Source organism: Pan paniscus, chromosome 5 (assembly GCF_029289425.2).
Source record: "Pan paniscus chromosome 5, NHGRI_mPanPan1-v2.0_pri, whole genome shotgun sequence".
Classification (NCBI taxonomy): Eukaryota; Metazoa; Chordata; class Mammalia; order Primates; family Hominidae; genus Pan; species Pan paniscus.
Window position 1 is genome coordinate 113,736,258 of NC_073254.2, and position 72,089 is coordinate 113,808,346.

Here is a 72,089-nt window from a genome sequence, read left to right on the forward strand (position 1 = left end):
AAATGACAAGTGAAAATACCGGGAGTGAAATTGGATTAGATTAGATTTGAATATCGAGATGACAAGGCAACCATAGGACAAGACCAATATTTGCATGAAGCTACTTTTTTTTTCAATGATATTGAAAAAGTAAAATGAATATTAAAAAACAAGGCAAAGTTATTTCAATGTCATCTGTTAAAATTGTATAAGGAATCGAGCATTTATTTCACCTTTGGGTTGAATATTACGACAGAAATAATCCCAATCAGTTTGTCTAGTATTCAAGACAAAGTTTTGAAGTTTGAAATCATTGAAAAAAAAAGCTAATTACTGAGGCTGAAGAAGTAAATTTATTGCCAATAAAGCTGGTTTAATTGTTTCAGAAGTTGCATAAATTGATTAATTTTAGTCTATCTGGTGAAGCAGCTGGAGCCAATAAGGATGCAGCTGTGAAATTTGCACCCATATCCCAAGGATTGATTAAGGTTGATGTAATGATTGTGAAACATTTAATGCTGATGAGAGGAGTCGGTTTTGGAAGGAAATCTCATTAAAACTTCCATGAAAAAAAACACAGAGTTTCTAAGTGGCCATGAAGGAGAAAATATAGACATGCACCCTGAAGAACTTAGTGAAGACAAATGTATTGATATAAATGAGAAAAGCGGTTGTAATTTAAAAAAGGAGGGGGGAGGAAGGTTCAGAGGAAGTAATAGTGGGAAAACACTTCACATTAAAGGAACTCTTGGAGACATCTAGTATTTAACTTGGAAAGCATAAAACATTAGAAGTTGACTTAAACTTTAAAAGGACTATACAAAGTCATTGACTTGGTATACCAAAACTGTACCAAGGTATAGACAATATGCTATTTCACTTGAATGTGATGAAAAGAGGAAGACAAGCACTATTCAATCTACTCTTGGTAAGTTATATTTTTAAACAAAGAAATAAAGCACTTCAATTCCTAATGTTTCCAGAGTTTGAAATTACAATTTTAAATGTATTTCATTTATTTATTTTTTTTATTTTTCAATGTAGAGTAAGAATTTTTAAAGTTTTGACAAAAAAAATTTAAAGTTCACAGAACAATCATAAGGAAATTATAATTTTTCATCAATTGTTAAGATGCTTCACCTAGTTTCAGTTTGCATAATAATTTTTGAATTCCCACTATACCCTTCAGATAGAGACTGCATGTGTATATAAAACTTAGTCTTACTTGCATGTACACCTGAGGACACTCATGCTGGTTTTGAAGAATCGAGCTGCTAAGTTATGGACTGCCAATGGAGAAGGCCACATGAAAGGGAACTGTGAGACTCAACTCTACTGCAAGGAACTGAATTCTGCCAACAACTAAGTTAGCATGAAAGTAAACCCAAGCTCCAAATGAGACCACAACCCCAACAGACACCTTGGCTGCAGCCTGTCACACCCCAAATTGAACAGCCAGGTTACCTATGGCTGTAAAGTTGACCCATGGACATGGTGAGATAATAAATATGTATTGTTTTATGCTAGATTTATCTTAGCATGTTGTTTTAAGCTAGATATCTTAAATGCATGTTTATTGAACTAGATTTATCTTTATCCAAATGAATAGATTAAAAAACAGGGTGATGAATAAAATCAAATACCAAATGAAACATGTTATTTATGTAAATACAAAGAAAAGTCTCAAAATGCTATGTACTGGCTATGAGCGTATATGCATATATAAAGGTTAAAAAAATGAACTAGAAGGATTACACTGCATTCCAAATAATGGTTGTTTCTTGGGGATTGGAATGGGGTGTGGGAATCGAACCTGTAGTATAGAACAGTAGGGATTTAAACTTGAACTGGAATTTATTTTTCTTTAAGAAAAAGGAGTACAAAATGTAAATAACTGTAAGTTTAAAATGTCAGGTTCACAATGTTTATTATTTGTAATTTTGTAGATTTTTAATTGCTTAAAAAAGAATGACTATAAATTCTAATACCTGGCATGCACTGAGACCCTAATTTCTACCTGGTCATGAAAGGAGATGCTGAGGAGTCAGGAAGGAAAATATTCAAAACGTTTCATTGAGGGTGGAAGAAATTAACTGTTGAGTTCTAGAGAATAAGAACAAGATTGAATAGATTTTCCCTTTCTGCTCTTAAATGGTTGCTGTCTGATTTTCAGGAGAAACTTTCTTTCTTCTAATGATGTGCACTTACTCATAGACAGAAGCCAGATTCAGCTGGCTTCCCTAGGGAGGAAGCTCAAAAGCGCTTCAGTGTATCTCACCAGGTAAGTTGCTGATGATCTATTTCAGAATCACCCGGAGTGCTTGTTAATGATACAGATGCTTATGCCCACAGTGCATTCCCTGAGTCAGAATTTTGGGGGATTGTGGCCAGGAATTTTCATTTTTGTAAGCTCTCTGGGTAATTCTAATGCATTCTCATTTTTAAAGCAATTGTTACCATTTCAATAGTAAAATAGAGCTCATAAAATAACAAAGTATTTGCAGATGTTAATAAGCACATATATATACATATATAAATATATATATGTATATACCATATATACTTATATATAATATAATGTATATATATACCATATATGTATATATATGGTATATATATACACACTATATATACATTTATATATAAGGTATATATATACACACCATAGATATTATCTACACATAATTAATATAAATATAAATATGGTATATAAATATAAATATATTATTTACACATCAATTACACATATTATGTATACACACACACACACACACAAATGACATTTTATTTAAAATAAATCATTAAGGGAGATGAATGTGTGGCAATTATGGTGCCATCATGAAAAATGTCTAATTTTCCTTTTGTTTGATAGCTTCCATTCCCATTCTTGTGAAAGGCATGAGAGTAAGGTTCAGAATGAATGAAAAACTCCCCCCTCCCCTGCTCTTTCAATCCTTCTTTGTACTTTTAATTTTAAAAAGCATAAAAATAAATAGAGAAGTTGGAAGAAACTCTATGAACTTTCTTATTCTCTTCACCCATATTCACCACTTCTTAGCTTTTTAACATTAACTGTGTGCATGTGTGTATACATGTTTTGCACTGAACAATTTTATAGTGAATTGAAGACATTATGAACACTTATTCCTAAATATTACAGTATGTGTATTTCCTAAAATATGACATTATTTTATATACAGTGCAATTATAAAATAAAGAACTTTAATATTGATTAAAGTACTATTATTTATTATACCATTCATATTCAAATGTTGCCAGTTGCCCTCAATAAAGTCTTCCACAAGTTTTATTTTCTAATATAGTCTTCATGTCTCTTTACTCTCATTTCCTCACCTTTTGACATTCATGATATTGGTATTTCTTAAGAATACTAACCAGTGATTTCATTGAATTTAATCTTATTTTTTTATTATTGTTGCCTCATGATTAAATACAAGTGATCATTTTGTTAGGAATACTGTCATTTTTATGTCATTTTCAGTACATCGCATTAGGAGACACACGATGTCAGTTTATCCTATGATTCGGTAATGTTAACTCTGGTAATTTGGTAAAATATTGTTTGCCAGACTTCTCCACTGAAAAGTTTCTATTTTCCTTGTAATTAACCAATTAGTTGTGACATGTTGAGATTGTAAGTATTATATTTCCCATTAAATATGTTTAGTTTTAGTATCCATTAAGTTTTTTCTGTAATCAGTTATTTCTATGATTGCAAAAGAGATTTTGTAACTATAATTTCTTTTACATGGTATTATCCTTGTCATATATTCATTTAGTATCAGCATAGGCAAGTAGGCTTTTTATTTTATTTATTTATTTATTTATTTTTAGGTTATTTGTTCTTTTTTTTTTTCTTTTTTTTTATTATACTTTAAGTTTTAGGGTACATGTGCACATTGTGCAGGTTAGTTACATATGTATACATGTGCCATGCTGGTGCGCTGCACCCACTAAATCGTCATCTAGCATTAGGTATATCTCCCAATGCTATCCCTCCCCCCTCCCCCCCACCCCACAACAGTCCCCAGAGTGTGATATTCCCCTTCCTGTGTCCATGTGATCTCATTGTTCAATTCCCACCTGTGAGTGAGAATATGCAGTGTTTGGTTTTTTGTTCTTGTGATAGTTTACTAAGAATGATGATTTCCAATTTCATCCATGTCCCTACAAAGGACATGAACTCATCATTTTTTATGGCTGCATAGTATTCCATGGTGTATATGTGCCACATTTTCTTAATCCAGTCTATCATTGTTGGACATTTGGGTTGGTTCCAAGTCTTTGCTATTGTGAATAATGCCGCAATAAATATACGTGTGCATGTGTCTTTATAGCAGCATGATTTATAGTCCTTTGGGTATATACCCAGTAATGGGATGGCTGGGTCAAATGGTATTTCTAGTTCCAGATCCCTGAGGAATCGCCACACTGACTTCCACAATGGTTGAACTAGTTTACAGTCCCACCAACAGTGTAAAAGTGTTCCTATTTCTCCACATCCTCTCTAGCACCTGTTGTTTCCTGACTTTTTAATGATTGCCATTCTAACTGGTGTGAGATGGTATCTCATTGTGGTTTTGATTTGCATTTCTCTGATGGCCAGTGATGATGAGCATTTTTTCATGTGTTTTTTGGCTGCATAAATGTCTTCTTTTGAGAAGTGTCTGTTCATATCCTTTGCCCACTTTTTGATGGGGTTGTTTGTTTTTTTCTTGTAAATTTGTTTGAGTTCATTGTAGATTCTGGATATTAGCCCTTTGTCAGATGAGTAGGTTGTGAAAATTTTCTCCCATTTTGTAGGTTGCCTGTTCACTCTGATGGTAGTTTCTTTTACTGTGCAGAAGCTCTTTAGTTTAATTAGATCCCATTTGTCAATTTTGTCTTTTGTTGCCATTGCTTTTGGTGTTTTGGACATGAAGTCCTTGCCCATGCCTATGTCCTGAATGGTAACGCCTAGGTTTTCTTCTAGGGTTTTTATGGTTTTAGGTCTAACGTTTAAGTCTTTAATCCATCTTGAATTGATTTTTGTATAAGGTGTAAGGAAGGGATCCAGTTTCAGCTTTCTACATATGGCTAGCCAGTTATCCGAGCATCATTTATTAAATAGGGAATCCTTTCCCCATTGCTTGTTTTTCTCAGGTTTGTCAAAGATCAGATAGTTGTAGATATGTGACATTATTTCTGAGGGCTCTGTTCTGTTCCATTGATCTATATCTCTGTTTTGGTACCAGTACCATGCTGTTTTGGTTACTGTGGCCTTGTAGTATAGTTTGAAGTCAGGTAGTGTGATGCCTCCAGCTTTGTTCTTTTGGCTTAGGATTGCCTTGGCGATGCAGGCTCTTTTTTGGTTCCATATGAACTTTAAAGTAGTTTTTTCCAATTCTGTGAAGAAAGTCATTGGTAGCTTGATGGGGATGGCATTGAATCTGTAAATTACCTTGGGCAGTATGGCCATTTTCACGATATTGATTCTTCCTACCCATAAGCATGGAATGTTCTTCCATTTGTTTGTATCCTCTTTTATTTCCTTGAGCAGTGGTTTGTCGTTCTCCTTGAAGAGGTCCTTCACATCCCTTGTAAGTTGGATTCCTAGGTATTTTATTCTCTTTGAAGCAATTGTGAATGGGAGTTCACTCATGATTTGGCTCTCTGTTTGTCTGTTGGTGGTGTATAAGAATGCTTGTGATTTTTGTACATTGATTTTGTATCCTGAGACTTTGCTGAAGTTGCTTATCAGCTTAAGGAGATTTTGGGCTGAGACAATTGGGGTTTTCTAGATATACAATCATGTCATCTGCAAACAGGGACAATTTGACTTCCTCTTTTCCTAATTGAATACCCTTTATTTCCTTCTCCTGCCTAATTGCCCTGGCCAGAACTTCCAACACTATGTTGAATAGGAGTGGTGAGAGAGGGCATCCCTGTCTTGTGACAGTTTTCAAAGGGAATGCTTCCAGTTTTTGCCCATTCAGTATGATATTGGCTGTGGGTTTGTCATAGATAGCTCTTATTATTTTGAAATACGTCCCATCAATACCTGATTTATTGAGAGTTTTTAGCATGAAGTGTTGTTGAATTTTGTCAAAGGCTTTTTCTGCATCTATTGAGATAATCATGTGGTTTTTGTCTTTGGCTCTGTTTATATGCTGGATTACATTTATTGATTTGCGTATATTGAACCAGCCTTGCATCCCAGGGATGAAGCCCACTTGATCATGGTGGATAAGCTTTTTGATGTGCTGCTGGATTCGGTTTGCCAGTATTTTATTGAGGATTTTTGCATCAATGTTCATCAAGGATATTCGTCTAAAATTCTCTTTTTTGGTTGTGTCTCTTCCTGGCTTTGGTATCAGAATGATGCTGGCCTCATAAAATGAGTTAGGGAGGATTCCCTCTTTTTCTATTGATTGGAATAGTTTCAGAAGGAATGGTACCAGTTCCTCCTTGTACCTCTGGTAGTATTCGGCTGTGAATCCATCTGGTCCTGGACTCTTTTTGGTTGGTAAACTATTGATTATTGCCACAATTTCAGCTCCTGTTATTGGTCTATTCAGAGATTCAACTTCTTCCTGGTTTAGTCTTGGGAGAGTGTATGTGTCCAGGAATTTATCCATTTCTTCTAGATTTTCTAGTTTATTTGCGTAGAGGTGTTTGTAGTATTCTCTGATGGTAGTTTGTATTTCTGTGGGATCGGTGGTGATATCCCCTTTATCATTTTTTATTGTGTCTATTTGATTCTTCTCTCTTTTTTTCTTTATTAGTCTTGCTAGTGATCTATCAATTTTGTTGATCCTTTCAAAAAAACCAGCTCCTGGATTCATTAATTTTTTGAAGGGTTTTTTGTGTCTCTATTTCCTTCAGTTCTGCTCTGATTTTAGTTATTTCTTGCCTTCTGCTAGCTTTTGAATGTGTTTGCTCTTGCTTTTCTAGTTCTTTTAATTGTGATGTTAGGGTGTCAATTTTGGATCTTTCCTGCTTTCTCTTGTGGGCATTTAGTGCTATAAATTTCCCTCTACACACTGCTTTGAATGCGTCCCAGAGATTCTGGTATGTTGTGTCTTTGTTCTCATTGGTTTCAAAGAACATCTTTATTTCTGCCTTCATTTCGTTATGTACCCAGTAGTCATTCAGGAGCAGGTTGTTCAGTTTCCATGTAGTTGAGCGGTTTTGAGTGAGATTCTTAAACCTGAGTTCTAGTTTGATTGCACTGTGGTCTGAGAGATAGTTTGTTATAATCTCTGTTCTTTTACATTTGCTGAGGAGAGCTTTACTTCCAAGTATGTGCTCAATTTTGGAATAGGTGTGGTGTGGTGCTGAAAAAAATGTATATTCTGTTGATTTGGGGTGCAGAGTTCTGTAGATGTCTATTAGGTCTGCTTGGTGCAGAGCTGAGTTCAATTCCTGGGTATCCTTGTTGACTTTCTGTCTCGTTGATCTGTCTAATGTTGACAGTGGGGTGTTAAAGTCTCCCATTATTATTGTGTGGGAGTCTACGTCTCTTTGTAGGTCACTCAGGACTTGCTTTATGAATCTGGGTGCTCCTGTATTGGGTGCATATATATTTAGGATAGTTAGCTCTTCTTGTTGAATTGATCCCTTTACCATTATTTAATGGCCTTCTTTGTCTCTTTTGATCTTTGTTGGTTTAAAGTCTGTTTTATCAGAGACTAGGATGGCAACCCCTGCCTTTTTTTGTTTTCCATTTGCTTGGTAGATCTTCCTCCATCCTTTTATTTTGAGCCTATGTGTGTCTCTGCACGTGAGATGGGTTTCCTGAATACAGCACACTGATGGGTCTTGACTCTTTATCCAATTTGCCAATCTGTGTCTTTTAATTGGAGCATTTAGTCCATTTACATTTAAAGTTAATACTGTTATGTGTGAATTTGATCCTGTCATTATGATGTTAGCTGGTTATTTTGCTCGTTAGTTGATGCAGTTTCTTCCTAGTCTCGATAGTCTTTACATTTTGGCATGATTTTGCAGCAGCTGGTACCGGTTGTTCCGTTCCATATTTAGCGCTTCCTTCAGGAGCTCTTTTAGGGCAGGCCTGGTGGTGACAAAATCTCTCAGCATTTGTTTGTCTGTAAAGTATTTTATTTCTCCTTCACTTATGAAGCTTAGTTTAGCTGGATATGAAATTCCGGGTTGAAAATTCTTTTCTTTAAGAATGTTGAATATTGGCCCCCACTCTCTTCTGGCTTGTAGGGTTTCTGCCGAGAGATCCACTGTTAGTCTGATGGGCTTCCCTTTGAGGGTAACCCGACCTTTCTCTCTGGCTGCCCTTAACATTTTTTCCTTCATTTCAACTTTGGTGAATCTGACAATTATGTGTCTTGGAGTTGCTCTTCTCGAGGAGTATCTTTGTGGCGTTCTCTGTATTTCCTGAATCTGAATGTTGGCCTGCCTTGCTAGATTGGGGAAGTTCTCCTGGATAATATCCTGCAGAGTGTTTTCCAACTTGGTTCCATTCTCCCCATCACTTTCAGGTACACCAATCAGACGTAGATTTGGTCTTTTCACATAGTCCCATGTTTCTTGGAGGCTTTGCTCATTTCTTTTTATTCTTTTTTCTCTAAACTTCCCTTCTCGCTTCATTTCATTCATTTCATCTTCCATTGCTGATACCCTTTCTTCCAGTTGATCGCATCGGCTCCTGAGTCTTCTGCATTCTTCACGTAGTTCTCGAGCCTTGGTTTTCAGCTCCATCAGCTCCTTTAAGCACTTCTCTGTATTGGTTGTTCTAGTTATACATTCTTCTAATTTTTTTTCAAAGTTTTCAACTTCTTTGCCTTTGGTTTGAATGTCCTCCCGTAGCTCAGAGTAATTTGATCGTCTGAAGCCTTCTTCTCTCAGCTCGTCAAAGTCATTCTCCATCCAGCTTTGTTCCGTTGCTGGTGAGGAACTGCGTTCCTTTGGAAGAGGAGAGGCGCTCTGCGTTTTAGAGTTTCCAGTTTTTCTGTTCTGTTTTTTCCCCATTTTTGTGGTTTTATCTACTTTTGGTCTTTGATGGTGGTGATGTACAGATGGGTTTTTGGTGTGGATGTCCTTTCTGTTTGTCAGTTTTCCTTCTAACAGACAGGACCCTCAGCTGCAGGTCTGTTGGAATACCCTGCCGTGTGAGGTGTCAGTGTGCCCCTGCTGGGGGGTGCCTCCCAGTTAGGCTGCTTGGGGGTCAGGGGTCAGGGACCCACTTGAGGAGGCAGTCTGCCCGTTCTCAGATCTCCAGCTGCGTGCTGGGAGAACCACTGCTCTCTTCAAAGCTGTCAGACAGGGACATTTAAGTCTGCAGAGGTTACTGCTGTCTTTTTGTTTGTCTGTGCCCTGCCCCCAGAGGTGGAGGCTACAGAGGCAGGCAGGCCTCCTTGAGCTGTGGTGGGCTCCACCCAGTTGGAGCTTCCGGGCTGCTTTGTTTACCTAATCAAGCCTGGGCAATGGCGGGCACCCCTCCCCCAGCCTCGCTGCCGCCCTGCAGCTGGATCTCAGACTGCTGTGCTAGCAATCAGCGAGATTCCCTGGGCGTAGGACCCTCCGAGCCAGGTGTGGGATACAATCTCGTGGTGCGCCGTTCCCTAAGCCGGTCGGAAAAGCGCAATGTTTGGGTGGGAGTGACCCGATTTTCCAGTTGCGTCCGTCACCCCTCCCTTTGACTCGGAAAGGGAACTCCCCGACCCCTTGCGCTTCCCAAGTGAGGCAATGCCTCGCCCCGCTTCGGCTCGCGCACGGTGCGCGCACCCACCGACCTGCGCCCACCGTCTGGCACTCCCCAGTGAGATGAAACCGGCACCTCAGATGGAAATGCAGAAATCACCCGTCCTCTGCGTCGCTCACGCAGGGAGCTGCAGACCGGAGCCGTTCCCATTCGGCCATCTTGGCTCCTCCTCCCAGGTTATTTCGGCTTTTTATTTTTAATATGAAATTAATTACCATATTTATTTTGATGCTTACATTGATCAAGATTTAGCCATTAGAACCCTCTTTATATTTTTGACATAATCCATTCCCTAATACTAAAGAGGGAATTGAAGATAATGCAATTGAGTGAATGAGTCAGTCCTTTATATTATTCAAGCCATAATCCAATTCATAAGTGAATAAACAGCAACTGTCTTTGTATTGCAAATTGTGTCTCTACGGAGACTTTTAGACGTACCTCTAAAAGTTACTCAAAGACCACCCAACCTTCTCATCAACCACAGGACCTTCCCTATTTGGCCTCTATAATTGTGCAGTTATTATTAAAAGTTTAGACAATGGAAACTGAACTGCTTTGCTCTTAAGAAAAAGAAGAAAAAGAATTTTGAAGAGAGCTATACTGTCAAAAAGTTAGCTTAATAAAAGCTAACATTGAGACTACATATTTATAAACTTCCTTGTTCTTTCTTTGATCCTATTCTTCTCATAGGAACTTCTTGGTCTACTGAACCCCTTTTCTCAAATCCCTACTAACTGAACTTCACTGGCCTTTTGGGAAAGTTAAGATCTCCCCCAAATCATTCCTCTAAGACCTGCTCATCCATATACTTCTGCCCTTCCTTCCTTTTGCTACCTTTGATCTTGCAACTAGCTCTCTCGAAATGCTCCCCCTCAAGCTACTACTTTCTCCATTTGATGCAATAAGAGGAAAAATCAGAGTTCTGGCGACAATATAAAAACACCTAAAGGAGACTTCTAGCACTCTTGAAATCCTTAGAGAAACAAAAAAGCTGCACCACTGTTTCCTTTATGTTGTTCTTGTCTTCCTCACAAAGTCACAAGAGTTGCTGTTGGGATCCCCACAAGTTTGAAACTCTGCTTTCTTTTTGCACTGAGCTCCCTGGTCACTTTGACTTTCGGGGATATCAAGGGTTATTTTATACTGTGAGACAACACCTGACATTTGGGTATATGGTTACTGATGAGATACTAGCAACAGCTGCAACTTTAACGGTAACTGGCAATAATTACAGTAAATGGTTATTTGTAGGGGGCAAACTCCAACTTTTATCCTCTTTGCCTCTTTGCATGCTTAGGTAGACACACACACAAAACAAAACAAAACAAAAGCAAATCTCAAGTGTCTGACATTCAGCCAGCCAGTTATTTTGCACAGGCTTCTGAATATTCTTTTAGGCTCGTTTGTATACTTTCTTGTAAAATTCTGTAGTAAATTCTCTTGATTTTATTGTGCCTTAGCAACTGCTGTAGATCTCACTCTGTGTCTTACCTAGCTTACAGACTCCAAACTCCTCTTGAAAGAATTTGCAATCTTTCTCTGTGCCTTCAAGATATAAATTTCCTACCCATCTCTAGAACTCAGTAGATGGCTTTAGCCATATGAGAGATTAACTTATTTCATTTACAGTGGCACAGTTTAGATCCAACTGTTTAAACTAGTTAGTTTTTGTACCTGTCTCATGGCTAATGTTTTTGAAAAGCTGAAAGATCTCTGTTTGTTTCTGTTTGTATTTTTGTATGTGCATGTGTACATGTGTGTTTGGCATGTTGTGTCTACATGGATGTTTGTTTCTTTCATGTGTTTGTATATTGTCCACATGGTACCAAATTCACTTAAGAATAAATGAACATTCATAAATTAAATAACTACAAATACTTTTCAAGGTCATGTGACTTTGGTAATCCTTGGTAAATAAGAATAACATTGATTAAATTAAAACAGGCATGTCTGTCAACATTAAATCTAATGCAGATACAGAGCTTTTATCTATAGAAGATGTTTAAGATCAAACTTATAAAAGCATGAATTTGACCTAAGAAGAAATGAATTAAATATATTAAGTGGGAGTACTTACACATAATTTTTAAATAACAATTATTATTTATAATATGTTTAATTTAAAATTTTCTTAGATTTCTTTGACAACTATACCTTTAGAAATTTGTTAAGTTAACTTACATATATTTATAAAATTTCTAGACAATTTCCAAATAAAATAAAATATCGAAACATCAGTTACAGACCGTGAGGTTTATGTTTTTCACTTTCAGTTTCATATTGCAAACAAACATATTTGAATTTATTATGTTTGAATATTATTCAAACATAATATATTTGAATCTTTCCTGTTCTACATTTAAAAAATTGAATTTTTTAAAATTATAAAATGTGTATTCATAAAATGTGATTATATGACACAATTAAAAACTGCTTACTTCATAGGATTTCACTAAAAATTAAGGCTACTAAGAGTTAAAATTCTAGTGAATATACATAATTATAATTACTAAAAATAAGGGAAACAATTCTGCATACCAAGTATACAAGAAAAGCAAGATGTGTTTTTGGTGAGGAAACATAAAAAAGGAATAGAAGATATGTATTTTTATTGAGACAAAATAACTTTGTCTAGTCTAAAGTGTATTCAAAGATTGTTTCAGAATAAATAAATGGAGAAAGAAATGTTATAGATAAAAATAAATGGATATAAAAAGTTAGAAAGAGGAAGCAGTGCAAAAAAGAATCTTATCTGGTTAAACTGATTAAAGCTACATGAATTTATTATAAGTTTTAAAAAGTGAACCTTAATAGAAAAAGTACATTGATATAAAACAGGATTTTCTCTTCTCCTTTACACAGATTTTAATGTAGTATTAATAAAAGATATAAAAATATTTTGTTATGTTTTGTGTGAGTATTTTTAAAAAGAAGAGAGATTCTATATGCCTCATGATGTTATTAGTGATATTGATTAAATGAATACTATTTTGTAATAACCTGTGACCCTATTTTTGATAAAGGATTTTGAACCTTTATTTTTTTACAAATTTTGCAAAATCAGAATTAAGTTTTTTTCTTTTTTTTTTTTTTTTCACCTTGAGCTAAATTTTAGACATTCCAGAAGGGCCCCAGGAAATACAAAAGAGACATATTAAACTACTTGACTTATTTAGTATCTTAAAATTATATAATAATATTGTCAAATAAGAAATTATATTTAACTGAGTTATATTTGTATGAATACATTATTAATGTGTTCCAAAATTATATGAGATTCCTAGAAATCTGGTATGTCTTGACGTAATACTATCATTTATAATCTTTGGTTATTACAGTTGACCCTTGAACAACATAGAAATTAGGTGTGCCAACCCCTTGCCCAGTCAATATTTCACATAAAACTTTTGACTCCTCAAAAAATAACTACTAATAGCCTACTGTATAACATAAACAGTCAATTAATTCATATTCTGTATATTGCATTTTGACAATAAAATTAGCTAGAAAAAAGGAAATTTTAAGAATATCATAAAAAAGAGAAAACAGATTTTCTATTCATTAAATGAAGTGGATAATCATAAACATCTTCATCCTCACTGTCTTTATATTGAGTAGGCTGAGGAAAAGGAGGAAGAAGAGGGGTTGGTTTTGCTGTCTCAGGGGTGGGGCCGAGGCAGAAAATGCAGAAGTGGTAGAAGCAAAAGCAAGAGAGGCAGGAACACTTAGTATAACATTATGGAAATACATCATAAATTCTGTCTGACTTTCAAAATTTTCAATTGGCCTAAAAAGGTTTCTATATGGTACCAACTTTTATTCTACCATTTGCTTTAGTTTCCATGCCCATATCATAGAAGGGTCCATGGAATAAAAGAAGTCAAAAGCAGTCTTCAATCTAACACACTGCCAGACTGTCTAATGTACATTTCTTTTCTGGCACTGCTTCTTCTATGTCTTCTTCTTTATCATCTAGCATTGGTTTGACAGCACTCATTTTCATTCAATCTTCTATTAATTCCTCTGGCACGGTGTCTATTAGCTCTTGAATTTCTCCAAGATTTATATCTTAACGCCCATCACCCCTCACTTTTTTTTGGCCACAATTTTATTTTTTAATTTATTTTTTATCCACTTTTTTATTTCCTTAATTGGCACTGTCACAAATTATATTATGTCATGCACAACATCTGCACTCAGTTTTCTCCAGAAGGAATTTACTGTTTCAGGCATAATGGATTTCTTGACATTTTCTGTAGCAATGATGGCATCTTCAAAGGTGTAATCCTTCTGGACTTCATGATGTTCTCTCTATCAGATCTCTCTTCCATAGTATTGACAATCCTCTTCATGCAGTACCCTGCGTAATGAGCCTTAATGGTCCTTGTGACCCATGATCTAGAGGCTGAGTTAGACATGTTATGTTGGGTGCAAATATACCACCTTGACACCTTCAGTATTAAACTCCTGGGGTTCCCAGTAGCCCAGGGGCATTGCCCAATATTAAATAAACTTTAAAAGGAAGTCCCTTACTGGCTAAGTATTTCCTGACTTCAGGGCCAAACATTAACAGAACCAATCCAGAAAATAAAATTAAATGTTCTTGCTGTCCTGGCCTTTATGTTGTACAATGAAAAGAGGGACAGCTGATCATTTCCTTCAACGTTCAGTAGTTAGCAGCTTTATAGATAAGGACAGTCCTGATCATATACCCAATTGCATATACACAAAACAGTAGAATTAGCCTGTCCCTTCTTGCATTATATCCTAGTGCTTGTTTCTCTTCCTTAATAAGAAATGTCCTTTTGGCTTTTTTTTTCCTCTTCAGAATATGGCACTTTCATCTGCATTAAACATCTGTTAAGGCAGATATTCTTTCTCCTCAACAACTTTCTTAATAATTTCTGGAACATGTCTGCTGCCTCCTGGTCAGCAGAAGCTGCTTCTTGTGTTAATTTGATATTTCTAAAATTATCAAACCATCCTTTGATAATTTGGCATTAAATTATGTAGCTTTAGATTATTTACCTTCTGTTTGGTTAGGTTGTCATATAATGACTTATTTTAGAGTTTATAAGTATGACTTACTTAGAGGAATCCCGCATCAACATAAAAGCTATGTTTTCAGTATGACATAAAAAGGTATTTCACAAAATAGTCAAAGTTTTTGCATCTGCTGGCATAGCTGCGCCTACAATTTCATGAATTTCTTTTTTTTACAATGATCTCTATGCTGGATTTATTTATCTGGAATTGGCAGGACACCACAGCTACAGACTTCCAACTATTATATACATCAAGCAATTTAAGCTTTTTCTTATTATGTCATGACTGTGTTTCTTGGGAACACTTCCTGCATTACTACTGGCACTTTGTTTCAGTCCCATGGTGTTACTTAGGTTTATGTTATTGCACTAAGCAGGATGAAAAATATATAATACCCAGTAGAGATAACTTTTTACTTTGATGCACAATTTACTATCAGGATGTACTACTCATCCAAAGATGATTAGCATTACATAGCATTTTAAGCAGATACTCACAACATAAGCTCACTACAATAGCAATAGGAGGTGGTTAAGAAATGCTTACAGTAGTACAGTATGTGCTACAATTAATTTTATGCAGTTACGATTTACTACTTCATCTTTATGTTTCTTTACATTTTTCTCTACTGCAAATAGTGCCATGTACAGTCTGTGCCTGTGTACATAAGCATTGATAAATTTTAATATTTTATAATTAATTTATATATATTTTATAGTATCTAGATATATTTTCTACATTCATTACTTACATACTTTTTCTTTTTTTTTGAAATTTCTAGGCTACACAGTTTGTCTCCAAGTTTTTTTGAAATGGTTGCAAATTTCCAAAAATTTTTCAATATATTTATGGAAAAAATCTGTATATAAGTGAATCCTTGCAGTTGAAACCTCTCTTGTTCAAGGGGCAACTACATATTAAATTGTTTTATGCCATAGAAATAATAATAAACTCTCATCAGATTTTTAATCATGGTCATTTTATGTCTTGCTGTACATAGCACAGTACTTTTTTTAATGCTTTTTATGACAGCTCTTTGCAAGCAATTATAATCTTATAATATTGTATCTCAATGAGATATATGAAAAGAATGAGAATAACTGCGACAAGTATAGGTTTCTGATAACTTCGAGAATTTCTAGAACTCTGTTAAAAGAAAAAAAAAAACCTGGATTCATAAATTTGCTAATCCAACATCAAGGAGAACAAAAATTAATTATTTGGAAATAAACTGATGAGGCACTATTATTATTATACTTTTTGCTTGAAATATTGTTAATTCTTTTTGTTTGCTAGATTAAAGGAATTTTTTATGTTTGTTTTTAAGCTATCTATAGCTTACAGAAATTTGGTAAAGTATACTTTTTTTGAGCAGCATTGAAGCATTCACCTTTTCTCCCTTCCTGATCCCTCTGTAATTCAGAAAATATTCATGAGTATTGTTAACTTTCTGACAATATACTTACCCACATAAATTCAACAAAAATTTGTTCTAACAGGAGATAGCTGGAAACACAGCTTATATTACCAAAACTTTCACTAGAATGTCAATTCTTCAGATATGAACAGACAACTTTAAAAAACTGAGGTTGGATTTATGAAACCAGTAAAAGCCCCTTGAAGAAGCTGAGCTGGTACCTTGAATACAAGTTTCCTGGCCTTGTGGAGATTCAAGAATGTGACTTTCTGACCTGCCTTGGGACCTCAAAATATTTTGTGAGCCTAAAAGAGAGAAGAATTCAGCTAGCTTCTACAAGTAAAGTTTGATGGTAAGACCTTGGCTTGGTTTCCTAGCCTAAAGAGGTTATTTAAAATGTCTATTCTGAGGTCCCTTACTTAAAGTTCCAACAAAGGAAACTTAAAAAGAGCCTATTACAAGTAGTTAGATAGGCATGAGTGGGGCAAGAGAGGGCTCTCCCCCAACCCACTAGGAATGTCGGATGATGGTCCAGCAATTATCGCATTGTCTCTCTGAAAGTGATAAATTGGCAGCTGGTGCCAGGGAAAGGCCATTTTCTGATGGTCCACACCTATTGCACTAAGTGTTAATTGAATGCAAGCACTAGGGAGAAGCAACTTCCCAGGCATGTGCATTAAAAGACAAAATGGCAGAGTATGACCTTCTGGGGGGCACTCTTCTGGAAAAGGGAAGAAAGCCTCAGATGGGCATGCATACAACTTCCTAAACACACTGCACATGCTCACTTTCCAAGGGTAAGGAGGGTACTGCACATACAGGCAGCCCATCCTAAGGGGAGAATCATGGGAAAGTGGCCAGCCAGCCTGAAGTCCTAGAATCAAAGGTAAACATTGCACTTGACCTCAGTTCCCACTTGGCTCTCTTCCAAGTGTACTTCCTGTTTTAAAGCTTTTTTTTTTTTTTTTTTTTTTTTTTTGAGGCAGCATTTTGCTTTGGCATCCAGGTTGGAGTGCAATGGCACGATCTCAGCTCACTCAGCTCAACCTCCGCCTCCCAGGTTCAAGCGATTCTCCTACCTCAGCCTCCCGGGTGAGTGGGATTACAGGCGTCAGCCACCATGCCCAGCTAATTTTTGTATTTTTAGTAGAGATGGGGTTTCACCACTTTGGCCAGGCTGGTCTTGAACTCCTGACCGCAGAGGATCTGCCTGCCTCGGCCTCCCAAAATTCACCGGGCCGGACTAAAGCCTTTTAAATAAACGTACACTCCTGCTCTGACACTTGCCTTGGTCTCTTTTACTGCCTTATGCTCCTCAGTCAGATTCTTTCTTCTGAGAAGGCAAGAATTGAGGTTGCTGCAGACCCATACAGATTTGGCACCAATAACTTAAATATCTTTGACTGGTAACAAGCCTATATGAACAATCACTATACTTGCTGCAATTTATGCAAAAAAACAAACAAACAAAGAAAACAGGCCAAGTTAATGAGATTAAGCTTACTTTGCAATTCATTGTACTTATTGTGATTATCTGATAAAAATGAGGGGTCAGGGGATGGAAAAAAATATGTTTCAGAGGAAAGCCATAGTGTACCTGTTATTAGAGGCTAGCCCTGCCCATTGTTTTCACATTTTTATTATTTACCTACAATCTGAACAGAATCCTGAATTTTTAGTTTCTCCCAATATCTGACAATGAGTCTCCAAACTAACATTTTAAATCTTTCTCCCGTCCTCTGACTTGGAATCACTAAAAGTTAAAACTCTGCTTTCCTGAAGCTCCACAAGCTAAAAATGGCTGCCTTGATAAATAAGTGTCAGAGATATCATCTTACGTTTAAACTGCAATCCAGGAAAATCTGTTAGATTGCCTTTACATCTTTCTGTTTCAACTTCAAACACAAATCTTGGAATCTTCTCAATTGACTGCCCTCTAAACTCTAGAGAATCTACCTTACAGGCTGCTCCAAACATTAACCTTTGTTTTATTCTATTTCCATTGAAATGTCTCTTATTAAATACTTCTTTGCCAGTACCATACAGAGGCTAAAATGAGACACAACTGCTTAACTGGACTGACCTTTTCCCAGGAATGAGAGACTGGTTTATGAGATCTTTTGCTGCTCAGCTACCAACTTGATTATTCTCTCTCCATAGCCTTCAACTCAACTTTTAGTGTGTAAAACTTCTAGGGAAGTTTCAGACAGGGGAATGTTAGGCCCAATCGAGCAAGACCTCAAAGTATGATGCTCTGGCATGATGAGTACCTTGAATTAAAAGAAATTGGATGGCCTTAGAAGCTGCCTCTAAGAAACTTTTTTTCTGTGCTTCCTGCAAGCGGAGTCTTTTTACTGCATTCTGGTTTAAATGTAAAATGTCATCTTTATAAAAATTTCCAAGGCCAATTAAAAGGCTTTATTGTAAATTATCAAAAAACGAAATAAGATAGGAAACCCACTCAATTCCTTGGGTTACACTTTACATTCCATAAAAAAAATTATAAAAACAATAATATTTACATATTGAATTAGACATGTAGAATTTTCATTTCAGAGTGAAAAGTAGTGAGAACTTGTTCTTTTCTGAAAGAGCATGAACATGATATACATGTTGTATTTTTAATTTATTTTTTAAATTAGGAAACAGGTAAATTTTTACTTATAGCAATATAACTTGGAAAAAAGATGGAACACACATGCTGAGGAGTCAATGCAATGTAACAATAAACTACAAATGATGATGCTGGTGATGGCGATAATGATGATGATGATAGCTGAAATTTATACCTTACATAGGATTTACCATGTACCATGAACAATTTTAATTAGGTTGTGTATGTGTGTGTATATATAGATGCAGAACTACTTTGTGAGGTTAGTGCCATTTTTTTTCTTTTTTTAAAAAAAATTATACTTTAAATTCTGGGGTACATGTCAGAAAGTACAGTTTTTCTACATAGGTATATACACATGGCAGGGTGGTTTGCTGCACCCATCAACCTGTCACCTACATGAAGTATTTCTCCTAAAGCTCTCCCTCCCCTTGCTCCCCACTGCCCAGCCCGACAGGCCCTGGTGTGTGATGTTCCCCTCCCTGTGTCCATGTGCTCTCATTGTTCAACTACCACGTATGAGTGAGAACATGTGGTGTTTGTTTTTCTGTTCTTGTGTCAGTTTGCTCAGGATGATGGTTTCCAGCTTCATCCATGTCCCTGCAAAGGGCATGAACTCATCCTTTTTATGACTGCATAGTATTCCATGGTGTATATGTGTCACATTTTCTTTACCCAGTCTATCACTGATGGGCATTTGGGTTGGTTAGAACTAGAAATACCATTATAGAACTAGAAATACCATTTGACCCAGCAATCCCATTACTGGGTGTATAACTCAAGGATTATAAATCATTCTACTATAAAGACACACGCACACCTATGTTTATTGCAGCACTATTCACAATAGGTTAGTACCATTTTTAACCTCATTTTACAGGTGGGGAAAATAAGGCAAACAATGTTTCAGTACCTTGCCCAAGGGCACACCATTAACGAGTACCAACTGTGTTAAAGATCTAGAGGTTTATCTATATGGAGAATTAGAAACAGCTGGAGTAGCCCAAACTGCTTCAGAATTGGTCTTGCACATTGGAGTATGTAAGCACGTATGAAACATGTCTTTAAGGAACTGATTATTTTTCATGTAAAAATAGAATTAGAAAAGAGTGGGACAAAGATCAACATGTGAAAAAAATGGAGAAACAATGTTTTTTACATGTAATGTAAAAATCTTTGTTCCATAGCTGGGGTCACTCTTTTTATTTGAAAAATTTTAAGGTGCAATTGATATAACATGGATTTGGAAGCAGATGGATTTGGATTTGAAGTTCATCTCTATAGTCTTTTATATTTTTCCACCTTGATAACAAAGGATTAGTTACTATCTTGTCTAAAATTTTGGTTACTCATTAACTGGCTGTTCATATTTCATTGTGAGATGTGAAAGGATTTTCTGTGAAACTTATGCAAAAGCCACTTAGCACATATGGTTAGTTCAAGAAGGTTATTTTACTACAGTTTTTCTCCTTGAATCACTGACTTCTATCCCACATACATTTCCTAAATGTTAATCTCCCAGCCTTCCACCTCTTTCTTCTCACCCTTAGCAAATCACCTTGCCTCCTACCCACGAAGAAGTATCTATCAGGTGTAAACTTTATCAGTTTTACTTGATCTAGTTGGAAAGACTCATTAAACTAATAAAGATGCAAATGGATCTTTAATTATAATTATATACTCTTAATATAAAATTCTGAGGATGTGTAACCTGATACTATTTTGAAGATACAACATACCATCTGGATAAGTGATTTTTAAACTGTAGCCCATAGACTAATCAAAATGAACTAAAGTGTCTATTAAAATGAAGACTCCTCTTCCACTCGATAACTTCTGAATTAGTGATTCTAGGATGGGACTCAGTAGTATATATGCTCAGCAAGCTTCCCAGGTGTTTCTCATCAATTGCAATTTGAGAGTCACAACATTTTAAGGCCAAAATTATGTATTATTCACTCACCAGGAGACTAATATAATGCCTGCTGCATAGATAACGCCCAATAATCTTTGAATGGAAAGCCTCGTGGAACAAGTGGAAGCCTTACCCATTTCTGGAAAAAAAGATATTTTTATTAAAGTACACTCACCTCTGCATGTGTCTGACAGTAGCAGAGCAGACCAGCTTTGCAGTGAGACTCCCTGCTCCAACGCACGGGGCTCTATTTGATCTGCAATGTGCTTCTTTCACAGGCACACTTCCCTCAGGGCTTTTGCACTTGCTTCTCTATCTTCCTGGAAGGTTCTTCCTTTAGATACTCACAGGCTTGCTCTATAACCACCTTTAATTTTTTTTGTTCAGGTGGCACTTCCTAATTAAGGTAACATTCTTGCCCAGAGTTCCTGATCCTCCTTCCCTTCTTCTTTTTTTTTCCATGCAAAGCGTTTATTATTTTATAATACAAAAATAATTTGCTAATTTATTTTGTTTATTCTGTCTCCTCAAACTGGATGATAAGCCCCATGAAAGTAGGGCTTTAGTAAGATTTGCTCATTGCTGTTAGTTCAAATGTCTAGAAATATACCCGACATATAAGTGCTCAATAAACATTTGTTGACTGTAACTTAATATGAAATTTTAATCTTTCAATTTATGTGCTTGGTATCCTATAGAATCCATCAGAATATATATATATATATATATATACACACACACACACACACACACACATATATTTATGTATATATATATAAAGTGTAATTTCTGTCTTAAAATTTGAATCATTAGGTGATAGAAAACAGTACTCCTTTAACATCATCAGATAAAATTTACATGCAAATCAAAGAGTATTTTTGATACCGTGGTCCACAAAAACAGCAATGGGGAAACATGAACACAAATAGAATAGTGTAAACAAAAACATTGGTACTGAATTGTAATTGAGACAGGAAAGTTGACAATTTCTTTTGTTTTTGGCTGCCATGGAAGAGTCTATTATCTAAATATTATAGGTTTTCAAAAATAAAATCAGAAGAATAACATTGAACACAGTCTTTCCAAAGCTCCTACGAAATATAAGAAATATTCCTTAAGTGTTTTAGTGATAGAAGGATGCTTGTGTTTCCTGATATGGTGAATTTCAATTCAAATAATTTATAAAGAGCTAAAATATATGTAACTTTCAAAGAATTAGGGTTACATTAAACAATATCTATTGCTATATTTCTGTCCATTTTGCTCTTGTATTTTCCACTGTTTCTACTGCTCACATTATAGGGCAAACTGCTTTCATCTTTATTCAAGACAAGCTTTACAAATTATCCAAACTTAATGTAATAATTTAAAAATTGTTACAGAATATTTCTTTTTTGTCTTTCTGATTATGTGACCTTTGATCTATCATTCTTGAAGGACCAGTCTGCTTCAGGATCTAGGCAGTGTGCTGTGTAGATTAGGATTTGTTGCTGAATGAAGACAGTGAGAAATATAGAAAATACATTTCACTTCCAGTCTTCATAAGTGAGATTTTGCAGCAAGCAATTGTGTGGTAGTGAATTTTACTGAGATAAAATAATCTCTATTACTTTATTTCCACCTTTATATTTACAAAGGGGAAGGGCTTAGGACTTATTTTACAGTTTCTTGTTGCTGAAAAAAGTTATCTTTCCATTTTGGCAACAGGTGCTGCTTACTGGTGGTGGGAGAACTTGAGAAAGGGAGAGTAACCTGAAAATCTGCCTCTTTCTAATTTGGGGAATAGGGAATAAAGTATAAGGAGGGGAAAAGGAACAGAGCCAGACAAAGGAGAGAAGTCTGGACATCCAGACTTAGGGAGACTCTTGGGAAGGTATGATTGTGTTTTGAAATGTGAGAACAGGAGATGTGGTAGTGGCCCAGGGTAGAATGACATGGTTTGGCTGTGTCTCCACACAAATCCTATCTTGGATTCTAGTTCCCATAATCCCCATGTATCCTAGGAGGGACCCAGTGGGAGGTAATTGAATTAAGGGGGCAGTTACTTCCATGCTGTTCTCCTGGTAGTGAGTGAGTTCTCACAAGATCTGATGGTTTTATAAAGGGATCCCCACACACACACTTTGCTCTGTACTTCTCCTTCCTGCCATCATGTGAAGAAGGATGTGTTTGCTTCCCCTTCCACCATGATTGTAAATTTCCTGTGGCCTCCTCAGCCATGCTGAACTGTAAGTCAATTAAACCTCATTCCTTTATAAATTACTTAATCTCCAGTATGTGATTATTAGCATTATGAGAATAGACTAATACAGTGGTCATATGAAAATCCTATTTTCAATGAATTTTTATCAAAGTTTTCATTTTATAATTGCTCTTACCTCATTACCATTTGTGCACTCTCTCCTTATCTTCCTAGCATATACTGTTCTGTCATTATGTAGTTATTTATGTATATATCTGTTTCATGTCTGTAAGCTCCATATATCTGGGGACTCTACCCATTTCGTTTATTCACCACTACCTACTCAGGGCCTGGTCAATGCCTGGCACATAGTAAACATTTCGTATTTTTAAAGAATTAAAGAAAATTTTTTTAAAAACTGAAAAGTATTTGCAAAGCAGCTTTGATGCCTGCTCTATTGTATCTCTTTAATTATAATGTCAACATTTTGTAGTTTTTTTTAAAAAATTTTCTTTAGTATCTAAATTAGTGCTATCTGGTCTTGTCTTTGCCTGGGTGACTTTAACCTCTTATATATTGTCTTATGTGAACTTGATTTAAAGTTTGCATAAAGTATTTTATGGAATGGGAGAGAAAAAAAGATAAAAAGTTATGAACTACAACTAAGTGATCCATGGGAGCTTAGAAAACTTACTTAATTCTCTGAATCTGAGAGTCATTGGTTGTATAAAAGGGTTACTTATAACTAGCTTCTAGAATTGTTAATATTTGTAATGCACTTCAGACTGACTCTTCACAAAAAAGGTGCTAAACTAATGGCAGCTATTTAAAATCCTATGATTTTCAGCTCACAGCGAGTACACAAATAGATAATGTATGATGTACACTGCAGCCTTGGAGTCTTTATTTGGGCTGCATAAATACAAAGCACTAGGATAGAATTTTCTTTTAACTCTTTGTTTTCTGAAGATTCAAATGATAAGCAATGTTACTTTCTTTTTTGGGGGGGGGGCAGGAAGGAGCACTGGGGGAACAGGGTCTTACTCTGTTGCGCAGGCTGGAGTGCAATGGCAGGACCTAGGCTCACCGCAACCTCTGCCTGCCTGGCTCAGGTGATCCTCCGACCTCAGCCCTCAAAGTAGCTGGGGCTACAGGTATGGATCACCACATCGGGATAGTTTTTTGTATTTTTAGTAGAGATGGGGTTTTGCCACGTTGTCCAGGCTGGTCTTGAATTCCTGGGCAAAGGTGATCTGTCCAGCTTGGCCTCCCAAAGTGCTGGGATTACTGGCGTGAGCCACCTTGCCCAGCCAGAAGTGTTGTTTTCATTTCTTCTCAAACCCACAGAATAACAAATAAAATGCAGAGGTATAAATGGCTATCTTTTGGCATGTCTATTTGAAATGGTAAAGCACTTATTATTGAACATGGGTCAAACATGTTGTTCAGCAAATGATATACGTTCAATATGCATTTGTTAGCCTGTTATCTGTCAGCTTTTTATTTTAACACTTATTTCTCACATTTTAGCGTTTTCAGTTTACTCCTGTCCCCTCTTATATGCTTTAATATCGTTTGTCCTCAGTCCCTCTTATATGCTCCCCATCCCTTTTATATGCTTTAATATTGTTTGTACTCAATATTTTTTCCATTTAAAAACTTTGATAACTTCTGATGCAACTGTTTTAGGATCATCCTTGTTTTTTTCCAGTGTAAAGTAAAGCTAGTTCAATGTTTTCTCACTCAAATTATGCCAAAGAAACTGTCATAATGATTCTGTACACAAATACATATTAAGCAAACCATTTCATATTTGAATAACTTAACAGATAGTTGACTAATTAGTAGTAACTGAATATTAATCGGCCACCAACTGGGAATTTGCATAGTGTCATCAATATGGCCTGGCCAGTCACCCCAGATGAGGGTAATCATTCTTCATGTAAGTATAGGAATGTGATAACATTGCTGACATTGGCGCTTTGGAATTTAAAACTACAGTCAGAACATTAATCAAATACTGTACCAATAGAAAATTCATATTTATAAGAAGGAAATATTAGAACCATTTTTAGTGTATATATTGCAACTTTAAAATCTTCACGTCTACTTCCCACTATGTCAAGAGGACCCCTATGTAAAGATTTGTACACTTACTCTTTTACAGCTTTTTTCACTTCGACATTAGAAACTGTTTGATTGCTAACAAACACGCAGACTCTTTAGGGAGAAGAGTTGTTAAATGTGAATTATATTAAAGAACCTGTTTTAAGAATGTTCTATGTGAATATTAGTGATATTGCAGAAGGAGAGAGAGTCACTCCTGTAAAGAGTGTCACTTGGCAAGTGTAAAGAGTAGAAAGTAATCACCAACTAGAGAATCACTGGGTGTCCTTATTGGACATGTTAAAAATATTTATAGGAAATCTTCACTTTTTAAAAAATGTATTCTCTTCAAATCTGGATAAGAGGTTCATGACATCTCACTTTTGCATTTGTTTAAATTATCTATTCTGTTACAATCCAGATTACTTTTCGTAGAATTACACCAACTTTTACAAATAAAAAACACATTTATATAAATTTTTGTGTGAAATTTGATAAAACATCAAGATAAGCAACTGAACTTTTGGTTTTATATACTTTCTTAACCATTGTAAAGTGAAGCTACAAAATAAGACCCTAGTAGGGAAAATGCATGGATATTTGTTGATCTTATGTAAATAGAAGACAGGACGACTACATTGGGATGCTAGTTGTATGAGTTTTTCACAAATGATAACAGTGGTTGTCTTTCCCAAAAGTAAACACTGAGGAGTGTTTTACCACCAACCGATTGAAAGTTGAATTTATGAAAGTATAGATTTCCCCATGAAATCCAAAAACGTTTCAAAGTAGAGGCTCTTTGGAATTCTGTTTCAAACTGAACACTATTTCCCTCAATTCACCTTTATGTTAAAGCAATTGAAATCACGTTGTAAAGTTCTAGGATTATTTTTCATCCTAGAAGTATTTTTGAATTGTGAGCGGATGGGAGTGAGCTTATGCACACAGGAGACCCTTTGGGGAAGATTGAGTTGCTGATAAGTTCCTGAAGGTCCCTATTATGGAGACCTTGCTGGGCCTTATAGAGCTGCCCTAGAATTTCAGAATGTGAATTTTAAGGTCTAAAGTCCATTAATAGTGGACATAAACATGGGCTAGTTAGGCACCTAAGACCATTTTGACATATTGATTTTGTCAGTGTAACCTGATTATCAGGCATTTTCAAGGTAGTGTGTATGAAGCACCTCTCTAACAGTACCAGTTATCAGAGCTGAGTGGAACAAATATGCAATCAAACATTATTTATTTAGCTCGAATATATGAATTAGTTCCTGCTGTTTTAACAAGTATCTAACTGGCATTTGCTAGGATTAAATGATGATCTCCAAGTGAGAAATATAGTATGTTGGTAATCATTAGCATTTTATTGACCATTTTGGAATCACTGAATAAAACTAAAATCAAACAAATGGTTGTTTGAATAGTAAATAAGACTAAGAAAAAAATAAAAGATCATTCCCCTCTGGCACTGTTAAATCTTTTCAAATGATTAATGAGGAAGTATTAATGAAGTCAAAAAATAACCTACCTATCAGATTTAGAATAGACCCCCAAAGGGCACAGAACACAAACTCAATTATTGAAATTCTTAGAGACTTCAAAATCTTTTATATTTGGAAAACAATATCCCTAAAATTAGCAGAATTGAAATTGCAATATTTATTATCGCTAATGAAAGTTGATTTAAATTTGTTTATATAGCTAATGTTGCAAGATTTTGCATAAATATTTGAGTCAGCGTTTTCCCAAGGTGTTCAAAGATCCTTTTAATATCTTCTCTAGTAATGTTTTCCCTTGTTTTGGATAGCATGAGGACGTATAATGGTGTTTCCAGCACTTTTATATTTTCTTAAAGTCAGGAAACTTAAAAGCTTTGAATCTGTGAGGTGAAGTATGGACTATAGCAATAATGTTTTGTGAGATTACAGTGAAGCAGGTTAAAGAAAGCGAGTAGGAAAGAAAGAAAATAAAGAAAGCTGGAAAGGGAGAAGGTCAGGAATTACTAATAAGTACTTCTGTTTACTAGGAACATCATATGTGTTCACTCCTTTACTCCTTACACTTAGCAATGATAAAAATCAGTGCTGTAATTTTAACAACAAAACAAATGAAACACAGACAACTTAAGTAGCCACAAGACAACTGGCAATTCTAACAGAGGAAGGAGGACTTAAACTCCAGACTCACTTAAGCTGCAGCACATACTTTTTCACTACATCCTGGATGGTCAGTACATCCCAAAATGCTAATCAATATTTAGCAGCCACCTAGACACTGCATTATGAGGGATGTTTAAGCCCAACTTAGGTTTATTGACAGATTACTGGGATTAGTTGGAGATATTTATTGTGTATGACATAATGGAGTGAGGTGGGATGTGTTTCTACCCTATCATGGAAACCTCACAGCATACAGTCCTCTTGAAAGCCTCCCTGGCCATAGTCCTGAACACCTTACAGTTCATATCAAGCCATTTTATGTCCCTCTGTGTTTTCTACCTTTGAGAAGTCATAGAAAGCTCAGAAGACCACTGATGGGACCAATGCTGTTACCCTTTTCCTTTAGGCAAAGAAACATACCCTCAGCCCCTACTACGGTATCTATCAAAAAGAAGACTGTGTTTATACCTCCTTAGCTTGGCATTGAATGGCTGCTACCAGGTGAACTCCATGCATTTCTGTTTACAACTTCTCAACATAAATCTTCCAATTTACCAACCTGATATATCTATTAATATATTCCATAGGTACAGTAATGAATTTCTACGTCAAAGACTGATACTTGACTAGCAGTATCAACATCTGTTCTTCTCTTCCTTTTTAGTAACAAAACCCTGATTTTATTTGGGATGGACATGCGCTTCACTGAAAGACCACATTTTCAGCTTCTTTTGTAGCCAGTTGCAACCATATGATTATATTAAGTATAAGAGTGTCTTAGTCCATTTTGTGTTGTTACAAAGGAATACCTGAAAGTGAGTAATATATTTTTAAAAAGGGAGATTTATTTGGGTGATAATTCTGAGGTCTGAAAAAGTTCAAGATTGGGTGTCTGATGAGGTCTTCACACTGCTTCCACTCATGGCAGAAAGCAAACGAGAGCTGGAGTTTGCAGAGATCACCTGGTGAGAAATGAAGCAAGAAAGAGAGAGAGAGAGTGGGGAGATACCAAACTCTTTTTAACTACTGATTTTAATAGAAACCAATACAGTGGTGACTCACTCACTACCAGGAGAATGGCACCAAGCCACTCATGATGGATCCACTCCTGTAACCCAAACACCTTCCACTAGGTCCCATCTCCAACACTGAGGATCAATTCATTTTTTTGTTTTTTTGTGTGTTTAAAAACTGTTATTAATTAATTTATTTATTCTTTTTCAACTTTATTTTAGGTCCAGGGATTGCACGTACAGGTTTCTTACGTGGGTAAATTGCATGTCAGTGGGGTTTAGTGTACAAATGACTTCTTCACCCAGGTAGTGAGTACAGTACCCAATAAGTAGTTTTTTGACCCTCAACCTTCTCCCACCCCCTACCTTCAAGTAGGCCCCAGTGTCTTTTGTTCCGCTCTTTGTTTCCATGCATACTTAGTATTTAACTTCCACTTACCAGGGAGAAGATGCTGTATTTTGTTTTCTATTCCTGCATTAATATGCTTAGTATAATGCTCCCCAGCTGCAGCCATGCTGCTTCAAAGGACATAATTTTTCTCTTTTTATGACTGCATAGTATTCCATGTTGTATGCATGCCACATTTTCTTTATCCATTCCAACACTGATGGGCATCTAGATTGATTCTATTTCTATGGTATTGTGAATAGTGCTGAGATGAACACATGCATGCATGTGCCTTTTTGTAGAATGATTTTAATTCCTTTGGGTATATTGCAGCAATGGGATTGCTGGGTCAAATGGTAGTTGTATTTTAAGTTCTTTGAGAAATCTTCAAACTGCTTTCCATAGTGGCTGAACTAATTTACTTTCATTAACAACAGTGTATAATTGATCCCTCTTCTCTGCAATGTTGCCAACATTTGTTATATTTTGACTTTTTAATAATATCTATTCTGACTGCTATGTGATGTTATCTCATTGTGGTTTTGATTTGCATTTATCTAATGATTAGTGATGTTGAGCATTTTTTTTCATATGTCCATTGGCTGAATGTATGTCTTCTTTGAGAAGTGTCTGTTCATGTATTTTACCTATTTTTTAAGTGGGTTGTTTGTGTTTTGCTTGTTGATTTAAGTCCCTTATATTTTCTGGATATTAGACCTTTGTCAGATACATAGCTTGCAAATACTTTTTCCCATTTTGTGCCTTTTTTTCCCTGTTGATAGTTTCCTTTGCTTTGAGGAAGCTCTTTAGCTTAAGTAGGTCCCACTTATCAATTTTTGTTTTTGTTACAAATGTTTTTGGAGATTTTATCATGAAATATTTGCCAAGGCCTATGTCTAGAATGGAATTTCCTAGTTTTCTCCTAGGATTTTTAAAATTTTAAGTCTTACATTTAAGTCTTTAATCCATCTTGAATTAATTTTTGTACAGGGTGAAAGGAATGGGGTCCAGTTTTAGTCTTCTGCATATGGCTAGCCAGTTAGGGGATCAAATTTTAACATGGAGTTTCAAGGGACAAATATCCAAACTATACTAAAGGGTTATTTGAGATTTCTGTAAAATATTTTTTTAAAAGAAGGAATGCTTCCACTATTTCTCTCCTTTTTCTTTCCCACTAGCTAATGTGTGGATATTACAGATATAACTGATGTAGCTTTCTTGAACCACAAGGTAAACTCAAGAGTGGAAGTTGCTGCTGAAATTAGGCACAGATTGTTTTATATTTACTTCTCTAGATCCATTCTTTGCCCACTTAAAAAACCCTGTTCCCTGCTCTAGAAAGCTGACCTCTATTTATAGCATCACTCAAGTTCCTTTGTTTTCTTACGACTAGATGGATTTGACCAATGAGAACAAGATAATGGAGGTGAGAGGAGAGCAAGGTCACAGTATTTATTTCTCCTCTTTCTTGCCAGATTGTAGACCTGAAGAAAGGAGGGAATAAAGTTTTTATTTAACTTGAAGAAAAAGAGAGCTGGTAGTGAAGACTGCCTGAGATAAACTTTGGTGTTTTGTAGAACATATAGAACCCATGGTGACTGGGAAGGCAGGGAACAAGGGGAGTGGATCTTCAGCTTTACTCTCTTCCATTGTATTATCTATTGTTAGTGGTTTCTGATTGTTGGACTAACCAGAAATTAGAGGGCATCACGAGCCATTGGTATAGAGTATGTGTCTGAGCACAAATGGAGAGCTATGAAAAGTAAAGACGGAGGGGCACAGAGAATAAATATGCAAACACGTGCTTCTTTAAAAGCTCATCAGTTACCCTTTTAAGTTTGTCATTTGTTTCTTTCAAGGACTCTAGTCGATACAGTAATGACTGTCAGAAGTAGGCTTTCTAAATATGATGTTGGAATTTGAATGGACACATATTCCCAGCTCAGGAAGTGGGCAGAGAAGTCAGCCATCTCATGTAGTCATAAGGTAAACAGGAATAAAGCCTGATTGTGAAAGCTTTAGATTCACAGATCCAAAATGCGCAATCCAACTAGGTCTCATGCTAAGGCAGGAGTGGCAATTGGGAAGAACCAAGACCCTAAGGTGTGCTTTGGGGTCAATTAGGCAGACACCGATGGGGCACAGAATTAGAACTCTCAAGTCTTCCTGAACATACTTTTTTGGTGGAAGTATCCCCTCCTACCATCCTACCTGCCCATTTCTGCCTAAGAGAACTAATCTCTTATATTAAACAAAACTAAACAAAGCAAAACAAAACAACTCTTCATGATGTCACCTAGTACAGATACTTCATAAAGATATGTGGATTCTCTTGAGTACCTACTCTCAACATTCTTCACAGACTCCATCCCTAAAATGAGAATTAGATCTAAGCATAGCACAGACAGTCAAATCAGGGCCTCTTCCAGGTGGAGATCACTTCTACACCAGGACAATTTTCAGCATGTAGAAAATACTTTTTCCCAAAGCTTTAAGAGCTGCATTGCTGAGGGGAATATCAGAAATCATTAAAAAAAAAAAAACAAAAACAAAGGCTACAGTGGTTGTTGTCTATAATCTAGAGAGGACAGTCAGCTCTGCTACCATGGAATTAGGTTCCCCAGTGGATTATGGTATCCCACAGTAGCAGGGGTCAGGTGGTGGCCCATAACCTTTGGACACAATTACCATAATTAGCCACAGAGGTCTATAGCTGTGGCTAATTATTCCCAAGGCTCCTGAGAGTGAAATAGATGGGCAGCCTCCTAATGCATTATTTAACTTATAAAAGCAGAACATTTTCAGGTCTATTGAGCAAAAATAAGACTTGAAGTACTGCAGTGGGGTTCATGGCCTCTTATTCAATTCTAAAACATAAACTATCTCACAGACCCAGAATGATTTGATTGACAGGGAGACCAGTCCTCTTTGAGGAAAGACCCTAGAAAAGAGCCTAAATTCTGTACTGTGAATCTTTCTTCATGTTCTCTCCAGAGGCTATAATCCCTTAATAATGTGACTGAGAAAAAGCAAAAAACCAGACCGTATGTGGTTATTAGATACCAGATCTGAATGAAACAATGTGATCCAGGGGTTCAATTAAGGACTAATGGATATCAAGTGTGAGATGGAATCTTGGCAAAGTCAATCTTGTACTAAATTGATTAGAATTATTTTTTCCTATTTCCCTAGTTCTGGAATATTTTGAGTAAATATGTATATTTGGTAAATGCAGAGTCCTCTCATTAGTTCTCTGTCCTATGGAGTGAGGGCTATTATTGCAGAAATGTTCTATATATTTTTCTCTCATGGCATCCTTCCCCAAGATACTAAATCAAAAGCAACACTACATAACTGGTGGGAATTGCAGAGATTAGTGCCACCATCAAGGATTTAAGAGATAATGGAGTGGATATTTTTTATCTATTTGTAAAACCAGCATTATCTATTTTATCCTTATTTAACTTTTTGTTTGAATTCTGAAAAAAAATTAGAATAATCTTAGAGAATGACTCTGGATTATAACAATATTACTCAAATAATACAACAATTGTATTTGTTGTTCTGGATATGATGAGCAAATAAACAGATGTGTTAGCTTCTCGTATGCTATTACCTTAGAAATTACTGTCTTTAACTTCCAACCAGTTAACACAATCAGAAATAGTGTGCCTTCATGTATCAGGAGCAGCAGCACTACTTACCATCTTATATCAGGTCTTTGTTAACTCTTTTGCTCTCTGTTCTAACCTAGTATGGAGAAAACTTCTTTCTTTGTTTTTGGAATTCTATAGACTATTTCCTGATCCATTACATTATACTAATTGCAACAGGTATGAAGGAAGTAGGAAGCACCATAGTTGATTTATTAAGATAAATATGGGTCTGAAAATTCCATGGAGTTTCTAAGTACCCTTCAAAAAGAAATAGGCATAATGACTGACCTCTTTAGATTTTAGAGCTAACCTGTAAAATATTTGAGCATTTAAATACGTATATTTACCATTTGCAACGATTAATGTTAGGTGTCAACTTAACTGGATTGAGGGATGCCTAGATGGCTGGTAAAGTATTGTTTCTGGGTAAGTTTGTGAGGGTGTTGCCAGAGGAGACTGACATTGAGTTGGTGGGATGTGAGAGGAAGATTCTCCCATCATGTGGGTGGGGGCCATCCAATTGGCTGCTGCCAGCCTGGCTAGAACAAAGCAGGAGGAAGAAGGTAGGATAACTTTACTTATTGAATCTTCTGGCTCTCTTTCTCCTTCACATGCTGGACACTTTCTTCTGCTGTTTCTGCTCTTGGACATCAGACTCCAGGTTCTTCAGCCTTTGGACTCTGGGACTTGCACTAGCAACTTCCCAAGTTTCTTGGTCCTTCGGGAGCAGACTGAAGGCTGCACTGTCAGCTTCTCTGGTTTTGAGGCTTTCAGACTTGGAATGAGCCACTTCTGGCTTCTCTCTTCCCCAGCTTGCAGACAGCCTATCGTAGGACTTTGTCTTGTAATCTTGGGAGCCAGTACACCATAATAAACTCTTTTTTGTATATACGTGTATCCTATTGGTTTTGTCCCTCTGGAGAACCCTAATACAGATTTTGGTACCAGGACTGGTTATTAGGAAAGAAATTTAAGAATGAATTTTCTTAGTTGATTTTGGGGTTTCTGGAGTTGGCTTTCTAATCTGATTAGACCTAAACATGCTAAAGACTCTTCTTCTAATAGCCCAGAGAGCACTGAGTCTTTGGCATGCATTGTTTACAGAGTTGTGCAAAATAAAGATATTTGATACTCCTGATTCAGTGCTCCTGAGAGGCAAGTTTAGTGACTCTATACATAATACCTTTGAACATTTGCAGAGAACCAAGGAGTATAATGAAGTCGGTTGTTTGCTCCTAAATTCACTGGACAGAGTGATGAAAGAAAAGGATGAGTTCAGAGACTATATCTTCTGGCTCTAGAAGAACATACTTTGCCTCAAAGCTTCTAAGAGTGTCCGGGGTGAGAGTCTTCTCTTCTATAGACAAAGGGCTGAAATTGCTGAAAATAAGATGCAAGATCTTATCATGTGAGTGGCGGAGGTACAACAACAAAAAAGTGTCAGCTCAACCTTACCAGGTGTCTATTGTTAAAGTGAAGTCATTGATTGGGTAACAACCGGACCCTGTAACTTGGCATGAGGATGTGTGAGAGGACCCTAATGAAGCTGAGGACACTGAACTTCTAAATAGTGATGAGACTTTTTTGCCAGAGGAAACAGCCTCCCCATGCTCAGTGGTGGCAACATCCCCTCCCCCACCCACACTGCCATCAGCCTTTCCACCTTTGTCTGAGGAGATTAACCCTGCACTGCTTGAGACCACAGTGATGGCCTCACCTGAGGCAGTTGCCAGTCAAGACAATGCAGATTATCTTCAGGACCCACCCCCACCATGCCTCTTTGTTTCTAGACCTATAACTAGACTCAAGACCCAGTAGGACCCTAGAGGTAATGTTCAGGGTGTTACCTATGAGGAGGTGCACTACACTCCAATAGAACTGCTTGAGTTTTCTAATTTATATAAGCAGAAATCTGGAGAACAGATATGGCAATGGATGTTAAGGGTTTGGGATAATGGTGATAGGATCATAAAGTTGGATCAGGCTGAATTTATTGATATCGACTCACTAAACAGAGATTCTGAATTAAATGTTGCAGCTCAGGGATTTACAAAGATTCTACTAGTTTATTTACTTGGTTAACTAAAACATAGAGCGAAAGATGGTCCACTGTAAGCAAGCTAGAGACACCTGATCTCCCTTGGTTTAATGTAGATGAAGTGATCCAAAGACTTAGGGAGATTGAAATGCTAGAGTAGGCTTGTCACTGAATACCTACTCACCTCAACTGGGAGAGTCCAGAAGACATAACCTTCACCAATACCTGTGACATAGATTTGTGAGGCAAGTACCAGCATCCTTGAAGAGTTCTGTGATAGTTCTTTTTCATATGCCAGATCTTACAGTGAAAACGGCAGCCACTCAATTGGAAAACTTAAATGCAATGGGAATAATTGGCTCCCAGGTGGAACAACTAAATGGCAGCACTCAGTCATCAAAGGCAAGGTGGGCATAGTTACCATAATTAACAGCAGAGGCAAAGTGGCAATCAGAATAGTCTGACTTGTATAGAGTTCTGGCAGTGGCTAATTAATCCTGGTGTTCCTAGAAGTGAAATTAATAGGAAGCCTACTGCATTCTTACTTGATTTGTATAAGCAGAAAACTTCCAGGTCGAGTGGACAAAGTAAAATTTGAGTTATAAAAATAGAGAATCAAGGTCCCTCAATCAATTTCCAAACTTGAGCCAGTTTATGGGCCTGGTACCCCTTGAATGAAGGGAAAGCCAGGTTCCCTTGAGGGAGAACCCCACTACACTCCTGAAAATCTATACTGTTAATCTTTCTCCCATCCTTCCCCAAAGAGACCTCTGGCTTTTTACCAGGGTAACTGTGCATTAGGGAAAGGGGAATGATCAGACCTTTTGAGGACTCCTGGGCACTTACTCTGATATGAAATTGATTTCCAGGGACTTAAAATGTAATTGTGGCCCTCCAATTAGAGTAGGGGCTTTTGAAGGTAAGGTAGTTAACAGAGTTTTAGCTCAAGTCTGACTCACAGTGGGTCCAGTGGGTTCCCGGACACATTCTGTGGTTATTTCCCCAGTGCCAGAGTGCATAACTGGGATAGACATACTTGGCAGCTGGCAGAATCCCCACATTGGTTCCCTGACCTGTGGGGTGAGAGCTATTATGGTGGGAAAGGCCAACTAGACGCCATTAGAGCTGCCTGTACCAAATAAAATAGTAAATAAAACCAATATTACATCTCTGGAGGGGTTTCAGAGATCAGTGTCATGATCAAGGACTTGAAAGAGGCAGGGGTGGTGATCCCCAACACATCCCCATTCAACTCTTCTATTTGGCCTGTGCAGAAGACAGATGGATCTTAGATAATAATAGTGGATTATTGTAAGCTTAACCAAGTGATGACTCCAGTTGCAGCTGCTGTATCAGATGTGGTTTCATTGCTTGAGCAAATGAAGACATCTCCTGGTAACTTGTATGTAGCTATTGATTTGATAAATGCCTTTTTCTCCATTCCTGTCCATAATGCCCACCAGAAATAACTTGTCTTCAGCTGGCAAGTTCAGCAATATACCTTAACTGTCCTACCTCAGGGGTATATCAGTTCTCTGGCTTTGTGTCATAATCTTGTTTGCAGAGATCTTGATTGCTTTTCCATTCCACAAGATATTATACTGGTCCATTGCATTGATGACATTATGCTGATTGGACCCAGGGAGCAAGAAGTAGCAACCACTTTAGACTTATTAGTGAGATGTTTGTCATGTCAGGAGATGGGAAATAAATATGACTAAAACTCAGGATCCTTCTATCTCAGTGAAATATTGAAGAGTTTATTGATGTGGGGCCTGTTGAGATATTCATTTGAAAGTAAAGGATAAGTTACTGCGTTTGGCTCTTCCTACAATCAAGAAAGTTGCACAATGCCTAGTGCGCCTATTCGGATTTTAGAGGCAACACATTCCTCATTCAGTTGTGTTACTCTGACTCATTTATTAAGTGATCCAAAAGGTTTCTAGTCTTGAGTGGGTTCCAGAACAGGAAAAAGTTCTGCAACAGGTCCAGCCTGCTATGCAAGCTGGTCTGCCACTTGGGCCAGATGACCCAGCAGATCCAATGGTGTTTGAGGTATCCATGACAGAGAGGTATGATGATTGGAGCCTTTGGCAGGTCCCCACAGATGAATGACAGTTGGAGCAAGGCCCTACTATCTTCTGCAAATATCTATTCTCTTGAGAGACAGCTTTTAACCTGTTACTGGGCCTTGGTAAAAACTGAACCTTTGACTATGGGTCGCCAAGTGTATTAGTTAATTCTCACATTGCTGTAGAGAAATATATATAATACTTGAGACTGGGTAATTTATAAAGAAAGGATATTTAATTGGTTTACAGTTCTGCAGGCTGTACAGAAAGGATAGCTGCATCTGCTTCTGGGAGGCCTCAGTGAAGGGGTAGCAGGTATGTCACATGGCGAGAGGGGGAAAGAGAGAGAGAGAGAGACATCCACTTTTAAATGACCAGATCTCTGAAGAATTCTCTCGCTCTTGCAAGTACAGCACCAAGAGGATAGTGCTAAACCACTCATTAGAACCTGCCCCCATGATCCAATCACATCCCACTAGGCCCCACTTCCAGGACTGAGGATTACAATTCAACATGAGATTTGGATGGGAACATAGATTCAAACCGTATCACCAAGTTACCACATGACCTAAACTGACTATCATGAATTGATTGCTTTCTGACTCATCTACCCATAAGGGTGGGCATATGCTGCAGCATTTCATCATCAAATGGATGTGGTACATATGGGATTGGGCTCTAGCAGATTCTGATGGCAGAAGTAAGTTACATGAGGAAGTAGCCCAAATGCCCATGGTCCCCACTTCTACCACCCTACCTTGTCTCTCTCAGCCTGCATGTATGACCTCATGGAGAGTTTCCTATGATCAGTTGACAGAGGAAGAAAAGACTAGGATCTGATACAATGGTTCTGCATAATATGCATGCACCACCTGAAAGTGAACAGTTGTAGCACTACAGTCCCTTTCTGGGAGATTCCTGAAAAACAGTGGCAAAGGGGAATCTTCCTAGTGGGCAGAACATCAAACAGTATATCTGGTTGTGCACTTTGCTTGAAAGGAGAAATGGCCAAGTGTGCAATTATATACTGATTCATGGGCTGTAGTCAATGGTTTGGGTAGATGGCCAGGATCTTGGAAGGAGCATGATTGGAAAATTGGTGACAAAGAAATCTGGGGAAGAGGTATGTGGATGGGCCTCTCTGAGTAGTCAAAAACTGTGAAGATGTTTGTGTTCCATGTGAATACTCACCAAAGGACGGCCTCAGCAGAGTAGAATTTCAATGATCAAGTGGATAGAATGACCTGTTCTGTGAATACCACTCAGCGTCTTTCTCCAGCCATCCCTGTTATCACCCAATGGGCTCATAAACAAAGCAGACATGGTGGTAGGGATGAAGGCTGAGCATAAGCTCAGCAACATGGACTGCCACTCACCAAAGCTGACATGGCTATGGCTACTACTGTGTGTCCAACCTGCCAGCAGCAGAGATCAACACTGAGCCCTCGATATGGCACCATTCCTTCAGGTGATTAGCCAGCTACATGGTGGTAGGTTGATTACATTGAACCTCCTCCATGATGGAAGGAGCAGTAGTTTGTCCTTAGTGGAATAGACACTTACTCCAGATATGGATTTCCTTTTCCTGCATGCAGTGCTTCTGCCAAGACTACCATCTGTGGAATCACAAAATGCCTTATCTACTCTCATGATATTTCACACAGCATTGTCTCTGACCAGGGAACTGACTTCACAGGCAAAGAAGTGTGGCAGTGGGCTCATGCTTATGGCATTTACTGGTCTTACCATGTTCCCTATTATCCTGAAGCAGCTGGCTTGATAGAAGAGTGGAATGGCTTTTTGAAGTCACAATTACAATGCCGGCTAAGGCAAAGTTCTCCAGAAGGCTGTGTATGCTCTGAATTGCATCCAATATATGGTACTGTATCTCCCATAGCCAGTATTTATGAGTCCAAGGATAAAGGGGTAGAAGTGGCAGTGGCACCACTCGCCATAACCCCTAGTGACCTGCTAGAAAGTTTGTGTTTCCTGTTCCCATGATATTATGTTCTGCTAGCCTAGAGGTCTTAGTTCCAGAGGGAGGAATGTTGCACCAGGAGACACAACAACGATTCCATTGAACTGGAAGTTGAGACAACTGCTACCTGGCCACTTTGGGCTCCACCTGCCTCTAAGTCAAGAGGCTAAGAAAGGAGTTACAGTGCTGGTTTGGGTGACTGACCTGGACTACCAAGATGAAATCAGACTACTACTCCACAATAGAGGTAAGGAAGAGTATGTTTGGAATACAGGAGATTCCTTAGGGCATCTCAGTATTACCCTGCCCTGTAGTTAAGGTCAGTGGAAGCTACATCAACCCAATCCAGGCAAGACTACACATAGTCAAGGCTCTTCAGAAATGAAGGTTTGTGTCATGCCACCAGGCGAAAAAAACCACAACCAGCTGAGGTGCTTGCTGAAAGCAAGGGGAATACTGAATGGATAGTGGAAAAAGATAGTTACCAACACCAGCTACAACCATGTGACCAGTTACAGAAACAAAGAGTTTAATTGTCATGAGCATTTTTTCCTTATTTGGTTAAGAATATGTTGGTGGATATGCACACCAGTACTAAGAAAATATCTTCATTTTATTTCCATTTTTATTACTTTATCATATAACATAAGATTTACTGACTTCATGTCTATCAGTATTTAAATGCTGTTAATTTTATGTAATAGCATTTAGGTTAAAGGATTAGTGCACTTTTGGTTGGTTGTACGAAGGATAGTTATGTTAGACATAATTATGACTTTATTATTGTCCTTATTTGGAGATTAAGTATAATTTAAGAAGATGTGTATGGATGCCGAGTTGACAAGGAGTGAACTTGTGATGGTTAATACTAGGTGTCAGCTTGATTGCATTGAGGGATGCCTAGATGGCTGGTAATAAATTGTTTCTGAGTGTGTTTGTGAGGATGTGGCCAGAGACAACTGACATTAAGTTGTTGGATTGGGAGAGGAGACCCTCCCTCAATGTAGGTGGGTGCCATCCATTTGGCTGTCAGTGCAGTTAGAACAAAGCAAGAGGAAGGTGTGGAAAACTTTGCTTGCTAAATCTTCTGGCTCTTTTTATTCTTTTCATGCTGGACACTTGCTTCAGCTCCTCCTGCCCTTGGACATCAGACTCCAGGTTCTTCAGCCTTTAAACTCTGGGACTTGCAACAGCAGCTTCCCAGAGACTCTTGGTCCTCTGGCTGCAGACTGAAGCTGCACTGTCAGCTTCCCTGGTTTTGAGGCTTTCAGACTTGGACTGAGGTACTACTGGCTTCTCTCTTCCCCAGCTTGCAGGGGACTCTATCACAGGACTTTGTCTTGTAATCTTGTGAGCCAATTCACCCTAATAAACTCCTTTTTTATATACATGTATCCTAATGGTTCTGTCCCTCAGGAGAACTGTGAGTAATATATTTTTTATATTTAAGGTTGCAGTTTTGAGTGAGGCCCAGAGCAAGTGAAGGCTACACAGCAGGCCTAGACTGCATTACAATTTTTTCTGGCATATGGATCTTAGGATGCAGCAGACCCAATGGTCCTGAATGGAACCGTGACAGATGCCTCCTCAGATCTCTGGCAAGTCCCAACAGGAGAATACCAGCACATTCCTCTTGAAATTCAGATTAAATGCATGCTCCTTTCTGCCATTTGAAAAGCTGCTCCTGGTGTATAACTGAGTCCTGGTAAATTCTAAATGCCTAAATATGGGAGACTAAGTGATTTTGGGTCCCAAGCTGACCAAACATGGAAAAAAGACAAAACACATACTGAGGGATAAAAGGAGGCAACTGATTATTTTATGTTTATTCTTCTAATTTAGTATTTTACTCTTTTCTATCCTGTTCTGTTCCTTGAGATGCTGAAAGTATCCCCTGGACTCTCTTGGCCTGTAGCTTCTAGTTATATTTGACCAATGACAGGAAATGAAATGGAGGAGGAGAGTATGAGAATATTTATTAATTCCCTATATTTTCTCTCTGCTGAAACGAAGTTTAGCAGTGGTGATGGTACTCTTTCAAAGGCACAGTTGCTCTTCATATGGCCGCAGCGCTAATTTCATGTAACAGCATCTCCTTCTCACCCCTTCAGACTTAAAGCTATTGTTGACTTCCCCCGTTTCTATTCCTTGGAATCTTCATCATTCTCTTCTGTTGCTCTTAGCCATCCTTATACCTCTATAAATAGTTCCTTTATTCGATTCTCAACCATTACTACTTTTGGTATGCAGACAGTTCCCCTATTGCCTAGAATAAATGACAGAGCAGAAAGAAGACCATATCAGGTCACATATGTACTTTTTAGTAAGAGATAAATAAAATCTATCTCTTTTAAAGACACTGTCACTTTGGGGTTTTCTATTATAAGCAGTCAAACGTTATCCTCAATGCTATAACACCTCACTTTGATAATTCCACCTTTCATTTGTTTGGAAAGTGCTTTTCATCATGTCTTTTTTGTTGGCATTGTCCTAGCACCCATTATGTCCCTTAGACACCTCTGCATCCTCTGAATGTCAATAGACTTGGTGCCTTTACCCCTCATTTTGAGTTAGAATCTCTAACTGTACCATTATCTTCCATCCATGTACCATCCTCTGCTCCTCATCTAAAATTTAGCAAACATGTCCTGAACTCAGTAGTTATCAATATATGCTCTTGATAAGAATGGTACTTTCCCCATTTATTTAGGAAGAATCAAACTTCACAGCCTTCTAAGTAGAGAAGACTGCAGTGGTTTAAATATTTTCATTCTGAATTCTTGCCATAAGTGTATTTTATGAGAAGAATATTTTTCTCCGACTCTGCTTGGAAAGTCAGAAGCAAGCAACATGGAAGAATACCGCTTTGGAAGCAAAGTGGAAGAATATCATTGGCAGATGCTTTAGTAGAGAGCAACTGAGGGATATGGCAAAGTCCTAGTCCCTGCTTCATCTTCCTCTATGGTCATGTCGTGGGCCAAACTTTAGAGCCTATCGCTCTCAAAGACCTACCTGGAAGGTGTAATCTGCCTGTCAACATCTGCTCACTTGACTCAAATGAAATGTCCTCTTATTTAGTCCCAACTATCCCTCCAATAGCTTCAGATAACAGTTATCAGCCTTTCACTGAGTGGTGATTTTGTATATGTGTGTGTGTGTGTCTGACTGGCACATATCTTATGAGATTAGAAGCACTAGAAGGGTCAAAACTTATCTTGGGTATTTTTGTCTCCTTAACAACTAGAACATGCCTGGCTCATAGCAGAAAGTCAAAGAAATAAATCCAAACAAATAATATATATTTGTTGAATATATTCAGGACCTCATTCAAAATCCTTCAATTCTTCATCACCTTCAAACCTGTCATAGTGTTTACTCCCTCTGTGATTCCATAGTAATTTATATATGATTCTCTCACAGCATTTTCATGTAATTTCATAATTATATATGTATTTCCCAGTCGCCTATGTAATTATCAAGCACAGTAACTATACAGCTGAATGTTTAAACCTCCAGCTTTGAATCACAACTCGGCTGCTACATAGCTACCTCATCTTAGTTAAGTTGCTTAACTTTTCTAAGATTGTTTCCTTGTTAATAAAATATATATAATTTATTTTTACACAAAGAAAAGATTTATTATGTACCTAACATCTAACAGGTGCAGCTATGGGCAATAGAGTTAAGAGAAAAAGAAAAAGTAAAAAAGAAAAAGAAAGTATGGAGATGGGGAAGAAAGAAAAGGTGGACAAAGTGCTTGTCCTCATGGATTGTGCATTACAAATATGAATTTATTTATATTTTTCTATGTCCAATTCTATATCTCCAAGCAAACAATATGATTTCATATATTTATAAGTAGTCTGAAGAAAATAAAGCAAGATGAGGGCATAGAACTTGACAGAGATGGCAGAAAGTCCTGGTGTTTATTAGAGAAGCTGATTTAAGGATTGAAGTCCCCCAAATCATTAGGATTGTGCAAAAAATTCAAAAAATTTTCTTCTTCTTGATACATGGTAGGATTGCACTTGCTATCTTCTTTGTATCTGGGTATGGCCTTCTCAGCCCATGAAAGTTGGAGAAAAGGGAGTTACGTGCAGAAGCTTTAACAACCAACTCAAGATTTGCCCCATCTTCTTCACCTGCAGAAATTATTTGGAAGCATTTATTGAGAAGCTCTGGTCTTTATGTTAACCCAAACTGGACAGCACACAATTTGAAGATTGTTTTAGTACTGCGTAAGCTATCCTATCTTTACTGATACAAGCCTTATCACAGTGCCTGACCCCCAGAGACTGCTTGATAAATTCTTATTATCATTTTACTGACATTATTATTATTATTATTGATTTTATTATAGTAACGTACGTATTACCTATGTAGAAACATAGTAGAGGATAAATATCCTTCTCTTGAATGAGTTTTAAGGCAGGAAAGTGCAAGTCTTTTGATCCCATCTTTAAATCAAATTACCTGTCAGAGGCAGCAGAGTGGCAACACTTAGATCCAAAGAGGAATCCCTAGTGGGAAAAATTAAACGTATGCTTTCATTGGTATATATTAATTGATTGGCACTGTAAAACTGGATACAAATATTTTTAAGCTATTTGGCTTGGAGACCTAATAAATCTAATTATTAATGCAGAAAACTTTTAAAAATCAAGTATATAAGTAAAAAATGATAACTCTTTGAAATACTATTAGGAATAGTAAAAATTGTCACAAAATATCAATATAAACTAAGAAATATTATTTTTAGGCACAGCTTAAATTATAGAAGAGATAATTAAGTAACTTAACTGGACAGAAATATCAGTTTTAACTGAAATGTAGCACAGTTTCATTTAAACCTTTGCAGGGGAATCATAGGAAAAAATATAACACAACTTTCTCTGGTGGCAGAAATTGCTAACAGCATCACAGTAAATCTTGTGTGAAACATGTAAAAACAGATCTGGAGGGGTAGGGAAATGCAAAACACGTCAGAAGCAATTTTTCAGTGAATAAAATTAAATCAAAGGAGAAAGTAAATTTATTGGAACGTAAATATAAATGATAAAATGAGAACTACATTTTATAAAATAAGAACATGTTTCTTCAATAAGTATTTCAGTGGTATCTACAAAATCAAGTTCATAATTTTAAATTCTGTAAGTGGAATTCTAAATATCCTATTTCTGGTGCATACTAAAAACTAGTGAATTTGGAATATTATTTATTTTCTAGAGCTCACTATTTGCCACAACAATAGCCTCAGGGAAAGCTTAATTGAATTTGCATTATATGTTAGTAACAAATATAGTACAATCACAGTAGTAGCCTTGATAAGCTTGGCTTGAAATTGTGTGCTTTAATAGGCTTGATTTGAGAACATACACGTAATACTTTTTCTATGCCATAAAAATAACCAATGCAAATTCCGTGCTCCTAGAGCTGAAAAAGAAGACATTATTCAATTGACTAGGACACAGAGTTACTATCCTTTTCTTGTTTGACATACTAACTTAAACAGAACAGATTTGTCAAATGTGTTCCAGTAAGAAAGAAAAACTACCTTTTGCTTCACTTTGAGATTTATTTCTTTATTCAGAGCTCATTGTACTGATTGTGTGCTATCAGCAGAAGTCTTAACCCAGAAGCCAAGTTTCCAACAAGCAGTTTCTAGATACCACATGGTTTGGTTTGTGTTGGTACTAAAATAAAGCACATGGAAGTGGTATCATGTAGTATTTGCCATTCTGTGTCTGGACTATTTCACTTACTTACCATAATGTCCTCCAGTTTCATCCACATTGTTGCAAATGGCAGAATTTTTTAAATAGTTGAATAATATTTCATCATATGTATTCATTAATCCATTGATGGACATTTAGGTGGTTTCCCTGTATTGGCTATTGTGAATAATCCTATTATGATCAGGGGTGTACAAATACCTCTTCAAGATCCCGATTTTGATTTCATGTTTCAAGAGAGGAATTACTGGAGTATATGGTAGATCTACTTTAATTTTTTTTGAGGAACCTCTATGCTGTTTTCCACAGTCATTGTACCATGTTCCCTCCTCTGGGAAAACTGAGAGGTATTAGTCAAAGGGTACAAGGCTTCAGTTGTGCAATATGAATAAGCCCCAGAGCTCTGCTCTACTGCATAGTGCCCGTGTTTAATAATACTTTGCTTTATACTTGAAATTTTGCTAAAAGTGTAGATCTCATGTTAAGGAATCTTATCACAAAATAATAATAACAATAATAAAGAGGAGAGAGAGAAACTTTTGAGGTGATGAATATATTTATGATATAGATTGTTGTGATAGTTTCACAGATTTATATTTATTGCCAGATTTATCAAGCTGTGTATATTAAATATATACATCTTTTTGTGTGTCAATCATATATCTCAATAAAGTGGTATAAAAAATTAAAATAAAATAAAACACAAGCTCATACACAAACTAGCATATCAATAAAAATAACCTAATTCTTAATTTTGCGTTAACAAACTTATTTTAATTATCCATATATCCATTTCACTTGATAAACAGCTTTTAGATTCCAAAAGTTAAATATAATATTTTAAAGTAATAAATCATAAAAATTAACAATTTTTCATGTGGAGCTATGGATATATATCATATATTAAATCATGTGTGGTATGGGTATGTATATATGACTTAGATTTTATGATTTATATATTATATTGGAAATAATAGGAACAAAATTTGAACTAATTTAAATAGGATAAACATTGTTTTCTTTTGTTCTGAAGTGAAAATATAGATCAGACCCTTTTCTTCAGTTCACTGTGGTTGCCTCAAATGGCTTAAAGCTACTGAGTTAACAAAGTTAGACTCTCCTCAATTTTTTAATGTATTAAAATAAAAGTCTCTTCCACTAAAACATTCACTAGAATTATCAAATCTTCACCAGCGAACTTTAGTCATTAGATAGATGGATGGGTTTTTACTCCTCCTATCATTTTTAATTGTCATGGAATTACATGTATCCTCCCTAAACCAGTACAATGTATGCTTTTCTTGGTTCAGTTGAAAGGGATGCATCCAAGGAAAGATAAGTTATTCCTTTATCACCAAAACATTTATTAAATGTCTGTATTTTTAGGGGGCAGTGCTGAGTGTTATAAATGGGAATTAATTAGGCTAAATTCCTGCCTGTATCTCTATTACAACAGAAGATAGACAACAACGATGCAGGAATTTTAAGGCCATTCATTCAACATGCGGGATGCGTTCAACATGGGGATGCAAACAAATAAGTTTTTACCATGAACATTTGCATCCTTGAGCACAGTATATTAGTGTACTGGGTGAAAAGGGTGATGCACACCATGTGATTAATTGCCACCCACCAAACATCGTAAGAAAGATCGCTGCCAAAATCCTATGACTCGACAGAGTGCTGTCCAAATGAAAGCATGATAAGAAGGGGTAGGCACAGTGTTTTTTTTTTTTAATCATCTATATCCAATCTCAGAAATTACTAACAGAAAGGGATTTCCAGCTTGCATCTGCTTTACACATTTTAAAAATCCTTTATCTGCTGTAGGGAAAAATGTTAAACAGGGAATAAAGTAGTTATTGACAAACATCACAGAGAAGCACACGAGAGTAGTGGATACTTCTTATACTCATAGAGATTTAAGCACATGCTTAGAGAATTATACACATTTTATATATTACATGTACTCAGCACACCAACACATTATTTACTTTACCTATACTCCCCATCTCTACATGGGAAGATCTTATTAATCTTACCACATCTCTATCTCAAACTCATTCCCTCTTCATCTTTTTCAGGACAATCAAATTAACATAAGTTGTGAATCATTTTGGTCTGGATAATTACAATAACCTCCTAGCCATTTTTTTTTAATTTCCCGTTATTGTATTTCATACAGTATTGCTTCTGAGCAAGAAACTCACTTCAAAACAAAAGAAGTGCAAGAATGGGCTCATGCTCATGGATTTCACTGATTTTACCATGTTCCCCACCAATCTGAAGCAGCTGGCTTGATAGAATGGTGGAATGTTCTTTTGAAGACTGAATTACAGCACCAGCTAGGTAATAATACCTTTCAGGGCTGGAGCAAGATTCTCCAGAAGGCTCTGAATCAGTGTCATTATGTGGTACTCTTTCTCTGATAGCCAGGATATATAGGTCTAGGAGTCAAGGAGTGGAAATGGGAGTGGCATCACTCACAATTACCTTTGGTGACCCACTAGCAAAATTTTTGGTTCCTGTTTCTGCAGCTTTAATTTCTGTCAGCCTAGAGGTCTTAGTTCCACAGAAACAAATGCTTCTACCAGGAGACACAACAATGATTTCATTGTGTTGGATGTTAAGACTGCCACCTGGCCATTTTGGGTTCCTCATGCCTTTGAGTCAACAGGCAAGAAGAAAGTTGTGGTGTTGGCTGGGGTTATTAATCCTGATGACGAAGGGGAAATTGAACTAATCCTCCTCAATAAAGGTAAGGAAGAGTATGTCTGAAATCCAGAAGATTCCTTAGTGTGTCTCCTAGTATTAACATACCCTATAATTAAAGTCAACGGAAAACTATGACAATCCAATTCTGGCAGAACTACAAATGGCCCAGACCTTTCAGGAATGAAGGGTTAAGTCACCCTATCAGGTAAAGAACCATCAACAGGTAAAGAACCAAAGTATATATATTTTTCTCCTTGTGGGGTAGAAAAAAAGACACCCCTTTGAACATGATTTTCTTTGAACATTCGTTAAGTATCAGTATATTACAAGTCAAAAAATTCCTTAGCCTTTATTTATTTCATTTGGCATCTAACCTCATTGTGACATAAATTATGGTTTGACAGAAGATCCAACCAAGTTATTGTACATTTTAGATAGGTATTTTAGGATAATGGTTCATAAAATAATCATTGGTTTCAACTACTCTGAGCTGAGCATTTAAAAATTCTTGGTAGAAAAGTTGTAAGCGATCATATCCATTCTGCACCTTAGGGGAAGTAATCACAAATTATATTTTGACAATGTCTATGTTAGTCAGTATTTTTATTTTCCTGCTATTCAGAAGACTGAATATTCATAGAAATAAATATTTGTGATTATTAGAACCAAATGCAAAATGAACCGATGTTGTTTCTACATTTTTATGTTGAAAATAAACCAGATTTAATTTTCACCCTACATGAGGTAGGAAAGAATACACAAATCAATTTTTAGTTCTGGAATGAGACAAAGAGATTCTGGCATTTGTTAGGACTGTCTAAAAGGGAAAAAAAACCTAGATATTTGCTTTAATGGGATAATACTGTGTTTTCATATGTACCACAAAGCTATTTCTATAGCTTTCAGTGGGGGCATATTGTTTTAATTGCTTCTATAGTGACTGCTATGGTTTTGTCTTGGTTCATTCACATTAAGTTGCCAAATCCCTATTTGTGTACATGCACTTGCACTTATAAATATATGCCTGGGATCTGTTAGTGACCTTCCACTGACCAACTCTGCACAAATATCTCTTATCTGAACATTTAGAGCAAAGTTTGGTAAACAGGGCAAAATTCTGGAGGGAAGACATAAATCAAAACTAAAGTAATAAGTTCAAAGACTTGAACTCTTGCTATATATTGTTTTTCAATCTTGGGAGTCATTGAAATGATTACAGAGACCCAAACTATTTGAAGTGCATGTCTAAAATCTAACCAGGATGCAACCACATTTGAGTAAAAGGCTATTAAAATGATGAAATCATTACATTGTATCCAAGGATAAAAGACATTGTAAATATTTAGTCTTTCACAGTCACAAACCACTTAAATGAATGAATATAGTCTATTCAATGGTTTATGGTTCCAATAGCCGCCAGGAAATGTCAAATTCACATGCTGTCCCAGAACACAAGATTTAGCTTTTGGATTTTTAATTTAGCTAAAAGATGTGTAAAAGCACACAATCATTCAGATCTCTATTGGCTCCACATCTGTGTAAAATTATATACAAACAATGTTTAAGCTAGCATTGGCAATCACATTGGCTAACTAACGAATGTAATTAATTGTATTTTTTAAATTTTAATTTTAATTAAATTTTTTTTTTTTAGGGAGAAACAGAAATAACGAAGGATGAAAATTTGGAGAGGCACTGTTTTTAGTAATAGTCTTACATATGAGGTAAGGCTTAAAGTTGCCAAAATGGAATCTGGAAATAAAAATCCATCAGCCTTATGTCTAAAGTAAATCATAATTGTTCTGAAAATGATTAACGCTGGGTGACAGCCAATGCTCCTTTGATAAAATAGTACTTAGTCTGATTCTACAATTGAGTAGACAGGAAATGGCTCACCTTTTGGTAATGAATTAACTCTTTCATACAGGGCTATAGTAATTCCAAAACATAGGTTACAAGAATGGCTCAGATGCCAGGAAATTAAACAGAGTTTCCCAGGATAGCAGACAATTGTTTGTTTGTTTTTTCTATTTCAGTCTCACATTCCTCTAAGTTTTGCTTTTTCTTCTTATGAGCATATTTGGCAAACCGTGTACCTATTGTTCAAGGAGCTTCCTACAATTTCTTTGCTGATTTGACTGCATCAGAGTAGAAGTTAGTAAACAACAACATGACAGCACTATTCAGTGACTTTTTACTTTGCAAATTACACAAAATATTTTTAATAACTTTGTAATAAGGTGGGATCCAGGCAGATCAAATTCTCATAATTTGTCAAAGGTAGCCATTAAAATTGTAATAGTTTATTGGAATTTCTTGATACCTGGAGTGCAAAAAACTATTAAGCTGAGTCTCTGTCATCATATAGTGTATTTAAATGCTTCTTTTAGACAATTCTTTGCATTCCACACCACACTTCCTATATGCAATATTGCCAAGCTCAGGCTCTTTCTTCCCATGGGCATAACTTAAATGCATCTAGAAAATGATTTAAACTGTAGAGTGCATATCAGTTTAAACTGGAGAGAAGAATAAAGCCTTGGAGACAGCACAGTATGTGGTTGTAGTAGTCCAAGGTAAAAATGACCTAAGTGTCAACGAGGGATTTGAATGCTAGACTAGTGTGGTTATTAATGGACAAATACTCTTTCCTCAACGAAGGAACTGCTTCTATTCCTTGTGGTTATGGGAATAGGAAATGGAAAGAGACAACACTTTACTGGCAGACACATTACTGACCCTGCAGAGGCAGCAAGAAAAATGAGCAGAGAAAGCTTCAGAGAAGAGAGTCCTGACAAGCAGAATAATTGCTGCAAGAAGTACAGGATTCCTTGGACATGGTGGTGACTGGGTTGGATAACCACCTATCAGAGTAGAATGGATCAACCAAAGGGTTGAATCAAATCATCCTAGACTGTCGAAATCACTGGGAAAGAAGCAAAGGCATCCTGATTCCTGTCATTTCTGAGTCATGGGTATTTGAGGGAGCCAACCTCTCACTTCACTTCGGATACACATTGACAGCGATTTGCTAGCCATAAATCTGGCATGGTCTTGAATTCAAATATTCATTCTGTAATCAGAAAATGTCTTGATGTTTTGCTTTCATAAGTATGGCTATGAAAATAATCTATTAATAAAATGCAGTTTTTAGACCAGTATAACTCTTCAAGACAGTGCCTAAAATAAGTAAAATGGTTAGGAGGTTTTTAAATTACAGATTTTAGCAAATATATTTAAGTTAGAAAAAACAAATATTAAACGTATGTTTTTAGATTTAATATTTAGCTTATTTCTCATCTCAACTTTGCTTACTTATAACAGTAACCAAATTTTATGAAAAAAACATATTTGGAACTAGGTTCAATACAATTTAATGCATAAAAGACATGAAGGAGAAATAAATAGTGGAAGAACATAAATAAAAATAATTAAATAAGAAAGCAAGCCATGCTATTGCAGGCTAAACAATACCTAGAAATGGTCCCCCCTTAAAAAAGGATACTTTGTTTTTCCTCCTCTCTCTTTCATTATGATATAGGGAATCAAGAGCATAGTTTACTCTGGAAACAAAGACAAAATTAAAGGAGTCAGACAGAGGGAAAACCAGTACCCACCTCTGCTACTTTGAACTTGAGAGATAAGTGGAAAGTTTCTGAAAAAAGATGACTTTTATAGAACTGTGTTTTTGAGATGCTTAAAATTCTTTCACTAGTGATGCATTCTTCCACTTGTGATATATTATTAAATTCTAGAACAGAAATTTATCAAGGCTTTTTGGGTCTTCAAGAAACAATTTATATAAATGAAACTGCCCCTGGAAGGATCATAACATAATCAGCAGACACTTGGCCAGTTTTCTTTATAATAATGTTAGAAAATCTTTGCTTGCTGGTAAGAAAAAATAAGATAGTCTTCTAAGAAGCTGTGACTAAAGGAAATTAGGTACCTGAATTGGGAAGAAATGAAAATAGAAAGGTATCGGAGATGGGCTTTCCCTGGATCTATGCCTTTTCTGCAGTTTGCTTCACTCTACGTACAAAGGGGTCCAGCTCTAGCTGTTCTTCCCTAATGATATTATTGGCAGTCAGCTGAATGTCTGCACAGAGAATGTCACAGTCACGGCAGGATTTTTTCTGTATTGAAAAAGCAGAAACCAACTTCTTGGCACTCCATCAGAAGAGATGTGATTTCCTAACTAAAGCAGAATGCTCAATCAGAACAGTTTTTGGAACTTTTCCCTCTGCCATGGAACCTGGTGAATGGTTTGTGTTTTTCCAAAATTACTTGAAATTTAGCTGCTAGGAGGCTGTGCCGACCGTTCCAATTTTTCTTTCAATCTTGCATTTTATTGGATGCTTCCCTCAAGTCTTCCAGCGTAATTCAGTCATTAGTCAGAGCTGGAAGATTTATTATTTATTTTGACAGTCACCAGCCTATTTTGTCAAACCATACACATTACTGCTCCATTTGACAGGTGTTACTCTTAAAATCCTTCAGTTTATTTTCCCCCTTTGTGTGAGGCTTCTATGTCTACTGTCTTGTTTACTTTCCCAAAGGAAGCACAATATGTTTTCTGGTTGATAAAAGCTTGGTTTTGTTGCTACTTTTCAGTGACAGATTAAGCAGCCATTGGTCAAAAACTTTTTTCTTGATTTAATCTAAATTTTGGTGACGTGGTTACACTAGGAACCATTAGGAAATAAAATAAAACAAAAGAAAAAATAGTGAATTCAGTGTAAGTAGAGGCAGAAAAACATTGCCATTTTACCTGCAATGTACGTATTGCAGGGTATATCAAATTTAGAATTTCTTTACTCTAAAAGAGCTCTAAGGTTAATGTATATTACAAACTGTCATATAAGAAAATACAGGGAGCTATGATGACATAGAAGAGAGCACTACCCAGATTAGAAAAGTCAGGTAGGTCTTCCTGGAGAAGATGACAGCTAAATTTATTTGTAAAGATAAATAGTAATGCAGAGAAAAGGAGATGACAGGATGGGCATTCTATGTGGATGCCAATATAGGAAGGATGGTGAATTTGATTTGAATATATTGCTTATAACATATCATGAAAACATTTGTAGATATATATATATGTATTTTTTTTCTGATGTTTGTGACTCATCTCTGTTACCCATTTAGTTATCTAACTTCCTTTTCTGCTTGAATGTTATCTCTTCAGGAAGCCTTCTCTGACCACCCAATGTAAATACTTCTCTACCACTTCCTTGGTAGCTCTCCATCTTTAAGCCTTGCTTCATGTTTTTCTTTTCTTTCCTTTTTTTTTTTTTTTTTTTTGTTTGTTTGTTTGTTTTGAGATGGACTCTTGCTCTGTCACCAGGCTGGAGTGGTGCAGTGGCACGATCTCGGCTCACTGTGACCTCCACTTCCCAGGGTCAAGCAATTCTCCTGCCTCAGCCTCCCGAGTAGCTGGGATTACAGGCGTGTGCCACCATGCCCAGCTAATTTTTCTATTTTTAGTAGAGATGGGGTTTCACCATGTTGGTCAGGCTGGTCTCGATCTCGTGACCTCGTGATCCACCTGCTCGGCCTCTCAAAGTGCTGGGATTACAGGCATGAGCCACCATGCCTGGCCCTTTTCTTTCTTTTCTTTTCTTTTCTTTTCTTTATTTCCTTTTGAGACAGAGTCTTGCTCTGTGGCCAGGCTGGTGTGCAGTGGCATGATCTTGGCTCACTTTAACCTCCTACGTCTCCCAGGTTCGAGCGATTTTCCTGCCTCAGCCTCCCAAGTAGCTGGGACTACAGGCACATGCCACCACGCCCAGCTAATTTTTGTAGTTTTAGTAGAGACGTGGTTTCACCACATTGGCCAGGATGGTCTTGATCTCTTGATCTCGTGATCCACCGCCTTGGCCTCCCAAGTGCTGGGATTACAAGCGTGAGCCACCGCCCCCAGCCTGCTTTATGTTTCTTATGGGAATGTTTCATTGTCTGTCAGGAAGGAAAACAAATATTTAATAAATTAATTGTTGTTAGTCCCCTTCTGTTTCTTAGCTATACTGTGCAACACACTACTTTAATACTCAGTGGCTTAAAATGCAACCAGCTTATTAGTCATGATTCTGTTTTCCAAGAATGAGAACAAGGCTTGTCAGGGATGGCTCATCTGTGCTCTGTGATCTTGGCTGCATTCACTCATTCAGGTGATAGTTGGGGTAGAGGATCAAAGGTGACCTTACTCACATGTCAGGAACCATGGTGCTGGGCTGCTGCTGGGGTCCTTTTATTCACATGGCCACTTTCTCCAAGTGGATAGCCTAGACTTCTTTTCTAGAAGCCTTAGGATAGCAAAAGAATGAAATAATCAGTGGCTATGTCTCTTAAAGTCTAGGCCCTGAACAAGCACAATTTCACTTCCACCACATGGTTAAATCAAATCTAAAGTCAATACAGATTGAAGGAGAAGATAAATAAATTCCATTTTTTTTTTTTTAACATGAGGAGTAGCATGTACCTACAGGCAAGGGAGGGATTGTTACAGCCATTTTTGCTAGCTATTCCCCATACTCTCTAGAATTCAAACTGCTCAAGGACATAATCTAGTTGTTTGGAATCAAGAATATAGTTGCTCATTTATTGACTTTTCATCGTGTCCACATTGAAGGACAATTAAGTACCATATTCACATCTCCAGTCCTGATTTTTTTTTTTACTGTGACAGGTTCTTGCTCTGTCTCTCAGGCTGGAGTGCAGTGGCACAATCCTGACTCACTGCAACTTCAACCTCCTGGGCTCAAGCCATCCTTCACCACAACCTCCCAAGAAGCTGGGAAGCTGAGAGGCAATACAGGTGTGTGCCACCATACTTGGCTAATTTAAATTCTTTTTCTTTTTTTCTTTTCTTTTTCTTTTTAGAGAGACAGGGTCTCACTGTGTTGCCTAGGCTGGTCTCAAATTCTTGGGTTCAAGTGATTCTCCCACCTTGGTCTCTCAAAGTACTGGAACTACAGGCATGAGCCACCGTGGTTGGCCCTCAATATATTTTTAAACTAGAATTTTAAAAAATGGTCTCTGTTTATTGGACGTTTATATTTATATGCCCTAGCATTGCTTCAGAAACAATAATATAACAATAAATTCATCTTTCCTCCCATTTTATTTTTTTCTCCCAATTTTTCTATCTGTAAATGTTATTCTTTCAGACTTTTATCATCACCAAGGATTTAAAATGTTAAGTTACTTTTCTCTCTCTCTCTGTTTCTCTCTGTCTCTTGTTTTTGCAATCAGATGGACCCAAAATCATATTTGAAAATCGGTTCTACTATGTACTGACAATGTGGAATTGAGCAAATCACTTAACCTTTCTGATCCTGTTTATTCTTCATTTAAAATTGATATGATATCCTCATCTCAGGGTTGTTCCGGAAATTAGTTAAAAGAAAACTTTGTAGACAGCCTGAATAAGATATTAAGCCTCACTAAATGTAAATTTCCAACTTTAGGAAGTTTTTTTCTAGTGATTATGTTATCCATGTGCTATTATTAACATTTTATGTATATACTATGTTTTTACAACAAAAGAGTAAACTCCTTGAAGACAATGACTCCAGAATTCTTAGGGTAGGGTCCTACATACTTAGAATTTGGAGCATGATAAACTCTGTCAAATGAGTCACGCTAACATCAATTAAAAAGCATGAACACCATTTTGTGGGGGAGAGTAAACATAAACTCACTGTTTTGTTGAAAATTAGGCAATGTATATTGTCATTTTTATCGTTGTTAGTTTGCATTCTACATTATGCTGTGTTCTCTATAAAGCAAACTCTGTTTTAAAAGAAAAGTCCGTAAGAAAATAAGAGGCCTGGTGTAAGGGGAAATACTGATTTTGACAGTCAGAGGAGAGTTTTTAAGACCTACTACCAGATGTTGGAGTGATTTTGGTAATCACATCCCTTTTAGTTTTGCATGAAGATCTTTATACCTCCTTTTTAAAAGTTCAATAATATCGCAGCAATACATTTTTTAAGCAAATGTATTTTAGAGACCAAATGTTTTTTTCTCTCTGAAATATGATTATTTCAATTACTAGTAGCAACAATTAATCACTGACTGATTCATCAGCCTGCAGCTGGGATTATAGAGCTGACTTCCTTTTTTTATTCCTGTTCTACTCTGCTCAGCAGGGATTGAGTGATAGCAAACTAATAACCTTTCCCTACCCTTAGTACTTTTTCTTAATACTATCAAAGAAGAAAATTTTAAATATTTTCCCAAAGTTCATTTTTACCCCACACAACTCATTTTTGTTAAGCTTTACTAAGATATACTTGACAAATATTTTATATATGTATATAACAATGTAATGTTTTGATATACATATACATTATCAAATAATTTCCATAATCAAGCTAATTAACATATCCATCTACTTATGATTTAGTGAATTTTAAGTATACATTACTATTAACCTTAGTCATCATGCTGTACATTAGGATCCAGAAATCATTTATCTTATCATTGCAATTGTATACTTTTTGTAACTGTATATCCCCATTATCCCCATTTCCCCCACCTCAATCACCATTTTGCAATTATATATCCCCAATATATTCCCATTTCCCCCACCTGAATCCCTGGTACCCAACCTTCTACTCTGTTTTTATAAGTTCAACTTTTTTAGATTCCACATATAAGTGAAATCATGCAGTATTTGTTCTTCTGTGTCTAATGTATTTCACTTAGCATAATGTCTTCCAGGTTCATCCATCTCGTTGCAAATGACAGAATTTCTGTCTCTTTTAATGTTGAGTAATATTTCATTGTATGTATATATTTTGTACATATACACACACACACTAAAATGTCTTCATTCATTAATTGATGGACACTTAGGTCATTATCATATCTTGGCTATTGTAAACAATGCTGCAAGAAACATGAGCATGCAGAGATCTCTTTCAGATAGTGATTTTATTTCCTTTGAGTATATGCACAGAATTGCTGGGTCATGTGGTATTTCTACTTTTATTTTTTTGAAAAACCTCCATACTGTTTTGCATAATGTTTTTACTAGTGTATATTCCTCTCAATAATATATGAGTTTCCTTTTCTCCACATTCTCACTATACTTATCTTTTGACTTTTCAGTAATAGCCATTGGCAGTGGAGCAAGATGGTGGAACAGAAGCTTACAACCTTTATCTCCCTGTAGGAACACAAAATTCTAACAACTATCTAAACAGTACAGTCACAAGAACTAAAAATCAGGTAGGCCATCACAGTACTTTGTTTTAACTTGACATTGCTGAAAGAGAGGCATTGAAGAGGGTAGGAGAGACAGTCTTAAATTGCCAACATCATGCCTTCCCCATCTCCTTGCATGGTCCTGTGGGGCAAAAAGAGTCTGTCTCCTTTAGTGAGAAAGAGGGCAGTGATTGGGGGACTTTACATTGAACTTCACACTGCCCTGTCACAGCAGAGAGAAAAGACATGCTGGGCTTAGCCAGTTCCCAGGTATGAAAGGAGCCCTAGACTGGCCCTAGACAGAGGGGAATTCCCCATTCTAGTGGTTGAAACATGAGTGTATTGGCAAGCCTTGCGAATGGAGGCCAAAGTTCTCTGGTGTCCTAGGTAAACCAGAAAGGCAGTGTAGGAAACAAGGACTGCAATTCCTAGGCAACTCCTAGTTCTGGGTTGGGCTCAGAGCCAGAGGACTAGGGTGGCACATGATCTAGTAAAACAACAGCTGGGGCAGCCAAAGGAATACTTGTGACACCCTTTCCTCAAATCCAGGCAGCACAACTGACAGCAATGAAAGTGACTCTTTCCTTCTGCTTGAGGAGAGGACAGTAAAGAGTAGAGAGGACTTTGCCTTGCATCTTGCATACCAGCTCAGCCACAATAGAATAGGGCACTGGGCAGAGTTGTGAGGTCCCCATTCCAGACTCTAGATCCCAGACAACATTTCTAGACACACCCCAAACCAAAAGGGAATCTGCTGCCTTGAAGAGTAGGACCCAGTCCTGGCAGGATTCATCACTTACTGATTAAAGACCCCTTTAATCAGTAGGTCCTGAACAACCAGCAGGGATACCCAGGTAGTACACAATGGGCCTTGGGCTGTGAGACATGTTGGCTTCAGGTGGGACACACCACATTCCTAGCTGTTGTGGCTACAGTGAAAGACTCCTTCTGTTTGATAAAAGCAGAGGGAAAAGTCAAGGGGTCTTGTCTTGCACCTTAGCCACAGTGGGATAGAGCAACAAGCAGGCTCTTGGGGCCCCTAAGTCCAGGCTTAGACTCTCAGTCAGGTTTGTGAACCTTCCCTGGGCCAGAAGGCTAAGTCCCAGGCCTGGTAGCATTCACCACAAGCTGACTGAAGAGCCCTTAGGACTTTAAGTGGGCATCGGCAGTGACCTGGCAGAATCGCCTATGGGCCAGTGTTGGCAGTGGCCACAGAGAAAGGCTCCTCTGCCTATGGAAAGGGGAGGGAAGAGCAGGACAGACTTTGTGTTGTGGTTTGAGTGTCAGCTTAGCTGCAGTAGAATAGAACATTAGGTAAATTTCTAAGATTTTTGACTTCAAACCCTGGCTCCCAGACAGAATCTCTGGACCCACCTGGGACCTGGGGAAACTCACTGCCCAGAAAGGAAGGACAGAAATGAGGCTGGCTTCACCACTTGCCAATTGTAGAGCCCTAGATTCCTGACTGAACATAGGTGGTAGTCAGGTAGAGTTTACAGTGGGCCTTCAGTGAGATTGAGTGCTGTGTTGGCTTTGGGTCTGACCCAGTCTAGTCTCAGCGGTGGTGAACACAGAGGTGCTTGCATCACCACAACCCAGTTTCAGGTGGCTCACCACACACACACACAGACTTTGTTTGGGAGAAAGTAAGTTAAGAGAACAAGAGTCTCTGCCTGGTAATCCAGAGAATTCTTCTAAATCTTATCCGAAAACTATCAAGGAAGTACCTCTACTAGTCTGCAGGAACCACAGCATTGTTGGACTTGGGGACCAAATCCTTTCAAATACTTGGAAAATCTTCCCAAGAAGGACAAGCACAAACAAGCCTAGTTTGCAAAAACTACAATAAATATCTAACTCTTTAATGGCCAGACACCAACAAACATCTGCAAGCAACAAGACCATCCAAGAGAATATGACCACAACAAATGAACAAATTAAGGTACCAGGGTCAATTCTGGAGAAACAGGATTTTTCTGAACTCCTGGAGGTCACATTCAGACAGAGGATTTAAAATAGCTGTTTTAAGGAAAATCAAAGAAGTTCAAGATAACACAGAGAAGGAATTCACAATTCTATTAGATAAATTTAACAAATACATTGAAATAATTAAAAAGAAGTAAAAATTCTGGAGTTGAAAAATGCAGTTGACATATTGAAGAATGTCAGTTGTCAGAGCCTCTCAATAGCAGGAGAAAGAATTAATGAGCTTAAAGACAGGCTATTTAAGACACAATCAGAATAGACAAAAGAAAAAAGAACAAAAAGCAATGAAGAAGGCCTATGACATCTAGAAAATAGCCTCAAAAGGGCAAATCTAAAACTTGTTGGCCTTAAAGAGGAGGTGGAGAAAGTGATAGAGGTAGAAAGTTTATTCAAAAGAATAATATCTTTTTAAAGAAAGTCTGTTATGTCTGTAGTCTGAAACTCTAGATAATTGCATTCTTAAAAAACACACATTCATAACAATTGTACAATGTAACTTTCTATTTCATTCTAAAGCTTAAAAGCCAGAAGACGTATTTCTCAAATTTTCAAATGACATTCCAAAATTACATAGTATTAGCATATTTTGTCTCATTTGACAATAAAAGAGCAACAAAAGTAAAAAAAAGAAAACACTATATCATCAGAAAACTTCCCAAACCTAGAGAAAGGTATCAACATTCAAATACAAGAAGGTTATAGAACACCAACCAGATTTTAACCAAAGAAGACTACCTCAAGGCATTTAAAAATCAAACTCCTGAAGGTCAAGCATGAAGAAAGGGTCTTAAAAGCAGCAACGAAAAAGAAACAAATAACATACAATGGAGCTCCAATACATCTGGCATCAGACTTTTCAGTAGAAACTTTACAGACCAGAAGATAGTGGCATGACATATTTAGTGTACTGAGTTAAAACAAACAAATAAACAGAAACTTTTACCCTAGAATAGCATATCTGGGGAAATATCCTTTAAACATGAAGGAGAAATAAAGACCTTCCCAGACAAACCAAACCTGAGGGATTTCATCAACACAAGACCTGTCCTACAAGAAAAGCTACAGGGAATTATTCAATCTGAAAGAAAATAATGTTAATGAGCAAGATAAAATCATCTGAAGATATAAAATTTGCTGGAGTTTCATCAACACAAGACCTATCCTACAAGAAAAGCTACAGGGAATTATTCAATCTGAAAGAAAATAATGTTAATGAGCAAGATGAAATCATCTGAAGATATAAAATAGTCAAAGGATCATTAGTGGCTACTATGAGCACCTATATGCCAAAAAATTGGAAAATTTAGAGGAAATTGAACCATGAAGAAATCCACAACCTGAAGACTAATAATAAATAATGATATTGAAGCCATAATAAAAAGTCTCCCAGTAAAGAAAAAGGACCTGATGGCTTCACTGCTGCATTCTACCAAACATGTAAAGAGGAACTAATGCTGACTCTACTCAAACTATTCCAATAAATAGAGGAGGAAGGAAGACTTCTAAACTCATTCTATGAGACCAGTATTACCTTGACACCAAAACCGGACAAAGACACATCATAAAAAGAAAACCACAGGTCAATATCTCAGATGAATATTGATGCAAAAATTCCAAACGAAATACTAATAAACAACATTAAACAATACATTAAAAAAAATTATGCTCAACTAGGATTTATCCCAGAGACGCAAGAACAGTTCAACATATGCAAATCAATCAGTGTGATACTTCATATCAACAAAATGAAGAAGAAAAACCACATGATCATTTCAATCGATGCCGAAAAGCATTTAATTTAACATTTCTTCATTATAAAAACACTCAAAAACTGGTTATAGAAGGAGCTCACCTCAATATAATAAAAATCGTATGTGACAAACCCACAGCTAGTATCATACTGAATGGTGAAAAACTGAAAGCCTTTCCTTTAAGATCTGGGACATGACAAAAATGCTCACTTTCACCACTGTTATTTGACATAGTACTAGAAATCCTAGCTAGAGGAATCTGACAAGGGAAGGAAATAAATGGCATCCAAATTGGAAAGGAAGAAGTTGAATTATCCTTGTTTGCAGGTGATATAATCTTATATTTGGAAAAACCTAAAGACTGCAGCAAAAAACTATTCAAACTGATAAACTAATTCAGTAAGGTTGTAGGATCAAAATCAACATACAAAATCCCGTAACATTTCTATATGCCAAGAGTGAATTGTCTGAAAAAGAAATAAGGAAGTAAGCCCATTTACAAGAGCCACAAATAAAATTAAATACCTCATAATTAACTTGACCAAAGTGAAAGATTTCTACAATGAAAACTATAAAACACTGATAAAACGAATTGAAGAGGACCTCCAAAATGGAAAGATATTCCAGGTTCATGAATTGGAAGAAGCAATATTGTTATAAATTTCATACCACCTAAAGCAAAGTACATATTCAAGGCAATCCCTATCAAAATATCAATGACATTATTCACAGAAATAGAAAAACAATCCTAAATTTTATATGAAACCCCCAAAGACCCAGAATAATGAAAGCTATCCTGTGCAAAAAAAAAAAAAAAAAAAATCATAACTGGAAGAATCACATTACCTGACTTCAAATTGTACTGCAGAGCTACAGTAATGAAAACAGCATGGCTCTTGCATAAAAACAGACAGAGACCAATGAAACAAAATAGAGAACTCATAAACAAATCCACACACCTACAGTGCACTCATTTTGACAAAGGTTCAAGAATATGTACTGGGGAAAAGACAGTGTCTTCAATGAATGCTATGAGGAAAGCTGTATATGCATATGCAGAAGAATGAAGTAGATCCTTATCTCTCACCATATACAATAATCAAATCAAAATGGATTAAACACTTAAATGTAAGATATCAAACTATGAAACTGCTACAAGAAAACCTTGGGGAAACTCTTCAGGACCTTGGTCTGGGCAAAAATTTCTTCAGTAATACCCCATAAGCACAGGAAACCAAAGCAAAAATGGACAAATAGGATTACATCAAGTTAAAAAGCTACTCCACAGCAAAGGAAACAGTCAAAAAAGTGAAGAGATAATCCACAGAAAGGGAGAAAATTTTTGCAAACTATGCATCTGACAAGGGATTAATAACCAGAATGTATAAGGAGCTCAGATAGCTCTATGGGAAAAAATCTAATAATCCAGTGGAAAAAGAAAACTGGCAAAATATTTGAATAGACAGTTCTCGAAAGAAGATATACGAATGGCAAGTAGGCATATGAAAAGGTGCTTAACATCATTGACCGTCAGTGAAATGCAAATCAAAACTACAATGAGATAGCATCTCACACCAGTTAAATGGCTTATATCCAGAAGACAGGCAATAACAAATGCTGAAGAGGATGTGGAGAAAAGGGAACCATCCTACATTGTTGGTTAGAATGTAAATTAGAACAACCACTACAGAGAACAGTTTTTGAGGTTCCTCAAAAAACTAAAAATAGAGCTACCATAAGATCTAGCCATCTCACTACTGGGTATAGACACAAAGGAGAGGAAATCATTATATCAAAGAGATAATCTGCACTCTTAGGTTTGTTGCAGCACTGTTCACAACAGCCAAAACTTAGAAGGAAGCTAAGTGTCCCTCAGCGGATGAATGAATAAAGAAAATGTAGTACTTATGCACAGTGGAGTACTATCCAGTCATAAAAAAGAATGAGATCATGTCACTGACAATAACATGGATGGAACTGGAGTTCATTACATTCATTAAGTGAATTAAGCCAGGTACAGATCCCACCTGTTTGTGGGATCTAAAATTGAAAACAATTGAACTCATGGATATAGAGAACAGAAATATGGCTACCAGAAGCTGAAAAGGGTGATGGAGTGGTGGTGGGGATATGGGAATGGTTCATGGGTACAAAAAATAGTTAAAGAATAAATAGGACCTAGTTTTTGATAGCACAACAAGGCAATTATAATTTAATTATGCATTTTAAAATAAGTTGAAGAGTATACTTAGGTTGTAACACAAAGGATAAATGCTTGAGGTAATAGATGCCCAATTTGCCACCATGTGATTATTACTCATTGCATTTCTATACCAAAATATCTCATGTACCCTATAAATATATGCACCATTAGAGTGAGGGCTCTCAATTAAATATTCCATAGATTTGTAAACTATCTACAAATGTCAAAGAACAATTTTTGTCATGAGGAATTTTCTATATCTTATATCAGTTTCTCTAAGATATTAAAATAAATGTCCTTAGTGGGAACCAGAATCTTTCTTAAGGACAGTACTGAATTATTTACTATATAATCACATTAATTTACTCACTTAATAATTTTAAAGTCCAGCATCAATTGGAAATGATAGCTATAAGATCTTTAGACTAAATTTTTTTCACTCTTTACAAAGTAACTGAAATCATAATTAGTAGACATTAGTAATATTATACTTGTCAAGAACTTAGAAGGGTCTGAGATTTTACCCTATGCACGTGACAACTTAGCTTGCCACAGTTTTATGTGTGGTGGCAAAAGACATGAGATTTCTGGGCCAGAAACAACAGACCTTATTACTAATAGCAATAGCAGTAGTCAGAATATCAGCATTTATTTTTGTGCTCCACAGGATAAAGCTAAGTGAGCTGAGTGCCTGCATACACACAGTGGCAGGGGAGGAAGTCTGAACTTAGGGAAATCAAATCTTTAATTATGGGCAGTAATCTGCCAGATCTTTGCCCTCCCCAAAAAACACTATCTTTGTCATACTGAACAACAAACAAAACCTGTCTTTTACTTTGTAGGGGGAGATTATCATTACCTTCCATGTCTTTTGGTGTACAAACTCCCTTGAAATGATAGTCCAGAACAATGGCTATTATTACCTCTGTTCTCTAGATGTGCTGACACCTGAGAGACACATACAGAATTGTTTTTTGGCAATATTGTCTTCTTTACTCAATGCTATCTTGAGTTTCAGCAAATTTTTCTATGAGTACACCAGTCTGACAGCCACACTAATTAATGTGACTGATAGAGGTTAGAACTAAATGTGTTCATTTTTTTCTCATATAGTATTTAATTAAGGTTACTATCATTAGGAATCTGAGCAGCATTATGAGGCAATCTGTAGTATTAACATCAACTGTGCTCCTCAGGGTCCCAGACTCAACCAGCTGACCAAATCTCATAAACCGTTTGATCTACTTTAGAAATCCAGGTGTCACTCTCCTTAACTTTCCATATTGACCTTCCCACTTGGCCCAAGGCACTAATCCAGGTACAACAGGATGTGTTAGAGAAAAAGAAAACTCTACTTTGGCCTGCAAAGAGAAAATCTAGGGCAAAAATTATCAATAGCAGGCATGCTCACTGAGTTAAGACTAAACCAAATATACCCCAGGACAAAGGTGGTGCCTTTGATCACTTTAACTAATATCAAAGACAAATTTTATATTACCTTTTTAAATTAGGTGATTCCTATTGCAGGAAAACCTGCCTACAGGGTGGGTATAAATAGCAAGTCAGCTTTCCTGGGAAGCACCCCTAAGTAACCAAGTATAGCTCATTTTGTAGAGAGAGGGCAGTCATTTAAGGGCTATGTGATCTACTGGGGTGTTTCTTTAAACGCTTGAAGGTATGCTGTGGCCACTTTTAAGGTGACAATCACCGTTTTGGGAGGAGAGACAAAGGGAATGCTTGGCTTTTACAAAAGAAATACAGTCCCAAGAGTACATGTGGCACCCCTAAAAATAAAATACTGTTTACAGTTATTCAGACCATCAAAGTGGGATCTACATCATCTAGGAGACAGGTTGACATTGCTCTAATATCGCCTCCTGGCCAGCTGGCACTGCTTGGTTTCTCAATTCGGTTTGAATAACTGGATATCTTTAATGTTTTTGAAGGTAAGATCGTAGGCAGTTGGTCTACTCAGTTCTGTATTTTCTCACTATCATCCAGATGGCTTTCTCTCTTCACAAAATGACTAAGCTATTGCAGTGGGAATGGGGTGAAGCAGATAACTAGAATTATTGATAGAAATTTTGCTGGAAAGTATTGGGACTAGGGCCATCACTTGTTCTTTTGATAGATTTTTTGGTAAGGATAAAAGAAATGGCAATTAATTTGTCATCAGGGCTGCCTAGTGGAAGATTACCAAGAGGCATTACAGACACAGAAATCAATTAAATTTAAGTGTGTGTTACAGTTTAGGAGAGCCACTAAAGGTAATTTTTCTTGGGGAAGGCTCCAGGGGTAGTCAGAAAGAAAAAAATAATAATTATTAATGTCACTACCTCATCCCTGGCTTCTGGGGTCTAAGATTTTCCTGCTCTAGGAAAATGCCAAAGTTGTTACTGTTTCCCTGCCACCATAAAAGATCTGTGTCCTTTTTTAATCTTCATAAAGAATCTAGGTAGTTGAATAAGAATTAAGTTTGAATCCCTTAGGCCTCCTTTTGCCCAGGGAGCCACACAGAGTGCATACAAATCAGTCCAGCTTGGGATTGCTATTGGGAGAAAGTAACAAGTATCATGCCCAGTAACAATCAGAGCAGAATCTCAAACTTTCAAAATATGATTACGTGACCTCTTATATTTTTCATACTGATCATTATGGAGGAAGTAACTGAAAAGGAATGATGTTTCTAGGTAGAGCTATACTCAGTAGCCAAACTGCTTTATTAAACTGTGTGGATAAGGAAGAGTTGAGGAAGGTATGGTCATAAATCTTTTTGAGTTGATTTTTGAGAAGGTTATTCCAATGTTCTCCAATACCAGAGTCCTGTGAATGTTAGGGAATGTAGGAGGTCCATTGTATAACTTGAATATTAGCCCATTGTTGTATACGTTTTTGACAAAAAAAGTGCTAGCATCAGTCTAAATTGTCAAGACATCTGAAAATATGACATAGACCAGTTACAAGAGCCACTGTTGTGTGTGGACTTGGCTGATCAGGCATGGAATGAGCATTATAATCTGAAAAAAAAAAATCACCAGCTACGAGGCCCTGCTGATACCCTTGAGAGAAGACAACATTCTGGTCTAGTTAATGTGCCATAGCAGGGGAGTGGAATGCCCAGTGTGATGTGGTCTCTCCTATCATGAAACAAACACATTAACTTCTGGCAAGATTTATATGCCTGGTATACAGTGATAGGCTGTGCATCATAAACTTAGGGTCTTTTACTTTGCTTGATCTATAATAATGAATGTGTTGCCATGTCTTGTATGAGAATGGATCTAGACAGCAATGGTGGAAATCTGAGCAATGCAGGCTCAATTAGCAGACAGACTTCACCTGGTTTCATCAGGGAACAAATCCTCATTATGCATAGCTCTATGAGTGACCCAGATCGTTCAATCAGCAGGGTGATTTGTTACCACAGTTTGTGGTCCTAAAGAGAGGCTTCTCAAGTCTGTCAGTCTACAGTTTACCAGGTAGGAGAATAAGTAGTTTAGACAATTAGCAAAAGCTCAAGAGACAGCAAACATAAAATAAGGTTCATCAAAAGGAATATTATCCTACTGAATTGAAGAACAATGTCCATGTTCAGTCTGAATAGTTGGTATTGCAAACAGCTGTAGCAGTCCAGTGGACACCATCAGGTTCCTGCTGAGATGAGCCTTCAGTGAATCAGGCCCAGGCATTTAGGGCAAACTCTGTGAAGCAAGGACCCCATTATGACAGCACTTTGCTTCAGTTGGCAGAGTGAAGGATAAAGACTTCCTCAAAGAGATAGTAACCTCTTTTGAAAATGAAAGGCAAAGATGCCACTGGGTCCAAACCAATAGCATTCTTGAATGTATTACTTTCATCTGACAAATGAGGCTTGTCGAACCCTTCCTTCATGGATCAGGTATTTAGTTTTGACTAGTGTCTCATGCCAAGCTAAGTGCTGTTTTTCAAAAGGAGTGTACTTGGCACCTGTGACACCAAGCCAATGACTCCAAAACCCCAGGGACTCCTGTGGTTATAGGGGTGCTTCACTTTTCCAAACACTCCAATCATCAAAATCATTAGCCACAGAGAATTATAGTTCAAAGAGATCAGTTGTGTAGAAGACATGCAAAGCTCACTGGGCAATTTTAAACATATACTTTTTGTCTGGGCCCCACTCGATGGATGCTTATCTGTGGACTAGTTAGTACCATTTTCCAAGTAGAATGCTACCTGAGGCATGTACTATCTCTAGTATCCAAAGAGTTCAATAAATTGCTGTATCTCTTTTTGGAGATGATGTGGGAAAGACACAGTAGGTTTTATTTTTTTTTCTTGACAGCCAGTAGGATTGACAGCGTTAGTATGCACTCATATAGGGCCAAAATATTAATACTTCTTGGCTAGCAGGCCCCTAAATTTTATTGAAGTATTAAACCTCAGTAGCCATCCTTGTTAGTAGAAATGTAATAATACAACAATCAGGTCCATGGACACTGAGAATTCTGACTTGCTAACCAGCAGGATATCATCTAGTTAGTGAAAACTTCAGACATCAGAAGATGGATAAGAATGTGTAGTATCCACATATAAACCATTAATATCATTATACAGTGAATTCGACAGTGAAAACCACAACTGTACATTAAATTTGCCCAAACGGTGGTGTCCACAAGGCCATATTAGCTGCTCTTCCCCACTGTATACCCAGACCAAATATCTCATTAACTGAATCAGAGCATCTTTATACACACTGAACCCCAATAAGATGCTGAGTTGGGCACATTTCCCCAACAGAGCCATGTAAGTTTGAGTTCCTGCCTTCCCCCAAATTACATAGCATACCGAGACAGATGCATATGGCCTCTGGTCCTTCTTTTGGACAGGAATGCGTATAACTTATCCCCAAATCATATTTATTCATAAAGAGGCTGAGGATGTGGTTGTGGAAAAGGAAGAATCAGAGGGCATGACATATTTATCTTCAATTTTGAGCAGAGTGGTGACTGCATGTAACTCAACCAAATGAACTTCCAATGTTTTTAGCTCACTCAATGCCCTATATTAGCAGTAACATCATCCTCACTGACACCATCTATTTTAGCTTTGTGGACCCCTTGATTCAAAAGCCATTACCACATTGTTTTCTGTTTGGGGCTGTGGAATTTATTTCCTTTGGCTTATTTAGATTTGATGTACACAGTGGTGTCTTTATTTTTCTTTAGAGTCCACCTTACTCTAGAACATTTGCAGTACCATTACCAAAATAACATCTCTTAAGATCTTAAGAAATAACATTTCTTAAGATCAAGATTGTGTAGTTTCAACATAAGGCCTAGGATAATTTTCCAAGATGGCCTGGCTTCCTGCAAGAATTTATCTAGATTTATTTGAGTGTTTTTCCCATAAATTAGTGGATCACTTTCATTAGCACTGTAAAGTCTAACCAGTGTAGTAAGAGCCCAAATACTAGCTAATGCCTCACCTGTTGTTTTCCCAAGCAGTCTGTCTTCGTTTTGGAAGTCTTCCTGAGAGAGCCAAAGTTCCCACATAGAAGTCAGGACACACAACAACGATAGCAACAACAACAAAACCCTGAAAGGGTCTAGGGTTGACAGTCTAGACTGCAGGAGAGACTAAGCCATAAAACACTCATCGGTTGCTGTTCCTCCTTAATAAGCATTATATGCCCCACTCTTTCATTTCCCAAGTGAACTAGCCAAAATGTTAATGGTTTGCCTGATTTCTGCACATAGTGGTAATAAATTTCCCTGAATTCTTCCCCAGTGCATCTCTGTTGTCTGAAAGGTGACAGAACTTTCTACTGTGAAACCCCAGGACAAATCTCAGTACTAGTTATTACAAAGCAGTAGAACTGAGGATGATCACCACATAGGGGCATTCTCTTCACCCACTTATATAAAAAGTAGTAGGGTAGTTGTCTTTGTACCTACTTCCCAGTGCTTTTTCTGAAACCATCTATTCAACTCATTTTAATTAAAAGGCATCGAAGTGAAGGACACTGTTATCCAGGTGACCATATATGAACTTCCCTATATTCCTATTTATTGGCCCAGAGACTAATCCTTCCTAATCTTTCTTTTTGCCAACAGAGAACATGCCTATGTCAGCATCCCATTTTCACCACGAAATTCCCAGGAAAACCGAAGTGTGTTAATCTTTCTCAACTAACAAGTTATGCTGTCCCTCTTTCATGGATACTCAGAGAAAAGAAAAAATAATAATAAAGCCTTAGATAAGAAACAAAGGGCTTTATTATTTACAGAGGTAGTAATAGCCAGTATATCAGTATTTATACTGGTTCTTCAAGCTCCAGTTTCCATAGGGCAGCACAAAAAGGTTGAGGTGGCATCTTTACATGCAATTAAGTTACCCTACAGGAGAGGAAGCATGAGTTAGGGAAACCAAATCTTCTATAGTGGGCAGAAAGCATATCTGATCTTTCCACAAAGAGAAACATGTTTTTACTATACTGACCAGTAAGAAAAATAGAACAAACAAAGAAAAAAACAGAAAGAACAGATCTTTGCTTCAGATGAAAACACTATCTCTACCTACTTAGGCTGTTTACTATACTAACATTTTTGAAATAATAATCCGGAGCAAAGCTGGACAGTGCCTCTGCTTATAAGACATGAAGAAATGTAAGAGACTCATGGAGAATTGTCTCTCCACAACATTACCCTGTCAAAACATATTTATATTAAGAGCATTCTCTCTCTGTCTTTCTCCCATCTCTGCATTTCCATGTCTCTCTCTCTCTCTCTCTCTGTCTCTTATACACACACAAACACACACACATGCACATACACACACACACACACAGAGAGAGAGAGAGAGCAAAAACTGAAGTATTTTGGGAGTGTCTTACAGCTTTAAAAGTATTCCCCCAAATTTTACAATGAAATATCAAGATGTTCATTTGGTGGGACCCTTAGAGTTTTAAAAATAGTTAATAGAAAAAAATCCTACTTTTTCAGTGATCATTAATAGTAAATGGAATGAATTCTAATCATATTAATATAATAGATAAGAATTATGACTGTAGAGAATAAATGGGAGACTGATATGCGGCAATTTTAAAAGAAAGAATTAGGAGCATTATGTGTAGCTAAGCAGATAGCTGGCTTAGGAAATAGGCTGCAATGAGAAAGTTTGAAGAATATTTGAAAAGAAGAAAACAATTTGAGTTAAATTTATAAATGAAAATAAATCCAGTCAGTTAAGGTGATGGAGGAGGAGTGAGGGTGAAGCAGTCCCGCTTCACTGAGCAAGATAATAGTCTGCTCAGAGCATTCTGGACCCAGGAATTTTAGAGACTAAAGATTTAAGGTGGCTATAAAAGAATGAATTGTAGTAGTTGACATAGGAAGGATGAATAAGGATATCAGTTGAAGCCTACTCAATGTAAGAAAAATCTGGCAATGTTTCAGAGATGATGATAGTCAAAACTATATATGGAAGGAGAAAAATTCTCTTAGAATTTTTCAGTATGGAAGCCATTTAACTCACATGGAAGTGAAGGTCTTTGAGACAGCCAGCTATTTCACAGGACACAAAGATCTGCTCTAGTGGGAGGTAACAGATATAGCCCTCCCAGCTTCTGTTTGAAGATATATACAGCACAAGTTTAGAAAATCCCCATTATTATATTATTTTTATCTTACCATAAATATTCATAGCATCATACCATAGAGGAAAATTGTGCCAAAGGAGAGAGAGAATTCTAGCACCAATGAGCTTATGGAACAATGTAATATGCAGAAAGAACAGAAGGAGAAATGTAATATACTGACTTTTAATTTTTATTTCAGACTGATGCTCATGGCTATCTAAAGCCATCCTCATTAGTAGAGGAGCAAAATAAATTATATCAGTACAGAAGGGAGGCACACCACAAAACTAAACCCCATTTTTGACAGGCTTATTTACTGCATAAATATGATGAAAATGTAAGTATTACCACTTACAATTATGCTTTGCAGTCAGGTTTTGTTCTCTGTTTTTAAAAATGCATGCATGTATTGTGGAAGAGATGGTGGATAAGACCAGTTTATTCACTCAAGAAAAAAAAAATCTTTGTATGCTGTCACACAGGGTGTACACATAGGGTGGGCACTAGCTTTTGATATTCCCACCTGGATCTGGTTTGAAATTGAGAAAGAAAAGGGCCAAATGCAGAATTGAATACATCAAGACTTAATCTTTCCTAAAACACATTTTGCATTACAAGCATAACCCCATAAAGAAATACATTTCATTTGGGCTTGATTTTCTCAAGAGCCACCTACTGCAATTGTGTGAAATCTTGTTGTCTGTGCAGTCTATCTTGGAGCACAATCGACACTAATTTGGATCTGTATTATAAAAGCTAAGCACATCTGGAAGCTGGGCTTGTGAAAAGGCATACCTTGCATTGTCATGTGCATAGTAAAGTGGAATTTCTGTTTCGAGTTGCAACTTTGGAATCAAGTTTGTTTTCAGGAGTTTTGTGTAGACATGAGTAGACATGAGTAGACATGAGCATACAGCAGAATCCACTGACTGAATTCTAGGAGTGTGAGTACAGTTCGATTTTATTTGCGACATCTGTAGGGAAACTACTGATGACAGTTGCATTGTCAAATAAATAGTAATATAATGGCTAATATTTATTCAGTTTTTTTCTACAATGGTACTATTATCAATCATCTCTATTACATAGATGAAGAAATGTAGGTTTAGAAGCTTATGTGACCTTCCTGGACTCACAAGCCTGTTAAATGATATTATCAGGATTTATACCAAGTTCTCTCTGACCCTAAAGTCCAAGTTCTTCATCAAGATCTAAGCATGACCTTGAGAAACACATTCTACAATTCTGCGAAGAAATAAATCTAAAATTGATTAGAAAAAGAGATGAGGCATGAGATTCAGTTAATTCAATTTGTTAGAGCATATTAATAAAAAATGTTTTCTGTTATGCTCTCCCACATTGGAAAGTCATTTTTATCCATAAGCCTGAGTCATAGTATGCAAACCAAACCCAGAAAGCTGACCTGCAAATATTATGCAAGATGCTGCCTTCAAGTGGGACCTAGTAACATAGTTTGTGGTTCAGCATGAAATATCACCTTTGTCAAAATCTCACACACACTTCAGTATTATAATCCCAATGGTGACAATATCCCAACTTTATAGCTTTGTGTCTCAACAATAGCTTGTTTAAAGAAATAATAATTTTGGATATTAAAGAGATACTTTAAAGTTTTAGTGTTAAATATGAAGTCTATGTTTAGGGATATCATTGAGTACAGAGCAGTCAGGAGTTAGAATACTTGGAATTCAATACATGTTGATCAGAAATAACAGTTTTTTAATATTGCAAAAGCAGTTTACTCAAAAAAATGTTTAAACGATTTGTATGACAAACGCAGGTAAAAGCTGAACAATTACATTATTTGTTTTCCAATATTTCAATTAAATTCATTTGAAAATAAAATGGGCTTTGATTAAAATTTTGATGGAACAAATTAATCACTACTTTATTGGTTGAGAAGATGCACTCATATTCATTATTCATTCAACCTGTCTTAATTTGGACTGAACTGCACCCTGACCTTGTTCTAGGTGTTAAGTACATAATGATAAGCAGAAGACAGACATTCCATTAGGGAGTTTACAGTCCAGAGGGAGCCAGACAGAAGAATCACTGTATCTTGACAAGTAAGAAACTTCATATGTCCCATGGTGACAACTTGAAAGCTTATAACATAGTAGGGCAAATGAGATAGGATGCAGACAGAGAGGTGGGTAATGATGTATCATACATAGTTTATAAAGAAAATAAAAAGCCTTTATTCTTTAAATTGAGAGCAAAAGAAAGTCAGTGCATGTCATTAACCAGAGATTGATGTAGTCCAATTTATGTTAAATTTTGTTTCTCTCTTGTTGCCATGTGGAGAATGAAATGTAGGAGGGATGGGTAAGAACGGAGATCGGAACTAGGACATTGCAATGTCCAAATAGAGAGCATCAGTAGTAATATGGTAGATGATTGTGGCTCAAATAGGGTTGGTTTTAGTGCAAATGAAGATAGTGAAATATGAGAGGTTAAAAAGTCATAACACAGAGATCAGTCGTGAGGGGAAGAAGGGTAAACTGAAATGAGTATGAGTTATGTGGCAAGGAGAAATTGCTAAGGACAG

The 72,089-nt window shown here is 36.9% G+C and overlaps 1 long non-coding RNA gene across 1 annotated transcript; it reads left to right on the forward strand.

Annotated features, from left to right (window-relative positions):
• The first annotated feature begins 46,583 nt into the window (after window positions 1-46,583).
• Window positions 46,584-54,258, forward strand: LOC117980647 (uncharacterized). The gene is made up of 3 exons (XR_004672071.2): window positions 46,584-46,792; window positions 48,404-48,473; window positions 53,438-54,258. It is a non-coding gene; the product is annotated as an uncharacterized LOC117980647 (long non-coding RNA).
• The last annotated feature ends 17,831 nt before the right edge of the window (window positions 54,259-72,089 follow it).